Consider the following 70,086-nt stretch of genomic DNA (forward strand, 5'->3'; position numbering starts at 1 on the left):
GGTCTGGTTCAGTCCCCAGGTGTCGGGTTTGGCGACCTGAGAAAGTGAAAGGAAAGCTCGAGTCCTCCCACCGCCCCTGAGCCGGGCGCCGAGCTGCCCTCGGGTACAAGTGCAAGGTAAGGGGCTGTGGCCAGCGCGCCCCGCGCACGCAGCTTGCCCTCCCAGCCTGCGTCTCCTCGCAAAGCCGGACGAAAAGGACCCTTAACTATTCAGCCGCCCCGTTCCTTCCTTCTACTCACCTCCTCTTTTGCAAACCTTGCCCCCGGTTTTTCCTGGGGTCCCTCGTTTGGCTGGGATGGGGGTGGGGCGGCAAGTTGAGGGGGGCAAGGCCAAGGAGAATACAGCTCTAGGTCTTTTTTTAAAAAAATATTTTATTTAAGGTGCTTGGGTGACTCAGTGGGTTAAGCCTCTGCCTTCAGCTCAGGTCATGGTCTCAGGGTCTTGGGATCGAGTCCCATATCCGGCTTTCTGCCCAGCGGGGAGCCTGCGTCTCCCTCTCCCTCTGCCTGCCTCTCTGCCTGCTTGTGATCTCTGTGTCCAAAAAATAAATAAATAAATAAATAAAAATAAGAAATAAAAATATTTTATTTATTCATTTGACAGAGAGAGAGCAGGAGCAGGGGAAGTGGCAGGCAGAGAGTGAGGAAGAAGCAGGCTCCCTGCTGAGCACGGAGTTGGATCCCAGGACCCCAGGATCATGGCCCCAGCAGGAGGCAGATGCTTAACCCACTGAGCCACCCAGGCGGCACCCGACAGCTCTAGGTCTTGACTCTTTTGTGGACTTGACTCTTTCTGGAGAGCCATGGAGAGAAAGGAGGCGACCCAAAGAGGAGATTTAAAAAAGGGAACAAAACAAAACTCTGAACTTACATGGGAAGAAAGAGCTGAAAAACATTTGTTTTCCTTTCTCAAAAAATCTACGGCAGATGGAAAGTTAATTTCCAGGTCTGAGAAAACCTGGAGTTTATCAGTCTCCTACTGGCTGTAGAAACCTACAGTTGAGGCGAGTTTTCCTTAAGTTTTTCCTCCACAGAATCTGGAAGAGGGACTGCTTGTCATATCTTACGGACTGCATTTTCTCTATGTTGTGGAATGTGAGGTGTGGGCAGTTCAGCTCTCCTGTGCAAAACGGAAACATCGGGTTGATAAAATATTTAAACTGGTATTGTGTTTTCAAACTGTGGGCTGAGACCTGTTAATGAGTCATAAAATCCATTTTTGTGGGTGGCAACCAGCATTTTTTTTTTTTTTTAAAGACTCCATGCTGGGGCGCCTGCGTGGCTCGGTTGGTTGAGCGACTGCCTTTGGCTCAGGTCATGATCCCGGAGTCCCGGGATCAAGTCCCGAATTGGGCTCCCAGCTTCATGGGGAGTCTGCTTCTCCCTCTGACCTTCTCCCCTTTCATGCTCTCTCACTCTCTCTCTCAAATAAATAAATGACATCGTTTAAAATAAAAAAATATATTTAAAGGCTCCATGCCCAGCATGGGTCCTTAACTCATGACCCTGAGCCTGAAAGTCAGTATTCTCTGCCTACTGAGCCAGCCAGGTGGCCCGCAACCAGCATTTTTACAGAGTAAAATAGGACAAAATTTCAGAAGGTATCTCCAGCAGTGGGGCTAAGTGGTGTTTTGTACACTGTTTGGGTCAGGCGTGTCCAGGCATGGATGTCCCACGTGATGTAAAATGTATCTCTTACTGTGGGTTGAGTCTAAAAACATCGTGAAGCCCTGAGAGTTTTCCAAGAGCATTTCTTCCAATGATTCCTTCAGAAAACCTGTAAGTTATAATTTATCTTACCTCATATTCCATTTACACATCACTTTTCAGGAACCTCTCTCTGGAGTCATAAACCCAGTGCTGGCAGGTACAGCACGAAAACAAAGGCCCTGCCAAGGTCATCACTGCCTGTCATTACTTGGAGAGCCACAGGCAGAGGTCCACCAGTGGAAAAAGATGGACAGGTCAAGATCCACTGCCCTGTATGGGCGGGAGGCAGGAAATAAAACCCACTGGACGCTCATGTCAGCGAGGCTGGGTGTCAAAATGGTTTCTTCTTCTGGTAATGGTTACTGGAGAAGGAAAAATAAAAGTCAGCTGACTCGGCCCCAGTACTTGGAGATCATCTAGAAGTAGAAATCAAATAGTAAAATGTCTAGGGCACCTGGGTCGTTCAGTCCATGAAGCCTCTGCCTTTGGCTCAGGTCATGATCTCAGGGGTCTAGGATCAAGCTCTGCAGGCTCCCTGCTCTCCCTCGACCCCCTGCCATGTTCTCCTTCTCTCTTTCTCACGAATAAATAAATAAATAAAACCTTAAAAAATAAAACAGTAAAATGTCTGTCTGGTTATGGAGATTGAGAGAGAGATTCTGACCTCCTCCACCAGACCCTCTCCACCAACATGACGTTGAGTGCAGAGAGCATGGTGTGGGCTTCCTGACCTGCGTGGTAGTGACATAAGTTGTATACTTATTTTATTTTATTTTTTAAAAAGATATTATTTATTTACTTGAGAGAGAGAGTGAGAGAGAGAGAGAGAGGGAGAGCATGAGCCGGGGAAGAGACACAGGGAGAGGGAGGAACAGATTCCCCACTGAGTAATGTGTCCCCCAGGACCCTGGGATCATGATCTGAGCTGAAGGCAGACACTTAACCAACTGAGCAAACCCGGCGCCCTATACTTATTTTATTCACACCCTCTCTGCACACACATACATATACATACACATCTGTACATGCAAACAGATGTTTCACAATAGGTACACGTTACCATTTTAGCCATTTTTTTTTTTTTTTGAGAGAGAGTTCGAGCTGGTGTGGGGAGGGGCAGAGAGAGAGGGAGAGAATATTTTTTAACAAATTTTAAAATTTTTAAAATTAACATATAATGTATTATTAGCCCCAGGAGTACAGGTCTGTGAATCACTGGGTTTACACACTTCACAGCACTCACCATAGCACATACCTTCCTCAATGTCCATAACTCTACCACCCTCTCCCTACCCCTCAACCCCCAGCAACCCTTTGTTTTGTGAGATTAAGAGTCTCTTATGGTTTGTCTCCCTCCCGATCCCATCTTGTTTCATTTATTCTTTTCCTACCCCCCAAATGCCCCATGTTACATCTCCACTTCCTCATATCAGGGAGATCATATGATAGTTGTCTTTCTCCGATTGACTTATTTCGCTAAGCCTAATACCAGAGGGAGAGAATCATAAGCAGACTCTGTGCTGAGTGATGGACACTGGGCTCAGTCTCACGACCCTGAGATCACCAGCTGAGCCAGAATCAAGAGTCAGATGCTTAACCGACTTAACCCACCCAGGTGCCCCCATTTTAGCCATTTATAAGTGTTCTGTTCAACGACATTAAATATATTCACAGCGTTGTGCAACCATCATTGCTACCCAGCTCCAGGACTCTTACGTCACCATGAAACTCGACTCATTAGACAATAACTCCCATTTCTCTTCCCCCTCAGCTTCTTGTAACCATGATCTGACTTTCTCTCCCTATGAATTTGATTACTCTAGCTACTTCATGTAAATGGAATCGTACAATATTTGTCCTTTTGTGATTGGTTTATTTCATTTAGCATAATGCTTTCAAGTTCATTTATGGTGTAGCATGTGTCAGAATTTCATTCCTTTTAAAGGCTGAGTAATATTCCAACACGTATATGTGGATTTTGTTAAGTAATCTCTACACCCAATATGGGGCTCGAACTCACTGCCCCAAGATCAAGAGTTGTACACTTCACCAACTGAGCCATCCAGGGACTCCTCCACATTGTATTTTTTTAAATAAAAGTGAACTGGCTGGGGTGCCTGGGTGGCTCAATGGGTTAAAGCCTCTGCCTTTGGCTCAGGTTATGAAACCAGGGTCCTGGGATCGAGCCCCACATCGGGCTCTCTGCTCAGCATGGAGCCTGCTTCCCTTCCTCTCTCTCTGCCTGCCTCTCTGCCTACTTGTGATCTCTGTCTGTCAAATAAATAAATAAAATATTTAAAAAAAAAAGTGAACTGGCTGGTTTGGTTTTGCTCAACCTGACGTCACATTTTCCCAGTCACACTCTCCAACGGCTGGAAACAGAACTACAATTGCATTGTGTAAAGGCAAACAAAGTGAAAATAAGAGGTTTGATTTTCCCTTAGAATGAAGGGAAGAGAAAAACTAAGGAAGAACTCCCACCTCCATCCTGCTTTTTTTTTCTTTAACAATTTCTTTATTGATCCCTTTCAAATAGACGAATAGCTTCATAATGGCTAAATAATCTTTTGTCAGTCTACAATCAGGAGCCTTTCCAGGACCCGGGAGCCATATTTTGAAATAAACATCCCAGGAGTGCTCCAGTCTGCCAGTTCCCAGGGTGGCTAAAAGCCTAACTTCCCTGGGTGCCTTCCTCCAATTTGTAACACTATCTCTTATCCTAAAGATACAAGAGCTTTGTTTCTCCTTTGGATAAGCCAACCTAAGCAGTCTCCCCAGTTACCACGATAAAGCTGGGACCAACTATATGTAACAAAATGTCCTGTCAAGTCGTCTTGTTTGGGGACTGGTGATTGTTTATCCTGAGAACACACATGTAAGGGAATATCTGCTTGGCTGTATATACGGGAGATTCCTTTGTCTTTTTGCAATCTGTTTGTTCATTGTTCGCCACGAGTGTTACATTTCTGGTTTAATGCTTACCCAGTAGTAAACCCATTTTCTTTCTCTGCTCTCTTTATGGAGAGGTTTCCTGGGTTGGGAGATTTTTTTTTTTTTTTTTTTTTAAAGTTGTACTTCCCCAAGCATTGAAAGAGAGCCCAGGAGGGCGGTAGACTCCACTTTTAAGTCCTGTGTTCTAAGGCCTTTGAATTTTTTGAGAGGCTATCAGGATCTTCACATTCATCTGTTTGTCTGGGTTGGTGGGGTGGAGTGCAGAATGGTGAACGATACTGGCAGATTACAGGGGCCACTGCATTTAATTAACTTAAACAAAGATCTAAAGCTTATGCCCTTATGGCTGGCTGGTCAATAGCAAACTTAGCAGAATGTTCCTTTTTTATTTTATTTTTTTTTAAGATTTTATTTATTTATTTGACAGAGAGAGAGAGATCGCAAGTAGGCACGGAGGCAGGCAGAGAGAGAGAGAGAGAGGAGGAGGAGGAGGAGGAGGAGGAGGAGGAGGAGGCGGAGGAGGAGGAGGAGGAACAGGCTCCCTGTGGAGCAGAGAACCTGATGCCAACCTGGATCCCAGAACCCTGAGACCAGGGCCCAAGCCGAAGGCAGAGGCTCAACCCACCGAGCCACGCAGGCGCCCCAGCAACATGTTATTTATTATAAAAAGAAATAGCAGAGTAAAGCTTTCCTGAAAAAAGATGACCTAGATAGCTGTTCTCTCCAGATTATATCTTATCTCTCACTGCCATTTTCCAGTTTAGGCTCTTGGCCACGGTCCCCTGCCCCAGCCTGGCAGCCAGGTTCCCCGAGGCCGCAGTGCTCCCTCTCCCTCCGCCTCCCCCAGCTACCCCGGCGGCCCGCAGGTGAGGCCACGGTCGGACTACAGCTCCCAGCATGCCTTGGGGACGGGCGGGTCACGTGAGCGTCCGGAAACCCTGGCCGCCAAGCGGCGGGTGAGGTGGCGGCGCGGGCGAGGGGCTACGGGCAGCGGAGCGAGCGGGCCGGTGGGCCGCAGCACGACGACTGCAGCGGCTCTCGGGTGCGCTAGCCCGGGCGCGCGGGGGGGGCCGACCGAGGAGGGGCCGGAGCCCGGCTTGGGGTGAGGTGTGGGGGCGCCGCCCGCGAGGGCGGTCCGGGGGGCTTCCATGGAGGGGAGGGCGACGACGCGGAGATGCGGCGGGAGCGGCCGGTGGGTGTGGCGCCGTGGGCTGGGCGGGCGGGCAGCCGCTCCCGCCGCTTCCCGGGGTCGTCCCTCGGTGCGGGCTGTGCGGGGCCGGGCCGGGCGGGCGAGGACCGCAGCGGGAGGGGAGCGGGAGGAGAGCGGGAGGAACGCGGAGGGCCCTCGGGAAGAGTCGGGAACGGGCCGCGCCACGAGGGCTCCCGTGCGGGAGCAGGGCTGTCGGTCAGAGCCGGGGAAGGGAGGCTTTTCAGGTAGGGGGGGAAGGGAGGCTTTTGGGATAAAACGCGCGGAGGCCAGAGGGTTTAGAAGGATCTTAGTGGAGTTTCGTGTTCTGGCAACTGCTGTGGCCTCAGTCAAGGAATTTGACCAAATTCCTTGGTCACATTACTTATTCGTCATTCTCCCAGTATTCTTACTTGCAGAATGTGGTCTGTTTATTCTCACTTTTGGCAGGGGATAATGGGAACGCGTCCACAGGGTTTTTGGCGTTTCCTGAAATATAAGATGGTAGGTGAGCTCATAGTAACATTACTGAATGTTTATAGGGAGAAGAGTATGTTCCTGGGGTGACGGAAATCTGAATCTTAATTGCTCCCTTTCTTCAGTGTCTTGGTGCTGGATATGCCTTTGCCATTTGGTGGATGTTTGCTGTGTGCCAGGCTCTGAACTAGGAACTGTCTGAACTTCTCTCGTGTAGTTCTTAAATGAGGGAGTTGAGGCCCATTGAAGGGTCTATGGTTCCAACTTGAATTTTAATGCCTTTTTATGGGCTACACATGGCTTCACCTAGTATCATTCTTCTGTTAATCTTCTTCTTCTTTTTTTTTTTTTTCCAGTATGTTCAGTTAGCCAGTATATTTCTTTTTTTAAGGTTTTTGATTTGTTTGAAAACGAGTGTGAGAGCATGAGCAGGAGGAGGGGCAGAGGGTTGGGGAGAAGCAGACTCAACGTTGAGCAGGGGCCAGATGCAGACCTCCATCCCAGGACCCTGGGATCATGACCTGAGCCGAAGGTAGATGGTTGACTGACTGAGCCACCCAGGCGCCCCCTCTCTTGTTAATCTTTGATTTCCATCAGAAAATGACCTGAAACAGTACTTTTATAAAATTAAAGTGAGGGATGCCTGGGTGGCTCAGTCGGTTAAGCGTCTCCCTTTAGCTCAGGTCATGATCTGGAGTCCCAGGATCAAGCCCAAGTTCCTCTGTCCGGCTCTGTGCTCAGCGGAGAGTCTGCTTCCCCTTCTGCCACTCAACCTGCTGGTGTGCATGCTCTGTCTCTCTCTCAAATAAATAAATAAAGTCAGTGCAATGTCTTGTTCTCTCTAGCTTTCAGGGTCGAGTGTATCATCACAGGTTGTGTTTTTTTCCTCTTCATCACAGACAAAATGAAATGTCACAGCACTGACCGTTAACTGGAGTATAAGTCTTTGGCTAGGAGAGGGCAGGCTTTTTTTTTTTTTTTTTTTTTTTTAAGATTTTATTTCTTTATTTGAGAGAGAGAGCGAGAGAGAACACATTTGGGGCAGAGGGAGAGGGAGAAGCAAAGTCCATACTGAGCAGGGAGCCTGAGGTGGGACTTGATCCCAGGATCCTGGAATTATGACCTGAGCTAAAGGCAGATGCTTACCCAACTGAGCCACCCAGGCACCCAGATTTTTTTAAAAATACAACCTATCCCCCTGTGTGGATCTCAGACTCATATCCCAAGATCAAGGGTTGCATGTTGAACCTATTGAACCAGCCAGGTGCTCCAAGAGGGAAAGATTTGTATCTTAGAAACTTCTTGTCTTTGGAATATGTTTAAAATGTAGGAAGAATGTAGTTTTAGGAACCCTAGAATAAGACAAGAAAATTTTACAGGTAAAGGTTAAGTACTTTACATATGTGGTAATGCAACAATTTAAGAAGAGAGAAAAATTACAGAAGACTTCAGTTTTGAGTAAAAGGGTTCAGGTAGTACAAGTAAATGGCATCAAATCAGATAATGTGGGATGAAAAGGATATTTGCATAAGTGTCAAGCACTGAGGTGCTAAATTACAACATACGCAGTACTCTCAAAATAGCGAAACTCAACTATATGTTTAATACTCTTCCAGCTGCCTTTCTATATTTCAGTACACATAATCTTTTTCCTTTGCAAATATAAAAACTGAAATCTGAGAAGTAAGTCGTTGCCTATCTAATGTGCTACACCTTGAATAATAGGGGTTACACTGTTACTGATAAAGTGTGGGTTTTGGTTTTTTTGTTTCCATTCTGAATTTATACCTCTAAGCTTAAGGTGAGCTATTTCTGATTACTATGTTTTACCCAACTTGGGATATTTTAACCTTTTTTTTTTAAATACAGTATAGCATAGAGACTAGGGTCAGGTCTGGGTTTGAATGCTAGCTTCGTCTAATGAGAGATACTACTTTAGGGGCACCTGGGTGGCTCAGTGGGTTAAGCCTCTGCCTTCAGCTCAGGTCATGATCCCAGGGTCCTGGGATCGAGCCCCACATTGAGCTCTCTGCTTGGCAGGGAGCCTGCTTCTCCCTCTTTCTCTGCCTGCCTCTCTGCCTAGTTGTGATCTCTGTCTGTCAAATAAATAAATAAAATCTTTTTAAAAAATTTTAAAAAAAAGTGATACTACTTTATAAAATCTGTTTTCTCATCTCCAAGATGTGAGAACTATATGTTCTAGTTCAGGGCAAGTACCTAGCACAGTGCCTGACACTTTGAAACTGTTCATTGTTGGTTATGGTCAAAGGATTCATTCATTCACAAAATCTTTATTAATGCTTCTTCTTCTTTTTTTAAAGATTTTATTTATTTATTTGACGGAGAGAGAGATCACAAGCAGGCAGAGAGGCAGGCAGAGAGAGAGGGAGAAGCAGGCTCCTTGCCGAGCAGAAAGCCTGATAAGGGGCTCGATCCCAGGACCCTGAGATCATGACCCCAGCCGAAGGCAGAAGCTTAACCCACTGAGCCACCCAGGTGCCCCTTTATTGATGCTTCTAAAAGCATCAGTTGATACAGGGTGCTGGAGATACAGCTGTGGACTTAAGACAGATGAGCTCACTGCTTTTGGGGAGCTTATAGACGAACAGTACATATGTAAACAGTTAAATGGGAATAATTCGATTGGTAGCAATGCTATGAAGGGAAGAAACAGAGACAGAGATGAGAGAGGTCACTGAGTGACTGCCCCAAGCGTTGTAGAGAGAGGACGGTCAGGGCACACAATGAGGGAGATGACTTGAGGATGAGCCAAGAAAAGGAAAGAACAAGCCATTTGCAAGGAACCAGGGGAAGAGCATTTCAGGCAGTGGAACAGCAAATGCAAAGGCTCAAAGCAAGAAACGGCTCAGGGACAGGAAAAGAATTAGGTGTGGGGAGGTTGCCATGAATGGGGAAGAGTGGTACTGGCAGGGGTGGGGAGGAGGGTGGGCAAAGAGGAGGAAGGAAATGGGTTAGAGCCTCACCGTGTCCAAGAATGGCGGCTCCATCCTAGCAAAGGATTGGGAACCACCCAGATACCTGGTAGGAGATTGGAATGTGCTAACTCTGTAGGTGTGGATAAGGAGAGATCTCTAACTTCTGGTAAGTGAAGAAAAGAAAAAAGTGCAGAATAGTGCACGTAATATGCTCTTTTGTGGATGTATGGGTCTGAGGGGCTCTGCCTGGAGTGTATGCACAGGGGTAGATTCTGGGAGGATGTAGGAGCACAGGGTGATGAGACCAGAGAGGGAGACATCACTGTATATACCTTTTGCTGTCTTTTGATTTTTCTGCCTTATGTACGTATAACCTATTGAAAATCAATAAAACAATAAAAAAAACTCTCAAAAAGCATTGCCTCAGGCAGTCTCCTCCTTCATCTCCAGCCTCCTTTTGCCAGCCACCACTGTCAGCTCCACTGCTCTCCCCCACCTTAACCTTCTTATTGTACACTGGAGGACTGGGGGTATTCAGGCTTTGAAGGCCATGGTAAAGAGTTTTGTATTTTTATCAGAGTCTTGGAAAGCCATCAGTGTGTTTTGAGCAGAGGAATTAGAGCTGATTTATATTTTAAGATCTATTTCTGGAGGCGCCTGGGTGGCTCAGTCAGTTAAGCGTCTGCTTTGGGCTCAGGTCATGATCCCAGGGTCCTGGGATCGAGCCCCACATTAGGCTCCCTGCTCAGTGGGGAGGCTGCTTCTCCCTCTCCCTCCCCTCCCTCCCCCATCCCCCGCCCCGCTCCTGCTCTCTCTCTCTCAAATAAATAAAATCTTTAAAAAAAAAATCTATTTCTGGGGCGCCTGGGTGGCTCAGTGGGTTAAGCCGCTGCCTTCGGCTCAGGTCATGATCTCAGGGTCCTGGGATCGAGTCCCACATCAGGCTCTCTGCTCAGCAGGGAGCCTGCTTCCTCCTCTCTCTCTCTGCCTGCCTCTCTGCCTACTTGTGATCTCCCTCTGTCAAATAAATAAATAAAATATTTAAAAAAAAAAAAATCTATTTCTGGTTGATGTGTGGAGAATGAGTTGGGGGCAGGGTAGATGTAGAAATCGTGAAGGCCTGCAGGAGGCTGTTGCAGTAGGCTTGGTGGGCCGTACGGGTGGTTCATCTTGGTGGTGGCAGTGGGGATAGAGAGAGGAGGACAGATCTGGGATGTATTTTAAGAGGTAATTAGAAGCGGGGTGGATGTGGAAGCTGAGAGAGAGAAGGAAAAGTGAAGGAAAAGTCCTGGTTACCTTGGGCCACTTGGAGGAATGGTGGTATCATTTAAGTTGGGAAATACTGGGGGAAGAATGTAGGTCTGGATGGAGGACACGAAGAATCTTGCTTCAGATCCATGGAGGCATATCAGGTGGACAGTTGGCTGTACTGTGGGGTCCACGTTAGAGCCCTGGTTCTGGGGGGGGGTCATTGGCCGAAAGCCATCGTACAAGGTGAAGGAGAGAGAGGGATGCTGGAACTTTAAAGAGCGAAGTGTGAAATTGTCGTCTTAGAGGTTGAGTAAGCAGAATAATTGGGGAAGTGTAGACATGCTGGGCAGTGTTGCATGTTCTTTGAGGTTTGTGGTTTTGAATCTTTAAGTGAAAACAGCCTGCTTGTGTGATTTTTCTCTGGCAAAACTCAGCTACTTGGATGCAGGGAAGGAGGACAGAGGCAAGCAAGTAGGTGCATGTGCACGCTCTTGCACACACACGCACGCACACGCACGCACAGCCTGCGAGGGAGTTGTTAGATTCTAAGTTAGTGAAGACTGAAATGAGGACCAGAGGAGGGTTATGGATACCGGGGGAATGGTGAGGTGACCGAGCTGGGAGCCTTGTCGAGGTAAAAGGACTCTTGAGTGGAAAGTGGGAGAGGGACGGAATGACGGGTGTTTGCGGTCTAGTTTGGGGAGGTGACGTAGGCACTGGCTGGGTCTTGACCATGGAGGGGTTTTCAGTGTGGGGCAGAGGCAAAGATTGGTGGTGGAGAAGAGAGGGGAGGTAGTGCTGAGCCACCTGGCTCTTGGGCTGGGACCGAGGCCGTGGTTGAAGGAAAGAGAGGCAAGGGTCTGTGCCGGAAGGTCAGGAGGTGACAAGGCAGCAGCCAGTAGGGGGCCCTCTTCCCCCGAATCGCCCTTCCCGGCCAGCCTGAGTTCAGAGAAGCTGGAGTCCTCTGAGGAGGAAGAGTGACCGTGAGAAGAAAGATGACTTCTCCTTGAGAGACCCTGGAGGAGGCAGGGTCATCTGGGGGTGGTCAGGAGTCGGAGGCAAATATCGCTCAGAGGAGGGTGACCATGTGGAGAAGTTCACTTGCCTCATATCTAGATTTCTAGAGAGCAAGATAAGAAGTTGGGGTGGGGTGAAGATTGGGTCAGGTCACATGGGCATGGGGGATGAGTTGCTTTGCACATGCCATCTTTCCTGCCAGCCTTCCCCCCATCTTTCTAGCTGTGTCTCCCACAGTGTTCCCAATACATGACAACCTGAAGTCTTACTGATGTGGGGTTGGAATGGTCTCTGAATATCTATAGAAAGTGACAGTTTTGGAGGGCTTCATATCCCAAGACGTTGTTTGGTAAGGGGAGATTGCCTTCTGTCTGGACATGTTACATGTGAAGCCATCTTTTACATTGATTATACAGTGTGGAGTGTTCATCCTGGAAAATATCTTGTATGCGTGATCTTCTAGGACTCAAAAAAGCTTCAATATGAATCATATGAGTTAATGATTATCAGCTTGTTTTGAAAAGTGGAACATGGCTCAATGGTTCCAGATCCTTCTTGATGGTAAGGATCTTATTTTTAATAAGTTTTGTTTTTAAAAGCTAGTTCTTATTCCCATATGATAGTTGTATATTCAGTATCCATTAACTGAGAAAATACGAAACGGTAAGCTACTATGAATTTAGGAAAACTTAAATGGATTTTTTAAAAAATTATATCAGCATTTACTTACACTTGAAAAACGTTAGACATTTGTTCTGTCTGTATTTAGAGCAGGAATGAAAATGGTCTTCAGAAAGTAGGATGTGCTTGGTGGATTCAGACTTGGCAGAAACTCTCGACACTTCCCCAGGGTCGCAGAGCTCACGGATGAGTAGAAACTACTTCTGTGATGCAGGGAATATAAGTGCAAGGTATTATTATTGTTATTAATTACTGTAATTACTTAGGACCAGATGCTATAATAGTATTAATTTTAAGTGGCTTTCTGCCAATAGCAGGTGAATATTTAAAACTATTTTCCCGGTGTACTTATTAAGTCCTTTCTCTCCTGTCACGTTAGCTAAGGAAAAAGTGGTTTGTTTAGAAATGAAATCCAGATGGTCTCAAACAGCTTGGTAGTTGTGTAAAGTTATTAATGTAACTACACAACCTTGAAATACACAGCCATTATTGCCAGAGCAGTGCAATCCCAATCCAGTAGAGTGTACATTTTTGGAATTATTATTTTACCTGATAAATTACTGAACTTCATAAATCATATCCTTTCCTGAAGTACTCAGTACACTGTTTTGAGGTGTGAATGTGTTCAATTCATAGAGCTACAATTTCCATAAAGCTTTGAGTTGTTCCACTGGGGTTTCATGTTTAATTTAGGGGCTGGAGGTAAATTTAGCAGTGACACTAATAGCTCTCAGGTTTGTAACTTTCTGGAATTACAGACAGAGTTTATTTGTTATGTCTTGGAAGTGGAATTTTAATATCCTACTTGGCTCATTATATTGTGAACATTTTCAGGCAGAAAGAGTAAGTGAAATTAGCTACATTCTACTGGTGTGGGACTGATTAATCCTGGGCAGGTCAGTGGCTAAAATAATTATCTTACGTATATAATTACCTTACATACATTGTTTATTTTAATCTCCTAACTCTCAGAAGAGATATGCCATTTTATAGATGACCATCTGTGATTCATAAAGTTTGGCTTAACCAAGGGCTTATGGCCAGTAAGTGAAACAGCTGTAATGTTGATATAATTTTAACCACCTCAACTTTGTACCTTTTACCCAAAAGTTTCAGGAATGGCCTTTTGGCTGGGTCTTTGGGCATGTAAGGTTTGCCTATATCTACCAAGCTACTATGGCTAGTGAAAACATGAGTATAATGGCAGTTACAAGGAGCATGGCCTTGAAAGCAAAGCCCTGTGATTTGCCAGTTTTAATACTGGAAGTTCTTTTTTTTTTTTTTTAAGGTTTTATTTCTTTATTTGACAGAGAGAGAGATCACAAGTAGGCAGAGAGAGAGGGGGAAGCAGTCTCCCCGCCGAGCAAAGAGCCTGATTCGGGGCTCAATCCCAGGACCCTGAGATCATGACCTGAGCTGAAGGCAGAGGCTTAACCCACTGAGCCACCCAGATGCCCTTCAGTACTGGGAGTTCTTGAGTTTTTCTCCTGCCTTGACTATAGTAGTACACATAGCATACAGGTCATTTCATTAATTAATTTTTTTCCTAATATGCAAGTGAATTATAGGACTTTTCCAATGATGTTGATGTTTTCCCTTCTGATCGTAAATACCCACCTTTATTGTAGACTTTTTAGGGAAGGGTATAGAAAATTAAAATTACCCATAATGTTGCTACCCAAAGAGAACTAGTATATCCCCTATTTATTTGTAAATATTATGTAAACATAGAGTTGAATTGATTATGAGTTGTATCTTACTTTTTTTTGTAAGTAATCGACACCCAATGTGGGTCTTGAACTCATGACCCTGAGATCAAGAGTCCCATGCTTTACTGACTGAGCCGCCAGGCGCCCCATTTTCTTATGTGACATTTTCTCATGTCATTAAAAAGCCTTAATTTGTCATGTCAAATGATTATAAACTATTCAGCATGTGGCTATACCATAATTTATTTACGCATTCCGCTTTCATTGCATCTTTAGGTTGTGCAGACTAATAACTGAAGGCATGAAGTTTAGATGCTTAGTTTGTCAGGGCAGTGCTCCTTTCAGAGAGGACCAAGGAGCACTGACAGGAAGTCGTGGAGACAGACGGGCTGGGAGTGGCCCTGCCTCTTTCCCCATTTCCTTATGACTGACACAAAGTTTATTTCTTTAATAGAAGAAAGCTCCTTTGACAAGCTGTGAAAACTACCTTTGTTTATAGACCTGAATGTACCTTGTATTTCTTTAGGAGTAGATCCCTGGAAATTGGATTTTTGTGTCAAAGGCTGTTTATGAACATGCTCGATTATCTTCCTGTAATATGTTTCACATCGCTTAGCAGCATACGAGAGTTCAGGAGTCATTAGACCTTGAACTACATTGGGCACAATCTTTTTTTAACTTTGCAAAAGTTTTCTTGCCTTAACCAAGCAAGTATGCCTTTCTTGTGTTACTGGTAAGATTGGAGCTTTCAGCCATTTCATTTCTTCTGAATTGCCTATTCATTTCCTTTCCTCATTTTTCTGTCAGAATTAGAGATTCTCTGTCTCTCTCTCTTTTTTAAAGATTTTATTTATTTATTTGACACAGAGAGAGAGAAAGCAGGGGGAGCGGCAGGCTGAGGGAGAAGGAAGCCCAAGACGGAACTCCATCCCAGGACTCTGGGATTGTGACCCGAGGCGAAGGGAGATCCTTAACTGACTGAGCCACCCAGGTGCCCTCCTTTTCTTATTCTTTTAAGATTTTATTTTTATTTTTTTTATTTTTTAAAAAATTTATTTATTTATTTGACAGAGATCACAAGTAGGCAGAGAGACAGGCAGAGAGAGAGAGAGGAGGAAGCAGGCTCCCCGCTGAGCAGAGAGCCCGATGCAGGGCTCGATCCCAGGACCCTGGAATCATGACCTGAGCCGAAGGCAGAGGCTTTAACCCACTGAGCCACCCAGGTGCCCCTAAGATTTTATTTTTATGGTGCACCTTGGTGGCTGACTTGGTTAAGTGTCTGCCTTCAGCTCAGGTTGTGATCCCAGGGTCCTGGGGTCAAGCCCTGTGTTAGTCTCCCTGCGTAGTGGGGAATCTGCTTATCTTTCTCCCTCTGTCCTCCACCCCGCTCATGCTCTCTTTCTTGCTCATTCTACTTCAGATAAGTAAATAAAAATCTTAAAAAAAAATTTATTTAACAGTGAGAGAGGGAACACAAGCAGGGCAAGTGGGACAGGGAGAAGCAGACTCTCCACTGAGCAGAGAGCCCAATGCAGGGCTCAATCCTAGGACCCTGAGATCATGACCTGAGCCGAAGGCAGATGCTTAACGGCTGAGCCACCCAGGCGCCCTAAAAGATTTGATTTTTAAGTAGTTTCTACATGCAGCTTGGGGCTTGAGCTGACAACCCCAAGATCAAGAGTCATATGTTCTTCTGACTGAGCCAGCCAGGCGTCCCTGAATTAGTGACTTTCTTATCAGTTCGTATGAGAGTTCTTTCATTAGAATCTAATCTTTTGTTAAGGATTTTTCTTTTCAAGGGCTTGTTATAAACATAATTATCAATCTAGTTTTCTGGAGTCACTAGCTCAGATAATTATTTTCAAGGTCTGATAATATACTGACTGGCTGGCTATAAGTCTAAAAATTCAGTTTTTGGAGAGACTGCCTATTTTAAGTAATGATGATAATGCATTTTGTCTTTTCAGAAAGAAGAAATGATGTAGATAATTCACTATTCGAACTTCAAGGTCAGAGGTGGGAAGGAAGGTCAGGAAGACTATGGCCTGGCCGAATATTTTTCGAAGAGGGACTGCGTTCTCCCGGTTCAGCCATCATCATGTTGTTGTGTTCCTGCTCACCTTCTTCAGGTAGGTTCGTTGCTCAGACTGTGCACTCGTGTTTTTTGGGCTTATTTATTTGAGGGAGCTTATTTGTTGGCATGGCAAGTACAGTGATTGATTGGTATGGGCTCATGAAATAGCCTAGTTATTCCTCCTGTTGTGCTTTCTGGTACCTCTAAGTAGTTTCCAAGGACCATTTTGCCCATGTTTCCTCCATGTCTGGAGGCATTTTTGGTTGTCACCCTGGGAGCAGGGGTGCCACTTGCAGTGGGCAGAGACCAGGGATGCTGCTGTAGGTCCTGCAGTGCACAGGCTATCTTTGCATGATAGAGAATTTGGGGGGCCAAAAATATCACCAGTGCCATGGTTGAGAATCCCTGTTTTAATATACAGTTTTTTATTTGTTGAAACCAGGAGCTTCAGAACAAAGGGTGCATGTATTTAGGGAGTGCCCTGTGCGTCTTTGAGCAGTAAAGATGGACTGAGACAATTGGGAGGAGCTCTAGGAACTCCTGTGAGTTTCCGAGCGTTAGCACGACTAAAGGATCATCTGTGTTTATGATTCTGTGGCCCTCAGTGTCTCTCTTTAGTGGTTGATAGGTGCCACAAACGAGGTTGTGTGGTTTTAGGAGCCGTGTTACTTATAACACTGTGACTCAGTTATTTTGATGATTTCTTCTGGGTCGATTTTATTATTAATCTTTACTGAAGTCACCACACATGATGTGATTTACTTGTTTTAAGGCAGAAACTAAGAGATGGGTCTCTGTGTAAGAGTTGATAGGTAATCTTGGATGCTTGCTTGAGGGGTGAGAGGGGACATCAGAAGGAGGAAAAGATGGGACTCAGGAGGCAGCTACTTACTGGCTAATGCATCAAGGGGCCAGCAGTTGTTAAAAGACTTAAAATTCTTTACAGAACTGCCGCCATGATTTAGAGTGGTTTGGGGTCAGTCACGCATCTGTCTTCTAGGTGGAGGGATAAGTTAGAAGTGAACACAGGTTCATATGGAAGACAACTAGTTAATTCTTTCTTTTGCTTGGGAGAGACTGTTCAGTTGATAGTTCCCATAAAGCAGTACTTTTCCTTTTTTTTTTTTTAAGAGAAGAATTCTAAAATTGAATAAAACAAATGGGATTATATTCAGGATTTTATTGAATGCCGTTTTCTTTGCTATTCATTCAGCCGTGTGTCTTTTCTCTTTTGCAGTTATTCGTTGCTCCACGCATCAAGAAAAACTTTTAGCAACGTCAAAGTCAGTATCTCTAAGCAGTGGACCCCAACTGCTTTTAACAAGTCAGCTGGACTGCCTGTAGAGGTAAGCAGAGCAAAGGCAGGGGTGGGTTCAGGAAGGGAGCTGTGCCCACCTCCTAAGTTCTTCTCAAGTTCTACTTTGTTTCATTCATCTGCTTAGGACTCTGAAATGGATGTTTCCTATGGCATAAAACCCAAACTGTTCTGCCCAATTTCTTAGCTTGCTGTGATTCAAGCTTGTTCTCCCCTTCTGTGCAGTTTCCCTCTCACTGTTTTGAAGTGATACATTTCTAGTGAGGGGTTCTTTTAAATCAAGTTTCACAAGTACCTGTACTCACTTCTGCCTCTGAGAATTTGCTTATGTTCTTTTGTATGCTCTTGCACTTTCTTCCCACCCGTTTAAGTCTTGCTTTTCCCTCTGTGGCAAGATGAAATGCTGCTGCTTAAAATTTCTTTAAAGATTTTATTTATTTGTTTGACAGAGAGAGACATAGCGAGAGAGGGAACACAAGCAGGGGGAGTGGGAGAAGAAGAAGCAGGCTTCCCGCAGAACGGGGAGCCCAGTGTGGGGCTCGATCCCAGGACCCTGGGATCATGACCCGAGCTGAAGGCAGATGCTTAATGGGGCTGAGCCACGCAGGTGCTCCCACCTTTTTTTTTCTTTTTGACAGAGAGAGATTACAAGTAGGCAGGAGGCAGGCAGAGGGGGTGAGGGGAAGCAGTCTCCCTGCTGAGCAGAGAGCCCAATGTGGGATTCAATCCCAGGACCCTGAGATCATGACCTCAGCTGAAGGCAGAGGCTTAACCCACTGAGTCACCCAGGTCCCCCCCCCCCCCGCCCTTTTTTTTTTAAAGTAATCCCTACAGCCAGTGTGGGGCTTGAACTCACAAACCTGAGACCAAGAGGTGCATGCTGTACTGACTGAGCCAGCCAGGGCATCCCTAAAATGTTACTTTTCCTATCAAGTTTCTTCCCACCTTCAACTGATTTTTTCCCCCCTCTGAAAGGTGTACACCATGTGTTACATAGTTTAATGTTTCAGTATTTACATACTTTTTAATTGTTTCATTTGTTTGTATCTTGTTTAAGAGTCTAGAAGTCAGAGAATGTGTATCCACTTCCTTGAATTCATTATGGATCAGGTGAATCCTTGGATGACAGTTTGGAAGGGAGATGCTGTTGTTTATGTCTTTGGTCAATACAAAAGTCCACTCCACTCATTCTTTACCACATTGCTTGAGTTCTGCTTATGTGGGATCATACATACATATTAATATTCTTGGCATGTCTTTTTTTAAGATTTTATTTATTCTTTTGAAAGAGAGAGAGCGGATAAGCTGGGGGTGGGATGGGGCAGAGGGTGGGGGGGAGCCCAACATGGGGCTGGACCCCGGGACCCCTGAGATCATGACCTGAGACAAAGTCGGATGCTTAACCGACTGAGCCGCCCAGGTGCCCCAACATGTCTTATTTCTTTTCTTTTTTTGTTTTTAAAGATTTAATTTATTTATTTGACAGAGAGAGCAGGAGAGTATAAGCAGTGGGAATGTCAGAGGGAGAGGGAGAAGCAGACCCCCACCAAGCAGGGAGCCTGAGGCAGGGCTCGATCCTAGGACCCTGGCCAGAGCCAGAGCCAAAGGCAGTCACCTAACCAACCGAGCCACCCAGTTGCCCCAACATGTCTTATTTCTTAGAATATTTCCCCCTATTTAGATCAATTAAAAGGTGATGGATATCTGAACGTTATAGGACTATCCCCTCAAAATGTGATTAGGTTACTCAGTCATTTGCTTCTTGAGGGTCTGTCTTGCATAAACATTGTTCTAGGCAGTGAGCAAAAAAAAGCCTAGGGAGAGGATTAAACGAAAAAAAAAGAGCCTGTCCTCACAGAGCTCATGTGTTGAAAATGCTCTTGCACAGTTTTTCCTCCCCACCCTCCCTTTATTTAAAGTTTATTTTTGGGCATCTTGGTGGCTCAGTGGGTTAAGTGGCTGCCCTCAGCCCGGGTGATGATCCTGGTGCTGGAGGGGCCTCTCTGCTAGCGGGGAGTCTGCTTCTCCCTCTGCCCCTCCCCCTGCTCATGCTGTCTCTCGCATGCTCTCTCTCTCTCCCTTGCAAAAATAAGTAAATAAGTAATCTTAAAAAAAACAAAGTTTATTTTTTTTTTCGTAATCTCTACACCCAACGTGGGGCTTGAACTTACAACCCCGACATTGAGAGTTGCATGCTTTTCTGACTGAGCCAGCAGGCAGCCCTTTTGAATGATTTTTCTTGAATTTAAGTTATCAGAAACTATTAAAAAGAAAGATGTTAGGAGGGGTGCCTGGGTGGCTCAGTGGGTTAAGCCGCTGCCTTCGACTCAGGTCATGATCTCAGGGTCCTGGGATCGAGCCCCGCATCGGGCTCTCTGCTCAGCGGGCCTTCCCGCTGCCTCTCTCTGCCTGCCTCTCTGCCTACTTGTGATCTCTCTGTCAAATAAATAAATAAAAATCTTAAAAAAAAAAACGTTGTTAGGAATAGATGGCTAGATTTCACACTGACTGTTGACTAGTGCTGTGTGCACAGTGCGTGTGTCAAAACGATCAAGTGACTTGTTACAAACCTTTAAGATGGAGTGGCCTTAGAGGGGTTGTGTGCTCCAACCTCTCAGCCACAGTGGAATTTTTCTTTTTCAATATTGAAAGATGCTCACTGGCCTTCTGCTTTAATACTTCAAGGAAGTTCTTAAATGGAGGGAAAAGTGTTCTGCTGTTTAATTTTGATATTTGGTTTTCTGAGCTGGGCACAGTAGTTGATTCCTCTGCATGATGGTTTGCTGGGTATTCAAAGAAAACCTGTCTCCCTAGGTTTCTCTCGTTGAGGCTGGAGGAGAGATACAGTCTGACTCATATAAAGAATGACCGGATTTGGTTGAGGCACTGGGTTTCTGGTTATGCTGCACAAGTCTGTGTTTGTTTTTTAGGTAACTGAGTTGGGGGTTCCCAGGACCACCCCCAGGTTTGATTCACTAAGAGGACTCTGCAGGACTCAGCTTATAGTCCCACTTATAGCTACGGTTTATTCCAGTAAAAGGATAGAGAGCAGAGTCCGCAAAGGGGAAAAAGAGCGCAGGGGTTGAGGTCTGGAGGAAGTCAAGTGCAAGTTTCCAAGAGTGCTTTCTCGGTGGAGTCACACAGGATGGGTGTAATTCTTCCAGCAACACGTTGTGACAACATTGGTGGAATCATGTCTGCCAGGGAAGGTTATTAGAGACTCAGCGCCGAGGGTTTTTATTGGGACTGGTCATGTAGGCACCTTGTGCCTGGCACATACAAAATTGCTGGCTCTCAGAAGGAAAGCAGGTTCGGCATAAACCACATTGTTTGTAAAAACAGTTTAGGTACAGTGAACCACTCTTAGCAGGAAAAGATGGGAACCCTCCCAAAATCCCAGTTCCCAGATGCCAGCCAGGGCCTCGCCTCACAAGTAGGCCCTTTGGAGGAGAGCAGTCTCAGGCCTGCTGTGTTAACTCTTTCCTGCCAATAACCTATGTCACATTATTCGCTCTTTTTTTTTTTTTTTAAAGATTTTATTTATTTATTTGACAGAGAGATCACAAGTAGGCAGAGAGGCAGGCAGAGAGAGAGAGGAGGAAGCAGGCTCCCCGCTGAGCAGAGAGCCCGATGCGGGACTCGATCTCAGAACCCTGAGATCATGACCTGAGTCAAAGGCAGTGGCTTAACCCACTGAGCCACCCAGGCGCCCCACATTATTCGCTCTTAATGAGACTCGAATTAACTTCTCTGCTTCGATGTTTGCTTGTTACTCTAATTGCTGCTAAAACAGGTTTCACCATTCTGGTTTATTCAGAACTATGAATTAAATAGTTTGGATGGATTGGTTATATAGAAGTCAAGTTCAGACTGATCCTGGAGATCTTTGTACTTCCATCTCTGTCTTCATGGACAGCAGTGCTGACTTTCCATTTGTTTAGACCTTAAGGTCTGGGTTTTTTCCTTCCTGAAGTCCACTGCTGGGAGTCGGGCTGCTGTCTGTGCCTTTCATTCCTCCTGTGCTTCTGGGTCTGTAACTGTCAGCCTTGGCCTCACTTTGAAACTTTGCTTTCTTGTCCAAAGTGGGAAGCATTCTTAGAACCAGCAGTTTATGTGGAATTATTCTGAAAAATATTTAAGTGTCTTGAACAGCATCATCAGAAATTACTCATGATGCTTTACAAAAAGAATTGAGCACCTACAGTCTCTTTACCTTGAGAATTTATAATGGATCCTGCTGATTCCGATGAACATTGCAGCCAGTGAACACAGCATAAAATCTATGTTTAAAGATAATAAGGAGGTAATGGTTAAATTTGACAAGTCGGACAACTTGACTGAAAATTGTGAACAGAATTGTGTTCACTAAATCAAAAAGCCTTGCCTCTCCAGCCAGTACAGTCTTCCATGAGAGTAGTGTGGGGGCCTCCACTGTCCAGGAGAGGGAAGCGGAATTCAGGGTGTCCTCAGCTTTCTGTCTCAAGCTCATCCCCAGCCCCTCTTCCCCTGAAGAACCTCTTGTCAACTGATACCACTCTGGGTAGGCAGAGGACAGACCCCTGAATGCAGGTCAGCCTTAGCTCATCCTCTGCTCACCACTGCTGGAACCTTGACGTCCCCACCGCATGCCTCGCCCTCACTCGGTGACGAACCTTCTCGCTTAGGAAACCCACACTGTCACTGTTGGTATAAGCAGGAAATTTTGTGTTTCCAGGAAGTGCCTCAGCACGCAGCTGTTCTCGTAGGTTCGTGCAAACCCTCTCCACCAGACACAGGAAAACCCCACATTTATACAGGCTGGTGGGTTCAAATAATTGTACATATACGCAGGCCAGCTTAAACCACTGAAGTGTGTGGGGTTTCAGCACGGTAAAGTCATTTTGTCAGTGACTTTCACGAGACATTGGATGATTCACTGTGTTTGACATGGACCGTTTCTCACTTAGTATATATACTCATCTTGATCTGACTTCTATGATTGTAGTAAATATTCTTTTCTAGATTTTCTGTTATCCTATTTTCTGTATCTTTGTGTTAGTCCTAGGTTGTTTTTTTAGTTTTCGGTTTTGTTTTGTTTTGTTTTTTAAAGATTTTGTTTATTCATTTGACAGAGAGAGAGCATCCTCACACAAGCTGGGGGTGGGGGCAGAGGGAGAGGGGGAAGCAGACTCCTCGATGAGCAGGGAGCCAGATGCAGGGCTTGATCCCAGGACCCGGATCATGAGCAGAGCCAAAGGCAGACACTTAACTGACTCAGCCACCCAGGCACCCCTGGTTTTTGTCTTCTACTTGTTAAGTAAGCCATCCAAAGTATATTTCAGCTGAATTCTGGCAGTGAAGCAGAAGAAAGCTGTTTAAAATCTGTGAGTTCTTGTGAAAGCCACCTGTGCAGGGACTTTTGGTGACATCTTGAGAGAATAAAGAAAACTCCAGAAACTTTGAGCAGCTGCTTGAGTCTGCTGTCTCTAGCTCACACTGGTGTGTACCCAACAGGACTTGGCCCTGGGTCCTGATGAGTATCAGGGTCAAAGATTGTGGTCTGAGGGAAAATGTGGCAAAATAACTAACTGGAGAACTTTAGGGCCCTACTTAGTGCACTGAAATACTGATGGATCTTAGCTTTGTAGGCTCTTCTCCCTGACGACAGTAGTATGTGAGGTGGTGTTAAAGGAGCAAGACCGGTGCCATAAGCCACATAGAAATGAGTCCCAGTCCTTTAGAATCACACTTTATATATTCTTTTATCATTTTACTTTCTTTTAAAGATTTTTTCTTATTGCTGATTGTGATTTTTCTTCTTAATACTCTAAAGTCAGAATTTCCTTCCTGTCACACCTATCTCAGAAATCATTTGTTCCAGTAGTTCTCTGAATTTTTGCTGTGAAGATCCCAAAGAGCTTTCGGTTATGTGGGTTTATATTTTTAGATACTTACTGTTTTAGAAATTAAAACTGAGAATTTTTTTTTTAATTTTAAAGATTTTATTTATTTATTTGACAGAGATCACAAGTAGGCAGAGAGAGAGAGAGGGGGAAGCAGGCTCCCTGCTGAACAGAGAGCCCGATGTGGGGCTCAATCCCAGGACCCTGGGATCACGACCTGAGCCAAAGGCAGAGGCTTTAACCCACTGAGCCACCCAGGTGCCCTGAGAAATTGAAAACAAAACAAAACAAAACAAAAAAACACATCCGTTTTCTACAATAAAAAGGGTAGGGATGCCTGGGTGGCTCTGTTGGTGAAGCATTCACCTCTTGATTTAAGTTCAGGTCATGACCTCAGGAGCTTGGGGTTGAGCCCTGCATCGGGTTCCACACTCAGCACAGAATCTGCTTGAGATTCTCTCCTTCTTCCTCTTCCTCTCCCCCACCTCTAAAATAAATAAAATCTTAAAAAATACCTTGGTTTTTTAGTTATTTATAAGTGAGTGAAATAAACCCATAATGTGTTAACATAAATAACATTTTACGAAAAATGATTTTTTGAAACAAAAGCACTTTGTGAGGAGAGTGGCGTTGATTTACATTTTTCAGATCTCATGTCTGGCTTAATAGAAGGTAGATTTTCATGTCTGCCTCTGAATTCGGTGTCTTGCAACATGATCCTTTGAACTATAGGAAGAGAATTTGGCCTTTGACAGATAACATAGTGGGAAGGGGAGAAGTATTTTAATAGCTTTTTCAGTTAATTGTGGGCATTCATCTTTGATACTACACCAGAATTTGACAAGGGGCAATTTCTTAAAGGTTAGTTGCCATGTGGAATCTGAAATTGTATCAATTAACTTTTTATACCCTTACTTAAATTAAGATCCATTGGTCTGTCTTTACTTCCATTGGATTCTGAAGAAGTGATAAGCTTGTTTCATTCTTTTCTGAGGAAGTATCTGCCAGATACCCAAATCTGAATAACTAGAGCTTGTCTGTCAGTCCTTCTTTCTAGTAGGAAACAGCCTCCTTGCTCGCCCCTGCACAGCTGCCCAGGTGCTTTCCCTCAGGACAGCCCTGGGAGTTTGGTGTGCGGAGTGCTGGTGCCCATTCTCCACTCCAGCACACAGAGTTCATTACTAAAAAGAAGTACACTTGGGCCACATTTAATAAAATTAATACTTCTCACTGCTCAAGAAATTTTTTAAAAAGATTTTTATATATTAGCATGTGTGTGAGGCAGGGTGGACTACAGGGAGAGGGACAAACAGAGTCTTTGTTGAGCGTGGAGCCCACGGGGCTCAATCTCATGACCCTGAGATCATGACCTGAGCTGACATCAAGAGTCCAGCGCTCAACGGGTCCAGCCACCCAGGCGCCCCGCCCCCTACTCAGCAAATCTTTATTGAGCATCTAGCATGTAGCAAGGATATGCTCAAGTGAAATTGGCTTTTTTTTTTTTTAAGATTTTATTTATTTATTTGATGGACAGAGGCTGAGTGAGAGAGGGAACACAAGCAGGGGAAGAGGGAGAGGGAGAAGCAGGCTTCCCGCTGAGCAGGTAACCGGTAGGGGGACTCAATTGCATGGCTGAAGGCAAACTCAATGACTGAGCCACCCAGGCGTCCCTGGCTTTTTTTTTTTTTAAGACTGTGACCATGGCGGGGTGCCTGGGTTGCTCGGTGGGTTAAGCCTCTGCATTCCGCTCAGGTCATGATCTCTGGACCTTGGGATCGAGTCCCGCATGGGGCTCTCTGCTCGGCAGGGAGCCTGCTTTCTCTCTCTCTCTCTTGCCTCTCTGCCTACTTGTGCTCTCTCTCTGTCAAATAAATAAATAAAATCTTTAAAACAAAAAGTAAACTGTGACCATGGCAATAAATATAGCGATTACTATTACTATTTTTATAGCAGTGAATGGTACGATGGGGTGTAACTGCCTTGACTCCTGCTTGAGCAAAAGCAGATAACATTTTAGTATTGTGCAAATAGCTTTGACCTTGCAGACCTTTTAGCATGTGTGTTTCCTTACCTACGGAGTGCAGGTTTCCTCTCTTCAGCCTTTGCAGGATTCTGTGAGGGTGGGCAGAGGCTGTAGATGCGGGCGCTCTGAGGAGGACAAGGACAGCCTGGTACCAGCGGGGCCTGACGGGGTTCTTGTGTTGCCGTAGATCTGGAGCCGCAACCGTTTGTTTCCCAGCGCAGAGGAGGCCACTCTTTTCCTTGGGACCCTCGACACTATTTTCCTCTTCTCTTATGCTGTGGTAAGTTTCGAATTTGGAGGGTTTAGGTGGAGAAAGAAGTAAGTGGAAATGACTCCAACCTTATGAAGTTTGTAAGGGATTCTAGAATTTGCTGAAGTTTATGTTCTGTGTCCCTCCCATCCAGCCAGCCAGCCAGCCAGCCATCCGTTTGACAGATACTTGCTGAGCACCTAGCACATGCCAGATCTGTGGGAGCTCATCGGTGAGCAACACAGGAAAAATCCTCAGTTTACAAAACTTACATTCTTGAAATGGGATCTAAGGAAGACAAACAGTAATGCGGTGCTGCACATAAGCAAATAGAGAGTATGGTTGAAGGGGGTAGGTGCTGTGGAGAAAAAAAACAGGAAAAGGAGAATAAAGAGCCCTGGGTGGGAGTTGTAATTTAAGTAGGATAGCTGGGGAAGACCTCAGGTAGGAGGGGCTGTTTGAGCAAAGACCTGAAGTGGAGTACCAAGATCTGCCCTGTGTTTGGACAGGTGCACTTGCTGCCCCAGGAGAGCAGACGGAAGGGCAGAGACAGCCCAGGGAGGCAGGTTAGGCTTTTCCAGTTTTGAGGTGAAGGGTGATGGTGGTTTAGATCCAGGGTGGGAGTAACAGAGGTGGGAAGAGGAGGGTTGGACTGTGTTTTGAAGGTAAAACCAATAATTCTTTTTCCTGTTGAATGTGGAACGTAAGAGAAAGAGGTGTTGAGAACAACTCTAGGGAGGAAGTGTCACAACAGAGTGGAAGACGACAGGGAGGGGAGGCTGTGGGGGAAGTGTCTTTTGGACATGTTACCTGTGAGTTACCTGTTATTGTCCAAAGGATGAAGAGTAGACCCTTGGTTAGGGGAGTCTGGAGTTCAAGTAGAGGTTCAGGCTGGTAGTATGAATTCTAGAATCCTTGGCACATAGATAATTTTCAGAGTTACAAGACTGGATGACATCATCGAGGGACTGGGTGAGGATAGGGAAGAGGAGTGACAGCTGAGCATAGGGCTTCCCTTAGAGGCAGGAGCTGTGAGGAATGGGCGAGCAAGGCCAAGGTAGAACAGTAAAGGAGGAGAACTGTGGGATGGTGGTGTCGAAGAGCCATACCAGCAGGGCAGGGGCTAGTTCTCTGTCTGAGGTAGTCTTGGAGGGGACAGCTAGGATCTCCTTGAGGTTGTAGGGGGCAAGGGTGGCTGCTGGATTGAGGCCATGGGAAGTGGTGGTAGCCACTGGACACATGCACCATCAGTGGGCCTCCCTTTCCTCCCAGTGTCTCCCGTGTCTGACCGCCTCTCTTGAAAATGGGTACAGTTATATAGATGCCTTTGTCTTTTACAGTTTCATTTCTCTGAGAGAGTGAAAGTGCACATGCGCACACACAAGCAGCGGGGTTGGGGGGGGGCAGAGGGAGAGAGAGACTGGCAGCCAGACTCTCTGCCTAGCTACAGGGGCTCAGTCCCACAACCCCGAAACCACGATCTGAGCCAAAATCAAAAGTCAGACACTTAACAGACTGAGCCACCCAGGCGCCTCATAAAAAAGCCTTTTGATTATGAATGTCCAGGTGATGTGAAATACCCGGAGAAAGTTCCAGAGTACTCTCTGCATGTTTGTTTGGGCAGTTATTGGATTATCTTCTTCAAAGAGGAAACTTGTAGAAACAACTGGAGCAGACCGTGGCTTCTGTAGCCATGCTCTTCACCCTGGGCGTTTTCTGTATGAAATGCCCGTATGGTCATTCGGCTTTGGCTGGAGCACTCCCGGGGGTGTTTCTCTTTGAGCCTTTTATGGAGTATTTTAAGAAGCGGGGTAGTCTAGTGCAAAGACCAGCTCTACCACCATCAACTAGCTGTGTGAAACTTGGCTTTGAAATGGAATTTGACCTTTTTTGATCTTTAGTTTTCTCTTCTGTAGAGTTGTGATAATGCCTGTCCCTGGGATTAAACAGGTTTAGGAGATAAAATGCGCCGTGAAACGTCAATGATCATACTGCTTCTTTATATTGAGCTGCACGGCCTTCTGTAGCTTCCAGGCGTCATGCAGGCATTTGGAACAACAGGGAATGGATTGATTGCCTAATCTGAAACACTGGGAGAGTTTCTTCACCCCCTTTGCTATATATAGCATAAGGCTTGGGAGTGGCAGCTGTAGAACACATCATTGAAAGCTTACAGGTACCTCTTTTGAGGTAGTGACAGGTTCACCATAGTGAGACACATCATCTGAATTTTCTCTAACGCAGGTGTCAGTTGATAAAAAACACTTGTATCTGGATTTAGGTTTTCAGTCAGGGTGTTTATTTATTTTATATATTTAGGGAGGAAACCTAGTGTATTGCCCTGGGCTCTTTAGTCTGCCTTGCTACCGTGACGCAGGTTTTCATTTCCTGCCACTCATTGGGAGGAGAGCAGAAGGCAGAACATTTGTACTTAACCTTCAACTGATGACTGTCTTTGCGCCCCTACTCTCCCTGCCTAGTGAAGTCATGAAACCCAGGGGCCAGATTAAGCAGGCAGTGCCCATGCCCCAGAAGCTTCTTTTGTGCAGGATGCGTTGTAATACATCTTGATTCAGGATGCAGATGGCTAAGAGCAGCCCCTCTGGGAATGCAGATAACTGATCTGTGGATCTGTTCTAGAAAATGAAATATATTTGTGTGCTTGTTTTATTAGTATGCCTGTTTTTTTTTTTTTCTTCTCATTTTGTTTTTATTTTTGTTTTTCCAGTCTCCTCTTAGGCAGTGAAGGGAATCTACTTTTGGTAGAATCCAAGTTTACACTGGATTACAGAATTCTGGTGCATGAGTTTGTTTATAGTATAGCGTGAGTTTGTTTACAGTATAGCTTACCAAAGCGCACTGTCATTTCATGAACCATGTGTAAAACTGATGGAGACAGCTAGTCTGATGTAGGAATGAAGTGTAGTTTTGAATCGTGTTGGTGTTTTAATTCCCTCTTGCTTTGCAACCCATATTCCTTTTTTCGGACTGTGTTATTCAGAACTGTAAAAAAAAATGTTTTATTTTTAGGGCCTTTTCATCAGTGGAATTGTTGGAGATCGACTTAATTTACGATGGGTTCTATCTTTTGGAATGTGTTCTTCTGCACTAGTGGTAAGTTGAAGAGGTATTATCATCACCAATATCATCATCTTGGTTGGGTATATTAGAATCCAAGCACCGATCCCCATTGCTGTATGTAGAATAGAAAAGTAAAATTAATCTTCTGTTTTTTAATATTGTATGTGTGTTTTCAGTTGGGCAAGTCTTTTTTTTTTTTTTTTTTTTAAGATTTTTATTTATTTATTTGACAGAGATCACAAGTAGGCAGAGAGGCAGGCAGAGAGAGAGAGAGAGGAGGAAGCAGGCTCCCCGCTGAGCAGGGAGCCCGATGTGGGACTGGGTCCTGGGACTCCAGGATCATGACCTGAGCTGAAGGCAGTCTCTTAACCAACTGAGCCACCCAGGCGCCCTGGGCAAGTCTTTTTATTTATTTATTTATTTATAAAGATTTTATTTATTTATTTGACAGAGAGAGATCACAAGTAGTCAGAGAGGCAGGCAGAGAGAGAGGAGGAAGCAGGCTCCCTGCCGAGCAGAGAGTCCGATGCGGGGCTTGATCCCAGGACCCTGGGATCATGACCTGAGCCAAAGGCAGAGGCTTTAACCCACTGAGCCACCCAGGCACCCCAAATGACCTATAGCCGAAGGCAGAGGCTTAACCCACTGAGCCACCCAGGCGCCCTGGGCAAGTCTTTTTAAAGTGAGTTTTGGATCCTGCTCCTTCCATGACTCAGCACCAGAGCCTCCCATCAATAATACATGTGCTGCCGAAGTGGGCACAAGAGCCAAGCATAAATAGCATGGCATTCTGTGCTCTCGAGAACCGGGTCATGGCCTGCCTTGACAGTCATGTCTGTTGCTGTACTTCACCCCCGGGCTGTGACCAGACTATTTTCCATGGTCCTGCCATATCCTGTGCCTTCCCACCTCGCTGTGTTTGCTCTTGCCCATCTTCTTGCCTTGGGTGGCTGTTTTTAGCTCTCCATAGTCTCACTCAGTGTCGCCAGCAAGTTATGGGTCAAGTGGCACTTCTTCGTGGTACTTCTTTACTGACCTCCTTCATTCTTTTTTTTTTTTTTTAAGATTTTATTTATTCATTTGACAGAGAGATCACAAGTAGGCGGAGAGGCAGGCAGATTGAGAGAGGAAGAAGCAGGCTCCCCGCTGAGCAGAAAGCCCGATGTGGGGCTCGATCCCAGGACACTGGAATCATGACCTCAGCCAAAGGCAGAGGCTTCAACCCACTGAGCCACCCAGGCGCACCAAACCTCCTTCATTCTTGAAGGGAATCGGTTCCTCTTCTGTGCTTCCCCGCCCGTATTTCTTTGAAGGCACTGAGGTTGTGGACCACTTAGGCCACTCATTTCTGTGTCTCTCTTGCTTTCCCTAGGAGTCTGTGGCACAGTGGTTGAGGTCACAGATTTACCAATACTTGACTCCCGGGGTGTCTGTCCCTTGTCTGCCATTTCCTAGGTGTGGTTGCTGTGTGCTCCAGCCTCCTTGTTTGAAAGCCTCCCACCGGGGCTGGTAGGGACGTTTATATGGGCTTCTCTGTGTGAGGCATGTGGACAACACTGGGCTAGTGAGGTGTGGGAGAGCCCAAGATCCACATCTGATGCATCTTTTTTTATTTCCTAGCTCCTAGTGAGGAATTTTTGTTGGTTGAATAAAAGCATGGAGTTCAGTTAGACCCAATTTTATTATTGTTTTCCAGTATCTGCTCTTTGAGAGGTTGATTCACTAAACCTATTCACGGCCTGCTCACCCACACATATATACATATTGTTTTAAAGCCTGTGTACATTTTTGTTTTGGTTTTTTTTCCACATTTTTTTGAAAACTGAAGTATGTGCATAAACTCGCCCTTCTTGGTGTAGAGTTTTGCCAAATGAGTCTGGTTCTGTCACCACCACTCCCCTCCCCCTGGCCCCAGCCTCTGGCAACCACTGACCATTTTTCTTTCCTTATAGTTGTGCTTTTTCCAGAATGGAATCCTACAGTATTGTACATACTAGTTTTTAATATTCCAAAAGAAACTTCAATACTGATAAAACATCCACTTGAGCAAAATGCCAAAAAAAAGCAGTGACTTGGCCTAATGCTCCTGAATTCCAAGCAGATCAGAGGTTACAATGGTTCTCTCAATGGCCGTGATAATGACCATAGCTGGTGCGCCCTGGTCCCCGTGGCGTATGTGGCACTGCCCTGAACACACAAACATGACCTCAGTCAGGCCCTGCAGTGGTCCTCGCTGCACCTGGACCCGGGGACGAGAAAATGGCAAGAGTTGTCTCATGAAGTCCAACAGTGAGGACTTCTTAGAGGCTAAAAGACGAGTCAGGTGGGGGTAATCATTAATGAGCGTTGTGTTTGGTGTCGCTGGTCTGTGCTGATGGCTTGGTGGGTGTCCTACTCAGTGCTGCTCTGAGCGGAAGCACCTGAGGAGTCAGCCCAGATCTCTTGGGCCCTAGACCTTGGAATGTGTTTCTTCATGCACAAACGTGTGTGTGATAGGCAGTTTGGTGTCCCTGAAAGCGTCTGTGTGGATGTCACATGTCCCCTTTTCTTCCCTTCGTCTCTCAGGTGTTCATCTTTGGCACAGTCACAGAATGGCTGCATTTCTACAACAAGGTGCTCTACTGCTGCCTGTGGATTGTGAATGGCCTGCTGCAGTCCACTGGTTGGCCCTGCGTCGTGGCTGTCATGGGCAACTGGTTTGGGAAAGCTGGGTATGCTATACATCCTACTTAGTTTCTCCTTTCAAGTGGTTTTAATATCAGGTTACTCAGACTTGTCATCAAATTGATCTTTTTGACACTACCCACATCTTTTCTCTATTTTAGAAAGTTAGACTAGTTGAGGGAGAAAAGCTTTCATGTCTGAATGTATTACGGGAATGGTGTGGACTTGGGGAATGGCCAGCCCAGTGAGGCACATTCTTTTTCTTATTCTTTATTTTTTATTTTTTAGAAGATTTTATTTATATATGTATTTACTTTTTCTTTTTTAAGATTTAATTAATTTATTTGACAGACAGAGATCACAAGTAGGCAGAGATGCAGGCAGAGAGAGGGGGAAGCAGGCTCCCCGCTAAGCAGAGAGCCCGATGCAGGGCTCAATCCCAGGACCCTGAGATGATGACCTGAGCTGAAGGCAGAGGCTTTAACCCACTGAGCCACCCAGGCGCCCCAATTTACTTATTTATTTGGTAGAGAGACAGCAAGAGCAGGAACACAAGCAGGGAGAGCGGGAAAGGGAGAACCAGGCTTCCCTCCAAACAGGGAGCCCAATGTGGGGCTTGATCCCAAGACCCTGGGATCATGACCTGAGTGGAAGACAGCTGCTTAACCAGCTGAGCCACCCTCATGTCCCAGTGAGGCACCTTCTTAATACTTCACTGGCCATGGTCAGATTTTGAGTGTGGCTAAGGCATTACATCTCAGTTTTTAATAAAAATCTTCCCTTTACAGAACATAAGTAATATAACCTGATAAAATAAATCTCACATGCCATCCCATCATGTGTGTTCTGTGGGTTTTGCCTTCCTTTGCCTTTTTTGATACTTTTGAAGGTCTAGTTTTATCTTCTTAGAGTAGAGGTGAAGAAACTGAGGCCAAAAATCATCTATAGGACTTAACCAAGATTATATAACAAAGACTAATTAAAGATGTGGATGAAGGGGCGCCTGGGTGGCTCAGTGGGTTAAGCCTCTGCCTTCAGCTCAGGTCATGATCCCAGGGTCCTGGGATCGAGCCCCGCATCAGGCTTTCCGCTTAGCGGGGAGCCTGTTTCCTCCTCTCTCTCTGCCTGCTTCTCTGCCTACTTGTGATCTCCGTCTGCCAAATAAATAAATAAAAATCTCTTAAAAAAAAAAAAAAGATGTGGATGAAGAATGCCAAACTTTGGGACTTAAGAGCCCAAATTGGACATTTTTTCCCTAAAACTTCAAGTAGTTGTCGGAAGGTATGTGAGTTTATGTGTGATGTAGGCCACAGCCTGAGGGTGGACCTCTGCTACCATATCCAGGCCACCAGGAGGAAGAGCCATATGTCATTTATAGGGGGGAAAAGGAGTTGAGATACCCAAAGACTTGGCTTTGCTGTTTGCCTTTTTGGTGACAGTCTGATCTCAGGAATATTATTAATTTAGATTTCTTTCATTTTTCCTGGATAAACATTTATATATTGTGAGATATACATTTATTTCACCCATGGCTCAATCTTTTTGATTTGTTTACTCCTTTACTGTAGGCCAGTGTATACAGCGGACATTATCCACCCACCAAGTGATCGGTGGTTGCTCTGCCTGGCTCCCCTCGGGTTTCTAGCCTCCCCAGTTTCACGATGGGAGTCCTGAATGCCTAATGTTCTGCAATGTCATGAAAGTTCGCCTATGAAATGTCTTGTGGGTAGAATTAGAACCAATTCATGAGCATATGCTGACTCTACTTCAGTGTGCTCGTGATTTCTGTTGAATTCTAACTCTGGCATTACTGGTTTAACAGAATTAATTTTAAGAGGTTCTTGTTCCCATTGATACTTTAGTTTCCTTTTGGAGTAGGTGATGCTATATGCTCATGTGCTGCTTTTTTTGTGTGTGTGTGTGCTGTTTATTTTTTATCAAGATTTTCAAAGTAATTTTATTCCCCATTCATGTTTTTAAAAAATTAGACAAAGGCTTCATGTTTATTGTGGATAAACCAGATAATATAAATGAACAAAGAGAAATGAAGGTCAAACCACTTGAAATCCTGTCACTCAAAAATAATCGCTTGGACACATATTTTGTTTAATTTAAAAAATTTAAAATTTTTAAATTTTATTTTAAATTTAATTTAAAATAATTTAATTTATAAATTTATTTATTTAAATAAATTTATTTATTAAACAAATTAAAATTAAATTTAATTTTTAAATTTGTTTATTTATTTTTAAAAATACAGATTTTATTTATTTGAGATTGAGAGAGAGGGCATGAGCTGGGGAGGGGGCAAAGGCAGAGGGAGAGGGAGAAGCAGGCTATCGACTGAGCAGGGAGCCTGATGCAGGGCTCAAACCCAGGATCCTGGGATCATGACCTGAGCCGAAGGCAGACACTTAACTGATTGAGCCACCCAGGGGCCCCTTACTTTTTTTTTTTTTTTTTTTTTAATTTTATTTATATGAGAGAGAGCATGAGCCAGGGGAGAGGCAAAAGGAGAGAGAGAAGCAGATTCCCTGCTGAGCATGGAGCCCAACATGGGGGTTGATCCCTGGACCCCATGATCATGACCTGAGCTAAAATCAAGAGTCCGCTGCTCAACCGACTGAGCCACCCAGGTGCCCCTGAACTAGTTTCTTCTAAAATCATATTTGGTCAGCCAGTGTTATTTAGAGCCTGACCTTCTGACTCTTCTCCAGGACGCTCTTGTTAGGCTTTATATATTTTAGAGGAACAGGCAGGGTGTTTGAGTACTGGGGAGAACATAGAGATTATCTAGTTCAAATTATTTGTTTTCCAGGTAGAAAAATTTGGGGCCTTAGGGATCTAAGTGATCTGTTGACATTGCCTTAAATTAAAGCTGTTAACTTCGGATGAATCATGCTCCTTTATCAGGGTCATAGTTTTTATTTATATTTATTTATTTATTTGTAAAGATTTAATTTATTTATTTGACAAACAGAGATCACAAGTGGGCAGAGAGGCAGGCAGAGAGGGAGAGAGGAGGAAGCAGGCTTGCCGCCAAGCAGAGAGCCCAATGCGGGGCTTGATTCTAGGATCCTGAGACCATGACATGAGCTGAAGGCAGAGGCTTTAACCCACTGAGCCACCCAGGCGCCCCAGCATAGTTTTTATTTTTTAAAAAGGTTTTATTCATACACAGTCTCTACACCCATTGTGGGGCTCAGACTCCCACCCCTGAGAGTTCATGCTCTCTACTGGAGTCAGCCAGGCACCCCCAGGGTCAAGTGTTTGAGTGGATTTGGGCTAGGTCACACTAACATGTATACTTGGGGTAGCACCAAGCTTGATGAGATCGTGCACCTGGAAGCCACAGAACCAGGACTTCTGAACCAAGGCTGAATTTTTCACTCTGCTGTGTTATCTTCCTGTTTGTTTCTGGGACCCCTTCTGTTTTAGTAGATTATAAAAATGTTTAAGGAGCTAAAAAATCTAGACATAACATAGTATGTTATTAATAGAGGGGTGCCAGCCTGGCTCTGTCAGAAAAGCAAGCCACTCTTGATCTCGGTGTTGTAAGTTTTAGCCCCATGTGGGGTGTAGAAATTCCTTATAAATCAATAAACACATTTGAATATATGTGTTAAATAGAATAAAATACAAGTTTTGGTGTTAAAAAATTAATATGGGGCACCTGGCTTGCTCAGTCAGAAAAGCATGTGACTGTTGATCTCAAGGTCGTGAGTTTGAGCCCCACATTGGGTATAGAGATTACTAAAATAAAATCTTTTAAAAAAAATTAACTCCTCTTTCTTTTACTAGCTCTACTGCCATTACCTATGTTCAGAGCTAATAATTTTTCTCCAGGACTGTTGTAATAGCTAGTTTTCCTTCTACTAGATTCTCCGTCTACCCATCCTTCTTTTCCTTTTGTTTTTAATGGTTTCATTATAGTATGTGATAAGCTGCACATATTTAAGATGTACCATTTGATGAGTTTCAGCCTGCATACCTTCCTAAAACCACCATGGGGCAATGGACTTACCCATCACCCCCAACAGTTTCCTCATGCCCTTTGGTAGTTCCTCTCCCCCACCTCCTGCTGTCTTCTTCCTCCCTCCCACTGCCATCTCCAGGCAGCTGTTGATCTGTTTTCTGTCCCTGTAGATCATTACTTATTTATTTATTTTTAAAAGATTTTATTTATGTATTTGAGAGAGAGAGTGAGCAGAAACAAGGGGACAGGCAGAGGAGAAGGAGAGGCAGACTCCCTGCTGAGCGGGGACCTCCCTCCCGCACCGTCCCCCCAACGCAGGGCTCTATCCCAGGACCCTGAGATCATGACCTGAGCTATAGGCAGATGCTTAACTGACTGAGCTATTCAGGTGCCCCTGTCACTTTAGATTAATTTGAATTTTCTCACATTTCATATCTGTAGAGCCATACAGTATATACTATTTCTTATCTGCTTAGTTCAGTGTGATTATTCTGAGATCCAGTCATGTCATGTCCCTCGATAGTTCATTCCTTTTTATAGCTGAGCAGTGATCTGTTGGATCACAGTTTATCTTTGCACCTGTTGATGAACATTTGGATTGTTGTCGCTTTTGGGCTATTACAAATAAAGCCCCTGTGAACGTCTGTGTGCAAATCCTTGTAGGAACATATGCCTTCATTTTCCTTGGATGAATATGTCAGAGTAGAATGGCTGGGTCATGTGGTAGGTGAATGTTTATCTTTTTAAGAAACTGGTGGTCGGGACGCCTGCATGGCTCAGTCCATTAAATGTGTCTGCTTTAGGCTCATGTCATGATCCCAGGGTGGTGGGATCAAGTCACACATCATAGGGCTCCTGCTTGGTGTGGAGCCTGCTTCTCCCTTTGCCTGTCACTCCCCTGCTTGTGTGCCGTCTCTCTGACACATAAATACATAAGGTCTTTGAAAAAAAAAAAATCAAAAACTGGCGTTCTCATCTCCAAGTGGTTTTACCATTTTAAATTCCCATTAGCAGAGTGTATGTAAGGGCTCTAACTGCTGTGTATTCTTGCCAACACATGTGTGGTCTTTTCACTTTTAACTATCCTAGTAGGTATGTAGTACATCATCGTGGTTTTAATTTTTATTTTCCTAATGTCTGACGATGTTGAACACCTTTTAGGTGCTTATTGGTGTCATGTTTTTGTCTTCATGAAGCCTCTTTTCAAAAACATTTTTATCTTGAAATGATTGTAGATTCATACTCTTTAACATTTTATTGGGTTTTTTAAGATTTAATTTTTTAAAAGATTTTATGTATTTGACAGAGAGACAGCCAGTGAGGGTACACAAGCAGGAAGAGTGAAAGAGGGAGAAGCAGGCTTCGTGTAGAGCCTGCAGAGCCTGACGTGGGGCTCAATCCCAGGACCCTGGGATCATGACCTGAGCTGAAGGTAGAGGCTTAATGACCGCCACCCGGGCACCCCGATTTAATTTTTTTTAATTTTAATCTAATTTAATTATTTTTTTAAGATTTTATTTATTTATTTGACAGAGAGAAATCACAAGTAGATGGAGAGTCAGGCAGAGAGAGAGAGGGAAGCAGGCTCCCTGCTGAGCAGAGAGCCCGATGCGGGCCTCGATCCCAGGACCCTGAGATCATGACCTGAGCTGAAGGCAGCGGCTTAACCCACTGAGCCACCCAGGCGCCCTAATTTTTTCTAAAAAGTAATCTCTACACTCAGTGTGGGTCTTGAACTTATAACCCCAAGATTCAGAGTTGCATGCTTCACCTACTGAACCAGCAGGTGTCCCAGATTGTTTGTTTTGTATAATTGATTTTTGAGAGTTCTTTATATTCTGGAAGGGGGTCTTTTATTAGGTAAGCAATAAACAAATATTTCCTCCTAATCTGTAGCTTATTTTCAAATTTCTCTTAGCAGTGGCTTATGATGCGCCCAAAATTGAACTTTAGTTTAATAGCTATCTTTTTTTTAAAAGTTTTTATTTATTAGGGAGAGAGTATCCACATGAGAGAGAGAGAGCAAGGGAGACAGGGCAGGAGGAGAGGGAGAAGCAGACTCCCTGGGATCATGACCTGAGTTGAAGGCAGATGCTTAACCAGCTGAGCCACCCACATGCCCCTAGTTTAATACTATCTTTAAGTGACCTGAATGTTTTGTCGTTTGGGTGTACTTTAAAAAAATCTTAAGATAGAATGTTGATTTTTGGAATGTGAACTTTCAGTGTTTTGGCCATTTTGTATTTGACCTGCACCAGAATTCCTTCTGATTCTGTTGTCTTCTTTGTGTCCCTGTTCTCTTAGACGAGGAGTTGTGTTCGGTCTCTGGAGTGCCTGTGCTTCAGTGGGCAATATTTTGGGAGCGTGCCTGGCCTCTTCTGTTCTGCAATACGGTTATGAGGTAGGTATTTCCTTCTAGCTTTTTCTTGAGTACATATAATATGTTTTTTTTTTTAAAGAAATAATACTGTGGCCATTTAGAACTGTGTAGAGCTGTGTTTGGGTGGGCAAGGCTTACATTGAAAATGGACAAACTTTTGAGAATTTCAAACACAGAAATTATTCACGGGAAAAATACCCAAGTCTGAAGACAGTATAATCAGTTGGGAAAAAGTATTTGCAACTCATGTTACAGTTCAAGAGCTAATCTTCCTAATAAGTAAAGCATGCCTGCAAATTGATAAGAAGACCAACAATACACAGAAAAAGAGGTGAAAGTTTTGAATGTGTAGTTTTTGTTTTTTTTAAGATTTTATGTATTATTTATTTGACACACAGAGATCACAAGTAGGCAGAGAGGCAGGCAGAGAGAGAGGAAGGGAAAGAGGCTCCCTGCTGAGCAGAGAGCCTGAGATCATGACCTGAGCCGAAGGCAGAGGCTTTAATCCACTGAGCCACCCAGGCGCCCCGAGCTCTGGGTCTTGGTAGGGAAAGTTCTCTGTGGTTTGTTCAGTGAGGAAAGCCAGGGTGCAGAACAATGTGGGCTGAAGGATGCCATTTTTATTTTTTTTATTTTTATTTTTTTTTATTTTAATTTTTTTTTTAAAGATTTTATTTATTTATTTGACAGAGATCACAAGTAGGCAGAGAGGCAGGCAGAGAGAGAGAGAGGAGGAAGCAGGCTCCCTGCTGAGCAGAGAGCCCGAGGTGGGGCTCGATCCCAGGACCACAGGATCATGACCTGAGCTGAAGGCAGCGGCTTTAACCCACTGAGCCACCCAGGCGCCCCCAATTTTTATAAAATAGAGAAAGAATCAGAGTATGTATTGGTATTGGCCTGTATGTTTCTAAAACAGTCTCTGGAAAGTAGAAATCAAATAGCAACAATGGTTATATGTTAAGAAAATGGGAATTAAGTGGATGGGAGAAGAGGTGGAAGGGGAGGTTGTTTACTCTCCATCTACTTTTTGTTGCTTGGATCACGTGAAAGTGTGATGTATTCAAAAACCTAAATAACTAAAAGTAAGTAGGTTGCTCATTTAAAAAGTAGGTAAATCTTGAACTAGTTGATCAAGTGTTTGGTCTCAGAAGAATGGCTCGGTAAGGCCTTCCTGTATTCCCACTCCCCTTTATTCCAGGCTTCTTGGCTTTGCATCTGGATTATACTCTTTGGCTCAGATGGGAATTTTGGTTCACCCCAGGTGCAGCTCCCAACTTTGATTTCTGGAAACACTAATTTTGTCACTGTCTTTTCCAGAAATTTAGACCGTCTGTTCTCATCAGGCTCCATTCCCTAATAAATAAAATTCCTCTGTGCAGCCTGGTTTTTGAGGTTCTTTAATTTTTTTTTTTTTTAAGATTTTTACTTATTTATTTGACAGAGAGAGATCACAAGTAGGCAGAGAGGCAGGCAGAGAGGGTGGGGGAGGCAGGCTCCCTGTTGAGTAGAGAGCCCGATGTCGGGGCTCGATCCCAGGACCCTGGGATCATGACCTGAGCCAAAGGCAGAGGCTTTAACCCACTGAGCCACTCAGGAGCCCCCGAGGTTCTTTAATCTTGATTGCACGTTTTCCTAGCAGTTTTCTCAGCTGTCCCTCAGTAGAAGCCCCTGCTTTGACCACGCAGGAGGCTTTCTCTGTCATTCGCACCCTGTCGCGTTGCTTCAGGTGTGCTGGGACAGGCCGTCAGTTGCTTTCTCAGCTCTTCCTATGGCCACTGTGTTGCTGCGCCAGCATCATTAGCTGTTTCCTTCGGTCTGTGTTTTTTATTAGGACTGGGCCTTCTCCTTTATTCTCCTCCTTGAAGCCTTGTACTATTGTTTGGTGTATTGTTTAATCCCTTCAACTGGAGAGAATATTTTCGAGGGCAGATACTGTCTCTGGTGGGAGGCTCCGTGGGACAGAGAATGAGGTTTTGGAGCCAGTCCCGATTTCACAATTGTGGTGGTACCACTCAGTGTGGCTGGGACCTTAACTGGCCTCTCTGAGCCTCCAGGGCACAATGCATGGAAAACACAAGTGAAACAGCTCCGTGCCTGGCATGGCCTGAGTACTCAGTGTTCATTTCCTTCCCGATCCCCCGTCCCCTACTCCCCGTCCTGACCTTCCCCACGTGTGCTTCTAGTGAACGTGGTCTAACCAGTATCCCAGATGTGTAAGCAATACCTCTTTCCTCCCTTTTCCAGTATGCCTTTCTGGTGACAGCGGCTGTGCAGTTTGCTGGTGGGATCGTCATCTTCTTTGGACTCCTGGTGTCACCAGAAGAAATTGGTGAGGAGAAGCTGTCCTTCCCGTTCAGCACCTCTTTGCTGTTATGGGCGAAGAGAAATCTGAGGCCAGCACAGCCAGTGTCTCTTTCCCTAGGAGAACTGTGAGGTCCTTTCAGGGGGTTGAAGGAGTGGTATTTGCTGTTTGTGTCCCATAGACACCGGTTGATTGACCGAGCACAGCTGCAGATGTTTGAGGGGAGCAAGGCTCACCTTCCTAGATTCAGGGAAAACTCTCCATTTGCAGATGAGTTTTGTGATTGAGACACTGACTGGAAATTAGCATGATCTGTTTCTCATTTCACTTCTTCAGACAGATTTGTTTCCCTTCATAAAAGTAATTAATTTAGTTCGGTACTTACCTGAAAGTAATTTAGTTTGATACTTACCTGTGGTTACATACAAGCAAAACCACAGAAGCAAATAGATGTACAGTTCTGTCTTTTGCGTGTAATTGAAGAGACATGTCAGTTTAATAGTGTGTAATTTACATTTTCTTAAATGCAATAGAGATAGTGTAATGTCATTGAAAAAGGGCCAGGCGTCTAGAAGGCACGCTATAAATCGAGGCTGTTATTGTTTTAGGTCTCCCAGGTATCGAGGCAGAAGAAAATTTTGAAGAAGATTCACACAGGCCATTAATTAATGGTGCGGAAAATGAAGATGAATATGAGCCCAATTATTCCATCCAAGAAGGCAGTACTGTTACCCAGGTCAAGGCAATAAGCTTTTACCAGGCCTGTTGTCTTCCTGGAGTTATCCCGGTAAGGACTGTTCAGATCTTACCACAGCTCCTGAGATATTAAATCCTGGATATTACCTCTACCTGCCATAAGGCATCTTGAAGAATTTAGCTTCTTTTTGATACTTTATTTAGGAATATACATTCAGAGGAATACTGGGTAGTGCCTCTCAGCTTGTATCTAGGGTGGCACAACTTGAAATTTTATGTGCATTCTAATGCAGGGTTGGGTGTTCCTTTTCTGTGAAGAGCCAGATAGTAAATGTGTTCAGCTTTCTGGGCTGGGGCAGGGGGTGGGAGGGAGGGGGGTGGTTTGCACAGTCTCTGCCACAGCTGCTCACATCTGTAGAACACAGGAAACTCTGGATGGTATGGAATAAATGGGTGTGGACAGGTTTGGCCTGTGAGCTCTAGTTGGCTGACCCTGACCCTGCATTCAAGTAAGAAGGCAGAATTAATGTTTTTAAATATGCTCTTTCTGACCTGTTGAAATATTATAAATTACATGCGACCAAGAGGGGTTTTGAATGGTTCGTTTAAGTCTGCCTTATTTGCCTGTATTCTTATCATTCTAGAAAGAAAATTACCCTTTTATTCAAAGGTGCAGAACACAGTACTCCACAGTATTTCTTGGTAATGCATTCCAGTGTTTCCAAAACCTTTACAGTCAGGAAAACTTTCTAACATCTGAACTAAATCCCTTCTGCTGCAGTTTTTCTGTCTTGATGTTTCGGGCGCGCAGGCACGAGAGTGGAAGTTAAGAGGCCTAGGTTATATTTCCAGCTTACCCACTAACTCTCTGTGAGGCCTGGGGTAAGTCACTCAGCCCATCCTTGTGTCTTCAGTTCCCCTTCTCACGGAGCAGAAAGTAAACCGGGCTACCCCTGGGTCTATAACATTGGGTCCCTGTATTGTGAATAAGCACCTGGTTTTGTTTATGTTATCGTCTAGTGGTGCTTTACAAATATCACCCCTCAGCTAGATTCAGAGTCTGCAGGTGGTTGTCCTTCGCACTTATTAGTTCCCTCTGCCTGTGCCCCCAGGCTGCCAGGACTGACATTTGCAAACAGTAGTGAAGTATGAGTTAGAATGTAAGTCTTCGCAGTTCTGTAACCGAAGGACAATGTATTATTATACAAGCGAAATGCAAGTTTCTCGAGGCCTGTTCTTATGCTGAAGATTAGTAGTTTTTAAGTAGTTGTTAAAATATTCTGCTGGTAATAGTTTACTTTCTGGGACAGAGCTTACATCTGTTGTGACTAAATATGAAACTCCTGCTACTCCTTTGTATTTCACAAGCAATTGTTCCCTGACACGGGCAGGGACGCAGAGGAAATCGAGTTCACTTAATTCCTTTGTCTTTGTAGGAGGCTGTCTGGACAAAACGCCCTCATGATTGGGATTTGGCTCTCTAGGGGAAGCTGTTTTAAAACAAGTGATACCTAGGGAGTATAGGCCGCTCCGGGGAAAAGCATATACTAGCCAGACACCCTTTGAAGTCAGCCTCTCTGTTCCTCCCCCTTTTTCCTTTGATGCTGAATGTCAGGATTTCCTGCTAATAATGTGTTGAATATAGGAGTCTTAGCACTGCTGCCTTCCTAAGACAGCTGCAACTTTTATTCCTTAAAGTAGAGCCGCAAGGCCCGGGACGGTCATGTTCTTTCATTTCTGACTCACCAAAGACGCTTCTTGCTTTTTCACTGGTTGTTGGCATACCAGGCTTTTGGAAATCATAATGTGAAAGTAGTTATAATGTCGGTTCTTTTCTTAGACCTTGAAACTACAGTTTTGTCCCATTGCTCTCCACTGATCATAATGTTAACGTCGCAGGAAGTAGAAGAACCAAAAAAGTGGGGCTGCTTGCAATAAAAGCTGTGACATTTACTGGCTTTCTTTGCTTATGATTAATCATAGTTATAGGTATGAATATCTTTTATCTTTGTCTAAATAAATATGAGTGTGTACTCTGCTTTGAGGTTCAAAACACTGGTTTGCTTCTACCGGGGGACTGAAAGGAGAAGAAACTGGAGACAATTAAGAAATAGTCATATGTATTTTTATTCCAGAGGCCTGCCGCACATGCCTTTCTGGAAGCTAATGTGGATAAAGAGAAGAGGGAGACTAGGTAAAGTCAGGCAAATGGGAATTTATAGATGTGTGTAATTTTAAAATCACGTACTCTTTTTCCCAAACTTCTGTGTATGGTTTTGCTTTTTAATTACATTAAGAATTGTGTCGTGCTGTGTGCTCTTGTTTGTTCCTTATCGAAAGTCGAATGTTTTTCTTGTAGTACTCACTGGCCTATGCCTGCCTGAAGTTAGTAAATTACTCCTTCTTCTTCTGGTTGCCCTTTTATCTGAGTAACAACTTTGGATGGAAGGAGGCTGAAGCTGACAAGTTGTCCATTTGGTACGATGTTGGAGGAATTATAGGTAATGCCAGATGCATCTTTTCCTATAATGAGAGTTAGTCGCTAGTAATATTTTACTGGATTATGAAATCTGACATCATCTTAAGTTTTGTTACTTAGTCCACAACCATTTTTTCCTAAACCGTCCTACCAGTAAACAGCTAAACTCTGAAAAAAAAAAAAAAAAAAGAACCCATGGAAAAGAAGAGCCAGCCCACGGCAGCCCTGTGATTTATAGGGCTCTTTTTTTCTCAGTTCTTTGTTTATGGATCAGTTCTTTTGTGTTGGGAAGCACAGGGATGTTTCCCTCTGTGATCTCTTGAAATGTAACCCTTTCGCACACTTTCAGTGGTATCTGAGGTCTAAAGCTAATTGAATACTAGAGATCCAAGTTAAAATGTGAATGTGCTCATGTTATCTATTTCCCACCTTTCCCACCACCCATAGCCAAAGAGGGAAAATACTAGCTTAGTGTGTAGATTTTGTCAGATCACAGAGGTGGGGATAATAGTGGGGATTGATTTCTGTGAGTATTTTGCAACTGCTCTGTTGCACACAGCAGATTTTTATAGTAACTTTTTGCTGTGGCTGGAAGCATAAACAAGTACTTAAGAAACTTTAAGACAGTTGTACAGAATGAATTTTAGTGGGTGTTGCATATATGGCTATGGCAGAATCGTAACATTCTTTCTGAAATGTTTGGATTAGAATTGTGGTAAGGCTAAGCTGCCCTAAGCACATGACAGCAGGGAGTCCTCAGGTGATACACTGTTACTGGACTTGAACTTGTTTGCACTTCTTAGTTACAGAGCTAAAGGTGAGGCTGCTACCTTTAGACCTGAACTTTGTTCTGGGTCTTGCTGTCCATTGAGGATGTACCAGATGTCCCATAGCCCCTGTGGCTCTAAATGGGGCTACAGCTAAGTGTGACCTTGTTGCTTAGAGGATTCACATTACCTCTTTCTAAAGATCCTGACTTGTTCATGATCACCAAGTCATAGTCACTGCATTTAGTTTTAGTAGATATTCATTGGCTGCTACTAATAGCCCATGAGGCATGGTCTTTAATGAGTCATCTTTTTTTTTTTTTTAAAGCTTTTATTTATTAATTTGACAGAGAGAAATCACAAGTAGATGGAGAGGCAGCCAGAGAGAGAGAGAGATAGGGAAGCAGGCTCCCTGCTGAGCAGAGAGCCTGATGCGGGACTCGATCCCAGGACCCTGAGATCATGACCTGAGCCGAAGGCAGCGGCTTAACCCACTGAGCCACCCAGGCGCCCCCATCTTTTTTTTTTTTTAAGAATTTTTTTTTTTAAGATTTTATTTATTTGACGGACAGAGATCACAAGTAGGCAGAGAGAGAGGGGGAAGCAGGCTCCCTGGATCCTGAGATCAGAGGACCCTGAGAGGCCTAACCCACTGAGCCCCTAATGAGTCATCTTTTAAAATAAAAAGCAGGGCACCTGGGTGGCTCAGTGGGTTAAAGCCTCTGCCTTCGGCTCAGGTCTTGATCTCAGGGTCCTGGGATTGAGTCGCACATCGGGCTCTCTGCTCATCAGGGAGCCTGCTTCCTCCTCTCTCTCTCTCTGCCTACTTGTGATGCCTGTCAAATAAATAAATAAAATCTTAAAAAAAAAATTCTGTCTGCTCCCACACATGCATGGGCAGTTTCTCTCTTAGAAAAGAAAAGAAAAAAGAAAATTAAAATAAAAAAGCAGAAAAATCAGGAAAAGCTTTCATAGCTGGTTTGAGAAGGGAGAATAGCAAGGAACAGTGGGGGGTTTTGATGACTTCTTCTTTTTTCCTTATTTTCCTGTCTGATTCATGGTGTCCTATCGCCGTCAGCCATCAAGGCAGTTAACGGCCGAGTAATCTTCCTTAAAGGAAGCTGTGGAGGAAGCTGTTTTCGGAGAGTCAGCCATCTTTTGGGATAGACCAGTGTCAGGATCCTGATAGCGGGGAGAGGGTACGTGGGGAACAAGCTTCAGATAATGGAGCTAAATTATAAACGATTTTGGTTGTGATGCGCTCTTGGAACTTGCAGGTGGGACTTTGCAAGGTTTCATCTCTGACATATTACAGAAGAGAGCACCGGTTTTAGCTCTCAGCTTGCTTCTGGCCGTTGGGTCCCTCGTTGGATATAGCCGTGAGTATTCCCCTGCAATTAAATTATTTTTCTGATCTCTCAGGACTAAGGCATTTGCCATGAGTCAGCTGTCAACCCTGGGGAGATGCTTGGGACCAGCTACAAAGGCTGATAGGGAGACCTTTGTATTGTCCTCTAAATGCCTGGTAAAAGTATCATCACGTAGTTTTATTTGTGTTGGGGAGGAAACTGGCATCTCTTCTGCTTTGTTGGTTTGTTTAAAAGCTTGCTTGGGAGTGTATATGCTTTGTTTGAGGGTAGGCTCCAGAGGGCCAGCATTAGAGCCAATAAAACAATAAAAGGGAAAGGGTTTCAAAAGAGGAAAGATGGTAATTAGTAGGTTTGGTATATGTCCCTGAAGATGCTGCCGAGATGGGAGTAGAGTTTTTCTTTAGCTTTTAGAAGTCTCATTAGCTCGAGCACCAGCAAGAGACAGACATTACAAATAAAAGTTGGAGTAGGCGGTGAAAGAGTTGTGTCCCTTTGTTGTCTCTGGGAGTGATCTGTGAGGTCACTGAGATCCAGATCTTTCTGTGCTGTTCAGTGGGGGCTTGTGTAATCTGCTTTTAAAGTCAGCATGCTGTTTCTGCGTCTTTTCTCGTAGGTTCTCCAAATGATAAGTCCATTAATGCACTTCTGATGGCAGTTACAGGTATGTGGTGTGGCTCTGTTTCACTACATTGTTCCTGCTCCTCTGTAAATAAAAAGGAAGAAAGGGAAACTGTGTGCTCCCTCGGTTTGAGTAATACTGAAACCTTCATTATAAAGGAAAGCTTCCTACTTCAGATTCAGATTGTTTCTCTGCTGTTATGTGACCTCCTCAGTCCTGTTGCTACAGAAGCAGTCCCCTTTCACAGAGATGTTCTGAAATGTTTGATTGCTGCTGCAGCTTCCCGTAGTTCTTCTGGAGGTAGTTTAGGAAGACGCCACATTGGAAACCAATCTCCCAGCTTTCAAAAAGTTTTTCCTCCTGTGTTAGAATTGGTCAGTATTTCTCCATGTGAACACCAGATGAAACAGTTGAGTGTAATTGGGGACCATGGTATATAAAGAGGATTTTTAAACTTTAGCTTCTACTCAGGATAGCAAGGGTGGCTCATGGTACGTGAGGCGCACGGGACTCATTCCTACCTTGTGGATCGAGTCACGTGGGCTGACTCGTGCCAAGGCCTTGGACAGCCTCTTGGAGAACAGTGGCTGCTAGAACCGTCTGCACTGCTTACAGAGCCTTTTCTCTTTTCTTTTTTCTTTTTTCCCAGTATGTGTGGTTGAATTTGGGTAGTCAGATACTCAGTTGATAACAACTCTAGCGCAGTAAAAGCTGGCAAGCGAGTGTAATTAGTTATTACTGAATAATGTCTGGATAATAATAATAATAACTGAATAATAGTAATAATAATAATAACAGCCTTGACAGGATTAGAAAGGCTGTATATTCACTGTATTTCCTGCACTTTTAGTTTTTATAAAAGACACCAGAGTATCATATAATTCAGGTAGGGCTTTCAGGAAAGTGGATGCTAACTAGTTTGAAGACACATGATCTGGAAGAGGTTTCATTTGTACTTTTTTCCTCTTCCCCCTTTTGCTGTTTCTGTCCAATGTACTGATTAAACTGTTGGGATAAGAGTTGCCTTGTCCAGTGGATTTCTAGCCGTGCGATGAATAGTGTTTTAATGAGAACCTGTTTTGTTTATGACCTCAGGATTTTTTATTGGCGGACCTTCTAACATGATTAGCTCTGCTATTTCTGCGGACCTGGGTCGCCAGGAGCTGATCCAAGGAAGCAGTGAGGCTTTGGCAACCGTCACAGGAATTGTCGACGGAACTGGAAGCATTGGAGCTGCCGTGGGCCAGGTGAGGGAACAAGAGAGGGCTTGAAATTGAGTGGTGAGTAGTCTCGTTCGGTGGAAGAATTTACACCTGCGCGCCGGGCCACAGCAGGTGGCACTCTTGTGCCGCATAGTACGCTTTTCTGTCCACCTTAGGTTCCTAATCTTCTCTGGAGTCAGCTGATGGGATGTAATGTGGAAGGTCCCTTTTCATCTTTCAGTTTCTTCTTTCCACTTTTACTTCCAGATTCTTCCTGTCTGGAAATAAGCTGACACCTCATAAGACAGAGCCTCAGTCCCAGTTTGCTGTTCCCTTCTTTCCAGCCTGAATTTGGCCCTCCGAGGGGCCTCGAGACAAGTGTCTCGTTATCCCCCACGTGGCATGCACACCCTACCTCCTCTCCTGTACCAGACACATGTGTACTCCCATGGATCCCACTAGAAATTACCATGGACTCGGCAGCTGCTCTCAGTCACTTTCTCTGCTTCCAGTGACTGTGCCTCAAATGCAGGTTCATAAATGTCTTGTGTCAGAATCATCTGGGTTATTTAAAGTAGGGAACACTAAGCTTACTACAGGCTTGCTGAATTAGAACCTGGAGATCTGTTTCAGCAAGACTTCCTGGTGATTCTCATGCACACTAGACTTGAATTGATTGACTAGGCTAAGACTGGCCTACAGTAAGTAGTCAGAACTACTCGAAGGCTTAAATTCAGCCTTGTCTTCCTCAGGACAGTCGTGACTCATGCGTCTCCTAGGGTATACCTTTCCAGGACATTGAGGGCTGATTTTGCAAAAATAAGCGTCAGAGAATCATCTGCATTAGATAAAATAGATGAAACTTTGAAAGTTAATGAGATGTTTAATGGGCAAAGAAAATACAGGCAAGACTTCAGGGGTTGCCCAGTGGTCAAAGACATAGGAAGTCAGCAGTGCCATTAGGCAAGGGGAGGTGTTAGTCAGTGAGATCAGAGGTGTAAAGGGGCCAGAGGAGAATGGGAGGAAAAAGTCTCTTAGTTTTGACACTCAGGTCATTACCGGCCTTGAATATTGCTGTTTTGCTTGCTCTGTGGGGATAGAGCAGCGACGTCTGATTGCTGGTGGTTAATAAGAGAGCCAGTATTGAGAAAAATAAGCCATCTAATGCTCATCACTACCCAGCCATATGTTACATAGTTCTTTGTTACTATGTTTCATGGTGGCCCCAGTACGTGGGGGGGAGGGGGGTATATGGCACACAGTAGAAGTGTCCACATCTGTTGAATGACTATAGAATGAATGATTGATAGGATGAATGATGAATGTGTGCTTAGTGTACTTGATTATGAGACTGAAGGGAGAAAAAAAAAAAACCTAGCAAAAGTAGGAGAAATGTGCTTACTTTATTGTGTGCTGGAGTAGGAACCAAAAATGGTATTGGCTTCCAGTTCAGAGGTCTTTATATAAAGGTAAGGGGTGATTGTACTGGATATCCTTTTCTGATATTTTTGTATTTTTGGTTATCCTTTCTCCCTGATGTTTTCTTCATTAATCAAACAAGTGGGTTGTATAATGAGAATTTCAAGGAGTTGGGTTTTTTTTTTTTTTTTTAAGATTTTTATTTCTTTAAGAGAGAGAGAGCACGAGAAGAGGGGAGGGTCCGAGGGAGAAGCAGACTCCTCGCTGAGCAGCAAGCGTGATGCGGGACTCAATCCTGGGACTAGGGGATCCTGACCTGAGCTAAAGACTTAACCAACTGAGCCACCCAGGCGCTCCTCTTGGAGTTTATTTATATTAAAAGTGTCTCACCTGCCAGTATTTGGATCCCTAACTATGAACTTGGGTCAGCATTAGGCTCACTTTGGTGGTTGGGAATATAAGATCTGGAGTAAATCATTGTTAGTTAGGCTTTATTCATTCCTCCTCCATATTGATTTTTGAATAATTTCCCATTGCGTGGAGCATGAGATTCCAGACTCTATGACTTAATATTAGAAACTTGATGAGCTTTGTCCCAGCTCTCCTAATTTACCCCGAACAGCTTTTTTCCCAACTTCCCTTAACTTCACAAGAATGAGTTGGTCTCTTGATTTCCATAAAGGTTGGTGCCTACTTCTACCAGAGGGCTTGTCACGGTGGATCACGTTTACTGGTTTATCCGTGCCAGTCTCTGCATGTCCTTGAGAACAGGAACTGTTTACTTCATTTTTGTGACCCCAGTGGCTTCATGTATTTTTAACACATAGGGGCTCAGTAAGATAAAATCATGGCATCTGTCCAAGACAACATGACAAAAAATGTCCACATAAACACCTGAACACATGTGTGTTCGTAGCTGGGTTACTCCTCACATCTAAGAAGCAGGAAACCCAATGTCCATCGACTGAGGAATGGAGAAGCGGCATGTGCGTATTCGTATGGTGGACTAGTATTTGGCAGTTGAAGACGGTATCTGGCCCTTAAGAGTGGAAATGGAGAGATGTTACATAGATGCATTTGAAAAATAGTAGGCTCGGTGAAAGAAGCCAGTTACCAAAGACCGTGTACTTGAATGATTTCATTCATATGAGCTATCTGAAATGGGCCCATCTATAGGGAAAGAAATTAGATTAGTGGTTGCCTGGGGTCAGGTGGTTCTGCAGAGTGACTGTTGATAGGCACAGCATGTTTTGGGGGGGCTGGTGATAGACATGGCCTAAAATTAGATTTTGGTAATAGTTGCACAGTTCTTTAAATAAACTAAAAACCATTGAGTTGTATACTTTAAATGGGTGATATGTCAATGAAGATGTTTAAAAGAAAGATAAAGTGGCAGGAAGACTTGGGAGTGCTGTTATGAGCCCTTCAACAGGCAACTAGACCTCTGCTTTTTTGTTTTCCATTGTGTAATCTATGCTACATCACTCACTCGTTTTGCTTTTGGTTTTTCCCGCTTATAAATTTCACTGGTCGTGTGCAATGGAAGAACAATGGGTAAAACTCAACATCTGTGGTCAGTCAATTTTTATTTTCTTAAGATTTTATTAGTTGCTTGACAGAGAGAGAGCACAGCAGGGGGAGCGGCAGGGGCAGAGAGAGAGGGAGAAGCAGGCTCCCCTCTGAGCAGAGAGCCCAACACAGGGCTCAGTCCCAGGACCCTGGGATTATGACCTCAGCCTAAGGCAGACGGTTAACCAACTGAGCCACCCAGGCACCCTGGTCAGTTGATTTTTGACAAGGGTGCCAAGACCATTCAGTGGGGAAAGCATGGTTTCTTTACCAAATGGTGCTGGGGAAGTTGGATACACACCCGCAGGTTGAAGATGGGGAGCCCTTGCCTTACAGTGGAGACAAAAACTGACACAAAACAGATCAGTACCTAACCTTAAGAACGAAAACTATAAAACCTCTTAGAAGAAATTGTAGGGACAAATCTTCATGACACGTATGTACAACTGGGCAATTAAGCACCTGTAAAGATTCTCAGCATCCTTAGTTTTTAGGGAAATGCGAATCAAAACCTCAGTGAGGAAAACAAAACAAAACAACACCTCAGTGAGATACCACCGCACACCTGTTAGGATGGCTGTCATTTTAAGAACAACGACAGAAGAGAACAAGTAGTTCTGAGGATGTGGAGGAACTGGATCTCTTATGTTGCTGGCGGGAATGTAAAATGGTGCAGCTGCTGTGCAGAATGCCTCGCAGAGTTAACCATGGAATTACTGTGTGACCCAGCAGTTCCACTCCTCGGAATTAAAGAACTGAAAACAGGACTCAGACCTGTGTGTACCAGTGTTCATGGCAGCGTTATTCATAATACCCACAAGGTGGAAACAAACCGAACGTTCATCAGCTGATGATAGGACAGACGAAAGGGGACATGTCCACAGTGTGGACTATTATCCAGCCATAAAAAGGGACGCTCTTCGAACATGTGCCACAGCCTTGGAGACAGTACGCTGAGATGAGCCAGACTCGGCAGGACAAACACTGTGGGACTCCGCTGAACATGAAATCTCTAGAACAGGCAAATTCTCAGAGGTTACCAGGGAAGAGGGGCTCGTGGGGAGTTATTGCTTAATAGGTGCAGACTTGGTGTTTAGGGTAATGAAAAATTTGGGGAATAGTTAGTGGGGATGGTGGTATAATGCCGGGAACGTACGTAACGCCTCGGAATTGTACACTTCAAAATGGTTAAAATGGCCACTTTTATCGTATACATTTTAACATAATAGAAAAAGAAAACGGGCCAAATGCTATTAGATTCTTTTCAGTGATTGGAATAAAGTAAAAGAATTTGTTGTAGAACGTTAAAGCCATATAGAAATCCTCTGAGTCTAAATAACACCACTGAAAAATGGGCAACATGGTAAAAGAAACTATTTTCAAAAGCATCAATTAAAGTACCTCTCATTGGGAGAAAGAACAATTAAACAGAAGTGGTTTGAGGATGTTCATCTTCCTCTTATTGGCAAAGTGAACAAAAATATTACAAAAATTGTAGTCATGTCGTCTCTTCTGCTGTGTTTGTGCTGGACTCTGCCGGCTTACAAGTGAAGGCCAGGTGTCTTTAAGTAGGAACATGCACGGGAAAGCTTTGTGAACCGGAAACCATTCTACACATCCTAACTCCCTTCGCATTTTCTGGAAGAGCCGTGTTTAACCTACCCTTTCAGCTACTTCGTTTGATTAATTTACAAAGGATTATATTGTAATTTCTTTTTCTCCCTTGTAGTATTTAGTGTCTTTGATCCAGGACAACCTGGGATGGATGTGGGTGTTCTACTTTTTCATTCTCATGGTAAGTGAGTGTGTGCCTCTTTTAACTCGTGGGGTTTTTTTTACAAATTTAGTTCAAAGCATTTACTCTGATCGCTTCTTAAATGAGCACAATTGCCAATTGCTGTTGGTGAGCCTTTTGTGAAGAGTAACATTGCATGAGTCTGAATGACAAATTCTTTTTTCAGGGTGGGAACGGGTCTTCTCATTTGCCCTTGACCTGAGCCTAATAAATATTGTCGTTTATACTTCTAGAAAAAGTGCTGAGAGATTTACTGAAAGTATTAATCGGTGTACTCTCCTGGGGTACTCTCTATCTCCTAGATTTAGTTTGGGAATTCTGAAGGAAATTACAGGATACACCAAGCAACATGGGGCTCAAAAAAAAACAAAAGCATTACTATAATTAACACTGTGGTATGTAGGTTCTAAAATGAAGAGAATCTCTTGAGAAAATATTTGTCATACCTTAAACGTTCTTGGCTGGGATTGTGTACTTTCTGGGAAATAGCCAATTCAGAACAATGCCTTATACTTTTAAAATGTTGCTCTCTGTTAAGTGAGTATGTGACCTGCCCTCCCGCTTTATTGGTGAGGTAGTGCTAGAGACAGGTCTCCCTGAGAGGGTTCGGCGATCGCTTCATCCACGAGCGGATGTGTTTGTATCCCAGCCCTAAATCTAGTGCATCCTAATTGGAGACAGCCTCAAGGGGCCCCCACGTCCAGCCACAGTCATCTAGCCTTGTCCAAGGAGCCCAGGGGTAGTTCAGCTCCCTAGTTCCCTGGAGCTGCCTTAAGGCTATGTACTCTGCTGTCACAGAGGATGCTGCTTCTGCCTAACTGCCTTCCGCCTTCCAAAGACTGGGCCATATGTCTCTGTGTTCTACTTCTGACATCTGTGCTAAAGAGGGAAATGTCTCCTGATGAACCTGCTGTGTGATCATACAAGAAATCGTACTAGAAAGAAAACTGGATCTCTTATGAGAAGCACTGTTCTTAAAGTGAGCTCCAGGGGCGCCTGGCTGGCTCAGTCTGCACAGCGTGCAACTCTTGATCCTGGGGTCAGGATTTTGAGCCTCACACTGGGTGCAGAGGTTACTTAAACAAATAATAAAAAATAGAAAATAAATAAAGTGAGCTCCAGTACCAATTTTTTGTTCTGCCTGTGGCACATTATTTGATTTTCTGTGCCTTAGTTCTTCTCCTCGAGAGTATGTAACATAAAGTTTTTTTTTTTGTTGTGGTTGTTTTTTAAAGATTTTTTATTTATTTGTTAGAGAGAGAGAGCGAGCACAGGCAGACAGAGTGGCAGGCTAGAGGCAGAGGGAGAAGCAGGCTCCCTGCCGAGCAAGGAGCCCAATGTGGGACTCGATCCCAGGACACTGGGATCATGACCCGAGCCGAAGGCAGCTGCTTAACCAACTGAGCCACCCAGGCGTCCCAAGAGAGTATGTAACATAAAGTTTTAAAAAAATGTATTAACCTCGATTTTCAAAATTTTTTTCTAATTCATTGGAAAAGATTAAGTTATCTTTGTATGGAGTCAAAATTAATGCAGTTGTCCACATTTATTACTACGTTCATGGTGCTCTAACAGGGTTAATTAAATTGCCACTGCATATTTAATGCTTTTTTCTCTTCACAGACAAGTTGTACAATTTTATTTATCTCGCCATTAATAGTGAGGGAAATCTGCTATCTCATGCAAAGACGACAAGCTCATGTACTGAGTGAATGAGTGTTGCCCACAGAAGAGAAGAACAATGGGAGACACATCAGGACTATTATTTCTTTTAATTCACCCTATTGGGGCTTGTCTTAGGAGCTCCAGCAAAACCTCAGATTGTCAAGCCTTTTTCAGCAGTGTCGGCCACTTGAGCTGCTGACCGGTGGGGAAGGCTGGGCTGTTTTTCTGCACTACATGAGTTACTGTGGGTGATTTTCATTGTTGCTTCGCAAACGTACTAAGTGGCCTGTGAAGCTGCCAGCCTTTTTATTTGTCCTGTTGAGATTATCCTTGTAACCTGAATTACTATCTTGGACTTGGACCCTAATTCTCCAGCCTGGAAAGTTCAGTGGCCACGAGACAGTTGCACATGGTTTGCATCAATGATGGGCTCCACGAGTAGGGGAGGATCGCTGGATTCTGCTTTGATAATGAGTCCGCGGAGAGCGGTTCAGCTTTGAAGCCTCCAGTCCTGGTAGAGTACACAAGCTGCATCAAGCACAAGCCTGCCTTGGACAAAGAGCCCCTTTGTTAACAGTGGTGGGAAAATCACACTACGTGGTGACGAGCTCAGTCACTCTGTATCTGCTCCAGAAGCAGAAATACCTTCAAATTATTGTCAGCTTGTTTTCTTCTGTCTTCATTCACAAGTCACTTTGACTCCTGGAAGTACTCAGTCTTCCTTTCAAGGACCATAAGGTACATCATCTGTTGTCACGAACATTCCAAGGTGTAGCTCACAGCCGAAGTCCTCAAGCCCAGATGTGCTCTCTGGGAATGTTAGGATCCACTAAGACGCTAATAGGCTTTGGCCTGTTTTCAGAGAATTGAGCTTTCTCACTACTGGGTTCCTTGAGTTACCTCAGCAGAAGACTAGAATTAGAGACAAAGGAAAGACCCTTATGTCCTAGTAAGCGTTAAGTATGTGACCTTGAATCACATCAACGGGTTACTAGGGCCTGGTGACTAGGTATCTATTCCTTAGAAGTTTGTAGCGTGTATGTCTTCAAGGCTGTGAATTCTATACTAATTATCAATATTTTTAGGTCATTCTGTATATGTATTTTAAATTATGGACACGAACTAGGGGGAAAATGTGCAATTTTGAGGGCTGCCTAATTGGTGTTGGGTTAGGGAATATTTTTCAACTTCTTGCTTTATACTCTAAAATGTGGTGTGTGAATTTATGAACTTGGTAATGTTATTTAATCAAGGAGATTCCCAATCAGTTAATGCCTCATTACTGACATAAAAGGGAAAATACAGAACACAGGAAGGGAAAATAAACTGACTTTTATAGTAAATAACCTGTCCATCTGATTATTTAAATACATACTCTGACTTTCTCATTGTAGGGTATGATTCATGCCTTCTAATTTCCTGCGGTTGGCCATTTACTGACCCTGTGGTACTGCCACATAGTACAGCTAGTTTCTTCCTGATGGCCCCATCTCTGTTCTGTCTGTGAACACCATCCCTTCCTCTTTGTGTGAGAGTGTGCTCAGTTTGGATGACTTGCCTGGTTGTAATTTAAGAATTGCCTATAGATGAATGCTTGAATGCTATTTTTTATTATTTAACCTCCCTCTGACATTTGGTTGACAGTTTCCTTTCTGCCCACATTATCAGTATAGTAGCATCTTTGTATCCTGACACCAACATTGTTTACTTATTCTGTTTATTTTTTATTTTTATTTTTCACCCTGTTTACACTTAGCTGGGTGAGTGTTCCCCTGACCTCTCTATAGTCCCCAAGCAGTATCTAAAATGAAATTTTAAATAGATAAGTGCTCCACCCCGAATGAAAGCATATTTTGGACGATGGATATATTTCCTTATTGTTCTCGTTCTGGCAGGCTACGTAGGAATCAGCTTTAAAGAACTCCTAACTTCACTTTTGTATTAATTTCTTGGCCCGTGAAGAAAAGGCCAAAGGGGAAGCTAATTTGGAGATGACGGCTTGCTTCTCTGGCAGCTACATCTCCGATGTTCACTAGGTTGAAGAAAATCACTCTGGCCTGCTCTTTCTGGTCATGCTGTGTTTTCTTCTCTCCTTCTGTGTAGTTTCAAAGGAAGAAAGTCCTCTCCCCTCTCCTATGTATTCTGTTCCTTCCTGCTTCCTAGAAGACTAAAGTCCTGTAGTCCACGTGCACGCAAGAATGCATCATGAAGTCGTTGGAGAATGTGTGGTGCTCTCGCGTGTTTCCTCCCTGCCCTCTTTAAAACCTCCAGAACCTTCCCTGCCTGCCCCATAAGTAACTGATAAGGCCTTTTCTTAGCCCTACTAGTTCTGCTGACTCCTATCCTATTTTTCTTTGCACAGCCAAATCCTTCGGTTCATGGACGGCCGCTGCTGCCTTCCGGCTGGCCTACTAACTTCCTCCGCAGTGAGGTCTTGAACTGTGTATCTGCTTGCCCGGGACCGCCCTGGTTTTGATTCCTGTGGTTCTGACTTAGTTATCAGTAACACCTCCCTTCTCTACACGCGCCCCCGCTTTGGATACCATATCCTCATCCTCTGATCTCTTTCCTCGTCCTACAGAAACCGCGCATCTGAAGACCACTGAATTTGGAAATCTTTTTCTTTCATTTCTTATCTTGCTTATTCCCTTGTATTGGACACTGGTAACCGCTCCATCCCCCCCAGGACTTTCCCCTCCTGGCTTCTTTCTCCTGACCTCCCATTCCCTATACTGGGTTCTCTCCTCTGTTCACCCTCTGGTAGTTTTCTTTTCTTTTCTTTTCTTTTTAAAGGATTTTATTTATTTATCTGAGAGAGAATGAGTGCACAAGCAGGGGGAGTGGCAGGCAAGGGGGGGAAGCAGGCTCCCTGCTGAGCAAGGAGCCCGATGTGGGACGTGGTCCCAGGACCCCGAGATCATGACCCAATTGGAAGGCAGACACCCAACCAACTGAAGCATCCAGGTGTCCCTGGTAGTTTCCTTTCTACAGTAAGTGTCAGCACCTTTCTCCGATGAGCAGTTCTTCTCATCTACTGGTAGCTCTGGTAAATACTAGTGAGTAAGAAACCACCGAAGAGAGGTCTGGCGTCCGTTCATTAAATACTGTCTCCGGTGTATAGTGAAGAGAATATCTCAAGGGAAATGGACTCAAGTCCTATAACCTCAACCTCTTTGCCCCGTCCCTACACAGACCAGTCTGCCAGTTGCCCACATGAATGGTTTCCAAGGTTTCTGAGTCATAGGCCCTCTTGAGAATCTGAAAGATATTTACCCTCTTCCTAGATCAAAACACACATAGGAGTAAACATTCAAATGTGTTACAGGGTGTTCATGGGCCCAAACTTAAAGCCTGTCCTTGGACCACAAAGTTAGAAACCCTGGTGCAGAGAACCAAGTGTCACCTGGTGTGAGGTTTTCCACAGTCTGGTTTCGAGCTGACTGGGTTCTTTACTGATCGCCACGCTACATGAACCGTCTACAAAATCAGTTGGGTTGGTTTCTCACGTGCTACAAATGGCAGTTGTGTTTTCCTATCTTCTTATCTTTTTTAAGTAAGCACCTGTATTTAAACTTCTTAAAAGTTTTTTTTTGAAACTAATTAAAATACAGGTAACATTTATCACTTTAACCATTTAAACCATATAGTTCGGTAGTGTTAGCTGTATTCCCATTGTCATTATACCTTCCCGTCTGTAAGACCCCTTTTCAACTCTCAGCCTTGTGAATCTCAACTTTCCTCCAAGGCTTGGCCATCACCGGTGAGTCCAAGAAACCTTTCCCAACCAGCCTGACAAGCACTCACTGTCTCTTCTTCCTTGGCTACGAATAGCAATATGACTTGCTTGGTGCTTAGCTCTTTCTGTCTTAGCTATTTTTCACAGCGAACTCCCCAAAGAGATTGTTTGCTCTTTTTCTCCAATTTCCTGCCTGGTTGGTGCTGAGTAAATGTTGATCATTTGGAAAAGGTAGAAGGAAAATGAGAGAGTGGAGGGTAGGCAAAGCGGGGTGCGGGGCCCTGATTCTGCCAGTGACCCTTTTTTTTGCTTTATATGCAGTACCACATGCGGTGGCAGCCGGGTTAGGAGGCTGGCTGGCCTAGGGCGCAGTACCCTCTCCTCAGGCTCTTTGGGAGACCCATTAGCTATCCCAGAGGCTAAGCAATGGTGAACAGTGAGCTTTTGTTTTTTTCCCCCCTCTCTTCAAGATTTTATTTATTTGACAGAGAGATCACAAGCAGGCAGAGAGGGAGGGGGAAACAGACCCCCTGCTGAGCAGAGAGCCTGATGCAGGATCCCAGGACCCTGGGATCATGACCTGAGCTAAAGGCAGAGGCTTAACCCACTGAGCCACCCAGGCGCCCTCCCAACCTTTTTTTTTTTTTTTTTTTTTTAAGATTTTATTTATTTGACAGAGTACAAGCAAGGGGAGCAGCAGGCAGAGGGAGGAGAAGCAGATTCCCTGCTGAGTGGGGAGCCCGATGCGGGGCTCGATCCCCAGACCCTGAGATCACAACCTGAGCCGAAGGCAGCTGTCCAACCCACTGAGCCACCCAGGCCCCCCAACAGTGAGCTCTTTTGTTCCAGTGCAGATCCCATGCTGTTCAAGCTGCTGTCTCTTCCCACTGCATGATTTTACCTGAACTGTCCTCCTCCCGCTGCTGTCTCAATGCTGTTCACCCGTCTTAGCCCTTGGCGTCCTGCCTCAGAGGAGCTTTCCTGAGGATGCTGTTCCTCATGCTCTCTCTTGTCTTTAAACTTTTATAGCTGTTATTCCTAGATCACACAGTCTGATGGATTTTACTGCTCTGTTTTGCTCTGGTTGTGAGCCCCAAAGAGTCAGCTCTATGTCTAAGGATATGCCTGCCATTGAATCAAGATAGCTGGTTTACCTTCCCACGTGGCCTCTTGTACTTTTAGATTCAGGGTCCTCTTCCTTTTGCTTTTTCCTTCCATGCCCTGATTGTTTCTGGTGGCCAAGTTTGTCTCAGCATCTATCAGAATAAGATTAAAGAGGAGATAATGATATTTATGTGTGTGAACATAGATAAGACAATATGGATCACTGAAATGTTATATGCATGTGTTACAGCATAGGCAACAGTATACATGTTTTATGTAAATACATATGTTGCATACACACACCTACATAGCATACATACATATGTGTAAAGTCTAATACTTGAAAAGAAATTATATACCTGAGTACCCAGTGGTATGGTCTTTCCATCATCCTCGCGTAATAGTTCACGTGCATATACGCCTTTCAAAAGTGCCCACCCCTCACTACTCTCTCTCACGCGCACATCGTTGTGACTACGGTAGGTTCCGCAGATGGGAGAGCTGAGGCTCAGAGACATTGGGTGGTCACAGAGCTAGTAAAGGAAAGAAGCAGAACTGAATAAAACCCCAGGCTTTTTGCCTTAACTCGAGCATCTTTGCCATTACCCCCTGTGGCGTCTTCTCATTTAACCTTATCCTAGCCTTACAGCAGCGGGGCAACTGCTCTCATCTTTTCCGAGGCCCATAATCCCGGGGCCTGAGCAGACCTCGAGTTAAACTGCCTCCAGTCCTGCACCTGCTGCTTGGTGGGGTACCCCCCCCCGCCCTATCAGGCCCCTGAGAACTTCTCCCCTTGTGCCAGCCCACTGCTTCCCTCTGCAGCTGCCTCCCACCCCAAGTTTGCCTTTGTAAAGGCAAACACCTCTTGCCTCTTTTTCTCGGTCCTTCTCTCTGAGGCTCGGGGATTCTGCCACCTGACAGACTCTTGCATTATTATTTCTTCCCTCCTTCCGGGGCCCTGGATAGTTGCCGCAGGTGTGACGATGTCACATGCTCACTTTTGCCAGGTCTGCCTCTTTGCTCTTGACCGCGGTCCCCGCCTCGTACCCTTGTTTCTAATGAATGCTTCATGACCTGTGAATGAGGGGCTTGCTCTGGAGATGCCGGGAGCCTGCTTTTTCAGGCCTGCTATTGCCCTCCTATTGAAGGAATAACTGTTTTTTTCTTTTTGCCTTCCAGAAATTCAAGAAGTAGCAAAATCATTTGGAACTGTTTTGAATCCCCTTTATCACGGTGGAATGTTGGTAAAAGTGTTGCCCTGTTTGACCAGAATGTTGTGGATTTTAATGGTATGATTGTACTTAGGTGAAACCCTTCATCTGAGGACTTCAAAGGCCTCCACTTTGCTTAATAGTTACCATCACACCCTAAAGAGGGACATCAAGATGCCACGGTCCTAGATTCTCTCTGATTCTGTGTGTGTGTATGTGTGTGTGCATGTGTGCAGTTGCTTCTTTATTTAGCATTTTGTTTGTTTTCTTAGCCTCACCATAGACAAGTTTCAGAAATCTAACAGTTAACACAGCTGGTTTCCATGAAAATGACAACCTAAAGAGTAGCATACATGAGTTGCCTTTGTTTTGTGGGATGAAAATGTTAGGAGGCTTATGAAGGACTGGAGGCAGTCGGGTATGGCTGGGAGGAAAGCAGCTGTGGGTAGAGTCTAGTCTGCCCACCGAGACTGTGCCCTTATGTCCCCAGAGCCGTGGAACAGGTTTCACCATTGTTGGCACTACTAGTTGGGTTCATGGGAAAGATGATCCTATGAATGAGCTCTAGTGGGGAATGTAGGTGCTGCATGATCACCCACATTGGTCCTTTTAGCAGCACTTTAAAAAAAAAAAAAAAAAGATTTTATTTATTTATTTGACAGACAGAGATCCCAAGTAGGCAGAGAGAGAGAGGGAAGCAGGCTCCCCACAGAGCAGAGAGCCCGAGGCGGGGCTCGATTCCAGGACCCCATGACCTGAGCTGAAGGCAGAAGCTTTAAGCCAGTGAGCCACCCAGGCGCCCCCTTTTAGCAGCACTTTCGAGAAAAGAGCCTGTGTCACCATTAGAGGAAAGGTTCCTAATTAAAATAACACCAAAGACTCCCTCTCCCCCACGCCCCACCCCTGGTTTCTGCAATCACTTAGGCTATGGAAACAGCCTCTGGATAAAGGGATGGGTTAGTTAAGACAAGACTCTTCTGGAGAAAAGCCTCTCAGGGGTGGCATATAGAAATGACCCAGAGCAGTCCCCCTGCCCGCACCCCCCTCCTGTTGGGCTGGGGCTCAGCACGGCTGCTTTCGGCCAGAGCGTATGTCGTGCTGCGGGATTGTGGTGGTTCTCATCTGGAAGGAGCTTTCCTACCCACAGTTACATTTTCCTTTCTCTACCCTCCCCCCAAGGAGCTGGTCTTTCCACAGTCCAGTTCCTTCCCCAGCTCAGGCCATCTATTTCTTGACTCAGCAGGGGGAGACAGAGTCCCAGAGACCCTGCCTGCTGCACTTTCCGACACCGGAAGGTGCCACATGTTCTTTATTTCATTATTGATGCATACGTGTTTTGAAATCCTCTCTATTTCGTGCTTACTGTATGTGTGGAGTCCCGTTCCGCGCCCCCGGGCCTTCCCTCAGCCTCCTACCCCCGCTGATGGCCGCCCAGCCTGTTCTACAGAGAGACGGAGATTCTCTGGAGTTTCTCTCCTTGGACAGTTCCGTCTCCCAGAGAAGGTGATGCCTTAGCTTCCCTGTAAATCCCGTAGCTTTCCAGTAGCTTCCCTTCACCATTCGTTTCCAGTCATTAATCTCGGGAGCCTCTCGGTTGGGATCCTCAACCATCCCCTCCACACCTTGCTGCTGCCGTCCCTTCTGCCATGAGGAGGGAGTCCAAGTTCAGATCCCAACGGATGGGCTACCCTTGCAAACCTCACTCGCTCGCTCTCCTTCTCTCTTCTCCCCCCGACCCAACTGTTCCTTCTCTAACCTGGACACCAGCTCTGAATTATTGAGGCGAGAGCTGAAGGTCAGTCTACCCCTCTCCCAGGAGTGAACTCCTTTGCATCGTCCACTGACAGCTGTCTGGTACCCAACTCGGGAACATCCTCTTGGGGTGACCGAATGCACTCTCCCTAGTGGCGCCATTCCATTGTTCTGTAGCTTGAATTATTAGAAAATTCGTTCGCCTTTCCTTTTCTTCTTCCAAAGCAACACAGATGAATTTTTTCTCTTGGAATGTTTGAGGATAGCTTCCCTCTCTCTTTCAGCTTTTTGGGCTTCCAATCTTAAATTTGTAAAGAAACCCGGTGCCTGGGTGGGTCAGTGGGTTAAGCCTCTGCCTTCAGCTCAGGTCCCGTTCCCAGGGTCCTGGGATCGGTGGCATAGGGCTGTCTGCTCGGCAGGGAGCCAGCTTCCCCCGCCCTCTGTCTGCCTCTCTGCCTAAGTGTGATCTCTGTCAAATAAATAAATGAAATTAAAAAAAAAATTGTATAGAAACTATTCCCCAGCTATTGATTTCTGAGCAGATCTACCAGTGCAGCCCTTTACTTGCGAAGTCCTCAACTGTCTTCTTTGAGCACCCCCTTCTCTCTCTGATTTGATTTCCCCTCTCCTAATCTTCAGTCTCAAGAACATTCTCTGGACACAATTGTTTCGTCTTCTGTGCTCCAGAGGCTCTTGTTCACACACCCTGTTTGCAGCCTTGTCTTTATTAGTCTGCAGAACTTGGGAAAGACAGGATCACCTTTAATCATTTAGAAAAATCTCCTGCTGAGTGGAAGGTAAAACTTAGTGAATGTTTAATTTTCTCTCTTCTAGTTCTTTCCTTTAGAAAGCTTCCTTTTTCATATTTTTCTAAAACCTTCAGATGACTACGGAGTATTTATCTCCAGCCCCAATTTGTTACTCATTTTTTTTTAAAGATTTTTATTTTATTTATTTGTCATAGAGAGAGAGAAGTGAGAGCAAGCACAGGCAGACAGAATGGCAGGCAGAGGCAGAGGGAGAAGCAGGCTCCCTGCCAAACAAGGAGCCCGATGTGGGACTCGATCCCAGGCTGCTGGGATCATGACCTGAGCTGAAGGCAGTCGCTTAACCACCTGAGCCACCCAGGCGTCCCTGTTACTCATTTTTTAATCTTAAACTGCCTGAGCTCACTAGGATGTCCTGTTGGCAGCCTGATTTAAGATAGCTCGTTTTCTCCACCCAGTTTCTGCAAATCCACTACTCATATAATCATCCTATTGGTCTTTGTATAATAAGCTGCTTGCAGGGTGCCTGGGTGGCTCAGTTGTTTAAGCCTCTGCCTTCGGCTCAGGTCATGATCTGTGGGTCCTGGGATCGAGCCCCACATCGGCTCTCTGCTCAGCAGGGAGCCTGCTTCCCCCTCTCTCTCTGCCTACTTGTGACCTCTCTCTTTGTCAAATAAATTTAAAAAAAAATCTTAAAAAAAAAAGCTGCTTAGAGATTTCTGAATGATCTTGATTCTTTGTCATTAAGTAGCAGTCTCTTTTCCTAGACCATGAGTCCTCAACTGTGCCATAATCCTCACACTTTCTAGTTTCTCTTTAACTGTCAGTGGCTATACCATCCTGCAGGCCCCCAGGTTCACAGCTTTCAGGATCATTTTTGGCACAGCGTTTCCTTTCTCCATGCAGTGAGTATCCAGTTTTGCTGACCCTTCCTTGCTTTTTTCATTCATTGTTCATGTTGATTTCTAAGCCACCTTCCTTCACCTGAATTATTCACAGCAGCCTTATTTTTGGTGTTCCCTGATTTATTTTTGTCTTATCCTTCTCCAGTCTGCCCCACATTCAACCTTTGAATAGTCTTAAACTGTTTTTGTGGTTTTACTCTCCTGGTCAGGTATCAAAAGTGTCTACCTTCTTCACTGGATTAATTTTGAGATCTTGTATGACTCCTCACCTCCAGAGAGAAAATCTGGGGGGCCGGAGCTCTGAGGGCAAGCATGGGGACACTTCTCTTCTCCTGGCCTCTTGTTTATTACCGTGTCGAACACCTCTCTTCCCTTATCTTCTTCTTCTTCTTCTTTTTTAAAAAATAACAACTTTACTCAGATATAATTTACACATACCATACAAGTCACCCACTTAAAGTGGACAGTGGTTTTAGGCACATTCACAGAGTTGTACGTCCATCGCTACTGTGAATTTTAGAACATTTTCATCACCCCAGAAGAAACTTCAGATTCATTGGCAGTCACTCTCCTTCTCCTTTTTCCCCAGCTCCTGGCAACTACTGATTCACATTTTGTGTGTGTGTGTGTTTTTTTTTTTTAAGATTTTATTTATTTTAGAGAAAGAGTACAAGGGCAAGTAGGGGGAGGAACTAAGGGAGAGGGAGATAATCTCCAGCAGACTCCGTGCTGAGCTCACAGCCGACGTGGGGCTGTATCTCACAACCCTGAGATTAAACCAGGAGTCTACCCTCAACCGACCGAGCCACCCAGGTGCCCTCTAATTTACATTCTCTATTTGTCTATTCTGAACATTTCATATAATTGGGATCATATAATGTGCAATCTTTTGTGATTGGCTTCTTAGCATAATGTTTTCAAGGCCGTTCAAACTGGGTTTTTTTAGATTCTGTATTTGCTTGTCATTCATTCATCAGAGGGCCAACTGTATCAACTGTACTTTCTTCTGTTCCGTATTCTTGATGCTCTGATATTTGTGGCCTCTCGGACTGGGCAAAGACTGCCCGCCCCTCCCAGGGTTAGCCAATTCTTAGAGATAGCAAAGGACTCCCCTGGAGCACACTTTTCCTATGCAAATGAACCAATGAGGAAGCCTACACCCTGAACCAACCACCGACTTTATCTACTGCTCACACACCACACCAGTATTTTTTGCATGAAATCACCCCAGGGCCAGGTACCAGACGACTAGGGACAGCCCCTATTTCCTAAAGCCTGTCAGAATTGTTCAGAAAAGACAGTCCTAAACTGTTTACCCTGTCCTGCCTTGCCTTTCCTGCAGAAAACCCAATAAAGGCTCTGGTTCCGGTTTTCTCCTACTCCTCCTGCCTCCAGACCCAAACCGGAGCTTCCCCTTGTGGCCCTGTGTGGCACGGTGTGCCCTCCTCTTGGGAATTGTGAGTAATAAAGATCCGCTTCCAATGGCATTGACCTCTCTGTGTCATCACTCAGTAACCTCCATGAGGTATAATTCAGCAGGTAAAATTGAGGCAAAGGCTCATTTATGTTCCATGTGTCAGTTTTTCATTCTATTTTTTTAAACTGGATTGTATGCATACACCACATTCTTCATTCTTCAGCTGATGGACATTTGGGTTACACCCTCTTCTGGTTATTGTGAAAAATGCTGCTGTGAGATTTGTGTACCAGTTTCGTGTGGATATGTTTTGGGGTCTTTTGGGTGTATTCCTAGGTGTGGAATTGCTGAGTCATATGGTAACTATACGTAACATACAGAACAGCCAAACTGTCTTCTAAGGGGGCTACATCATTTTATAGTCCCACCAGCAACTGGTGAAAGTTCCAATTTCTGCACATCTTCATCTATACTTATTATTGTGTGACTTTTTAAATTTGGTCATCTTCATAGATTTGAAGTGTGGTCTTACTGTGGTTTTAATTTGCAGTTCTCTATTAACTAATGATGTTGAGCAACTTTTCATGTGTTTATTGGCTGTTTGTATGTCTTCCTGGAAAAATGTTTCTTTTGCCCATTTTAAAATTAGGTTATTTTGTCTTCTTATTGTTGAGTTGTAGGAGTTCTTTATGTATTCTGGATATAAGTCCCTTATTACATATATGATTTGAAAGTATTTTCTCTTAATGTGTGGATTGTCTTTTCATTTTCTTGCTGATGTCTTTTGAAATGCAATTTTTAAAAAATTTTTGATAAAATCAGCTTACATATTTTTTCTTTCCCTGCTTTTGATTTTGGTGTCATATATAAGATATCTTTGCCTAATTCAAGGTCATAGAGATTTAGTCCTAAGTTTTCTCTTAAGAGTTTTATTGTTTTAGCTCTTACTTTTAGGTGTATGATCTATTTTGAGTTAATTTTTGTATATGGCATAAGGCAGGAGGCCAAGTTCATTCTTTTGCATGTAGATATCCAGTTGTTCTAGCACCATTTGTTGAAAAGACTATTCTTTCCTCATTGACTTGTTCTGGCACACTTGTCAAAGATCCATTGATCATTAATGTAAGGGTTTATTTCTGGATTCTCAATTCTGTGCCATTGACCTACACATCTAAATGATCTCTTTGTCCATATGTCGGTACCACCAGTCTTGATTACTGAAGCTTTGTAGTAAGTTTTGAGAGCAGGAAGAGTGGGTCTTCCTACTTTGTTCTTATTTGTCAGAATTGGTTTGGTAATTCCAAACCCTTATATTTCCATGTGAAATTTATAGTTTGTCAATTTATGCAAAAAAAAAAAAAAAAAAAGAGCAGCTGGAATTTGGAAAGGGATTGTGTTGACCTTATAGATCAATTTGGGGGAGTATTGCCATCTTAACAGTATTAAATCTTCCAGTCCTTGAATATGGGATATCTTTCCATTTATTTAGATCTTCTTTAATTTCATTCAATGATGTTTTATAGTTTTCAGTGTACAAGTTTTATACTTCTTTTGTTACATTTATTCCTAAGTAATTTTTCTTTTTGATGATTTTGTAAATGGGATCCTTTGCTTAATTTCTTTTTTTCTATTTTTTCTATTTTATTTATTTATTTGAGAGAGAACACAAGCAGTGGGGAGGGGCAGAGGGAGAAGCCAACCCCTGGCTGAGCAGGGAGCCTGATGCTGGACTGGATCCCGATGTGGGACTGGATCCCAGGACCTTGGGATCATGAGCAGAGTCAAAGGCAGAGGCTTAACTGACTGAGCCACCCAGGTGCCCTGTTTGCTTAATTTCATTTCATATTGTTCACTGCTAGTATGTAGAGATACAGATGATTTTTGTATATCGATCCTGTGTCCTATCCCCTAGTTGAACTTGTTTTATGTTCTAAAGAGAGAGAGAGAGAACAAACAGGAGAGTGGCAGGCAGAAGGACCCTGGGATCATGACCTGAGCTGAAGGTAGACACTTAACCCACTGAGCCACCAGGCATCCCTCTTAGGATTTTTTTTTTGTATGCAAGATCACATCATCTGGGAATAGAAATAGTTTTACTTTTTCCTTTCCAATTTAGATGACTGTTATTTCTTTTTCTTACCTAATTTCCCAGGTTAGAACTTCCAGTATAATGTTGAATAGAAGTGGCAACAGTGGCCATCCTTGTCCTGCTCCTAATCTTAGGAGGAAAACATCCAGTCTTTCACCATGAAGTTTGATGTTAGCTGTGGGTCTTTCATAGATGGCCTCTTATCTTTTTGTCATCCTACACTATCTAGTTTCTGTCTGCTCTCTGAATTTATGGTAGGGTGGAAGGAATATGGACCTCAAAATCAGATTTGGATTTGAATTAATCAGTTCTACTAGGAGATGTTGAGTGTTAGACACCAGGATATAGAAGAAAATCCCTGCTCCCAAACCACTCTTATGGTGAAAGACTGTCATATGGGTAAAACATTTTAGTGTGATAAGTGCTGTGATGGGAATATGGCCAGGGCTGTGAGGAGTACAGAAAACAGGCTCTGGGGAAGACTGACTTGAGGATATGATGCCTAATTGCTCTTGAACAATTAGAGATAGTCTTGGAAGAGAGGGAACATGTGCAGAGGTAGGATGGTAGCTGGATTCTTTGAACCATAGGTTGGTCTGTGAGACTTGAGTGTGGGGTGCTTGCAAGTGAGGGGCTTAAGGTGATGCTAGAGAGTTAATTGGGGCCTTGCAAGCTTCTGAAAGCTTTGTAAGAACTGGATGGTGGTAGGGGAGGAGGTGGATGGGTGGTGAGTGAGGCCATGAATGGGAAGATCTGGAGATAGGACGTTGTTTCTAAGCAGGGAAGAATCAAGGGCCCAAAGTAAAGATGGAAGAAGGGAAGAGAGTCAAGGAAGATTCAGAGGTGGAGGTAGTGAGGTATGTTGCACTTGACTGTGAGAGGTGAAGAAAATGGACTTGAAGAGAATGATTTTCAGGTTTTTGATGTGGGATTATGGGTTGTTTGGTGAACTAAGCTGAAATTGAGTTTTCTCGTCTATAAAATGGGAAAAGTATTTCCCTGATAATAGTATATGGGAATCTCAACACAGGCACATGGTTGAAACTCAAGAAATACTCATTCTTTTTGCTTCCCCCATTGTTTCTGTTTCTTCTGTTCTTTAAATGTAGGCCTTCGTTAGGTTAGTTCCTGCCTTCACAGTGCTTTTCTTTGCTGTGTCCCATAGTCCCCACTGGTACCCATGTGTGGGTTCCTCCCACATCTCTCTCTCCACCTTCAACTCTTTCCTAAGTATTTTCGACTATGTTCTGGGCATCTGAATGACCTCTTAATTTTCACAAAGAGAACCATCCCCCAGATCTCTTCTTCCTCCTCATGTCCATAAGCCTATGAATGCTGCTGTCATTTTCTGTCATTCTAACTTCAAATCTTTTTTTTTTTTTTTTTCTGGTTGAAAAACACATTTATCTCTTATGGTTTCTAGTTTTCCAGAGTCATTTTGATGTCTTTCTCTTCCCTCATCTCCTCACATTCACTGAAATTCGGGCTCTGTTTAATCCCCTCCATAACACTGTACACACCCGTTTCCTTTTCTACCCCCATAGTACTGCCTTCAGGCTTCCATTATTAGTCTCATCTGAATGAAAACAGTCATTCTCTACCCCTGGCTTCTCCCCCTTTTGGTCCACTCTGCAGGCAGCTGCCAGGCTGAGCTTCTAGGAACTGTCTCGATCATGACGTTCAGTTGAATGTCTTCATTGAGTTCTCCACACCCACTGGGTTTTTGCTTAAGGCACTGCATGTCCAGACCCCGTGTGCTTCTCCAGTTTTATCTCCCCACATCCTTGCAGAAAAATGAGAGAGTCTTTTGTACCTTAAGAATCATCTCTCTCTCTTCCCTTGTGGAAAGCGTACTTGTTCTCCAAGTCACAGCTCATGGATCCTGCCTGACTCTCATCAAACCAGATAATTCTCCTTCCTCATATCCTGTAGGACTTTGTGCTTCTTTAAAATGATTTGTGTACATATCTTATCTCTCCTACTGGATTCAATCTCTTCCATGGTGCCACCTTCATCTCTATAACCCCCAGAATGCCTTTCTCATATTCAGTAGATATTTGTTATAGCATGTACTACATTCTCTTCTTCCTGAAGCATGAGCTTTACTTTTCCAAATGCCTGTCCCCAAGGGTCTGTGACACAGGCAGTAAGAGGATGAAGGCGAGCAGACTTTCCCCTGTGGATCTTTTTGGAATTTAATACTGAAGAGTATGAGGATATTACAAAGACATTCTTATTAAATTCTTGGTAATGAAGTCTAGCATCATTTGGTGGCTTTGATATAGTCCATGTAACGTTTAACTCTTTATGTGGCTTGCTTGGGTCATGTCATCATTGATGATATGGGAGTTTGAGAGATTAGGAAACGGACCCAAGTGCTGTGCCGTTCTGCAGAGCTGTACGTACCAGCCTGGCTTTTCCTTGTAGAATCTAGAACTTACGCTTATGTACTTCTTAGGTACTTTCAGTCAAAGTAAATAGCCAAGTGATTCATTTGGGAAATTACTCGAGGTATGCCCCGCCTTCCCCTGTCCTTCCCTGGAGGCTTCTCCCCAAGACTGCCTCTCCTGGATTTGGAAGGAGGTAGCTCTCAGTCCCAGTTTCCGATGAGTGATTTCCAGGAACCGAGAAGGGAAGCAGGGATAGAAAGAGTTAGGTAAAAAAAAAAAAAAAAAAAGAGTTAGGTAGTTTCTGTCTTGGGCTCAAAAACCTCAGTCCTCAGTTCCTCCAGCACTGTCTCCTGGCAGCCAGACAAGGAGGGAGAGAAACTGTGAAGGGTGCCAGGGTGCCAGTAGAGCATCCGAGTCCTTGGCAGCGCTCAGAATAGCATTCACAGCTCTCAGTGATTCATCGTGCGCAGGCCTGCCCACCCATGATCTGAGCCGCTGAGGACAGCGTGAGTCAGGCCTCCAGCAGCTTCCTTTCCTGCCTTAAATTCTGTGCCCTTCCCAGGCTTGCTCGGCTGCAGAACAGAGGGGAGGCCGATGAGGCAGGCGGCGCTGCCGGCCAGGAGAGGTACAGCTCCCATCTCTTCCTGTTTGAAGGGCTTCCTGCTCCTGTCTGCACTAAGCCCTAGGGAAATAAGGAGAAGAAGAGGAATCTTGGTATTTGGAAGGTAGTGGTCATTTTCGAGACCTATATAAATTTGGGGCCTAATTTTGTTGTTGTTGTTGTTAAGATTTTATTTATTTATTTGAGGGAGAGAGGGAGAAGCAGACTCTCCACAGAGCAGGGAGCCTGATGCGGGGCTCCATCCCAGGACCCCTGGACCACGACCTCACCCAAAGGCCATCACCCAACCGATCCAGCCACCCAGGCGCCCCAGTTCAGGGCCTGCTTAGCCCCCTTCTCTGGAGACGCTTTTACATTGATCTCTGCGATATCCCTCAGTGTTATGTTTTGCATCTCCTAAATCTGATCTGCTGTCCCATTCTTCTCTCTTAATTCTTTTCTTTCTCCCCTCGCTCAGCAAGAATTGGATTTATGTATGAAATCACAGCTGTTGGATTTTTTCCTATTCAGGATAGCTTTTCAACCAGGTATGTCGCATCTCTTTGCTGGTCCTCCCCTGTCACTAGCCCTAACTCAGAGGATATTACTAAACCGCATTTGTCCCCTTTGACCTGCAGCAGAATCCCTGGTTCAAAAGTCATTCTGAT

The 70,086-nt window shown here is 44.3% G+C and overlaps 2 protein-coding genes and 2 long non-coding RNA genes across 20 annotated transcripts in view; 3 read left to right on the forward strand and 1 right to left on the reverse strand.

The window, feature by feature from the left end:
* The window catches only part of RAB19 (RAB19, member RAS oncogene family), a 15,107-nt gene extending 13,864 nt beyond the window's left edge, over window positions 1-1,243 (reverse strand). Inside the window, exons 1-2 of one of the 3 annotated variants that reach the window (XM_082693958.1) lie at window positions 871-1,243; window positions 1-36 (exon numbers count right to left, since the gene is read on the reverse strand). The exon at window positions 1-36 is cut by the window's left edge and continues 106 nt beyond it. The gene's annotated coding sequence lies outside the window, so the exon portion shown is untranslated. Of the gene's footprint in view, window positions 195-870 lie in introns of those variants that run through there. The other 2 variants (XM_082693960.1, XM_082693959.1) reach the window with 2 other exon arrangements.
* LOC309845686 overlaps window positions 1-2,326 on the forward strand; it is a 2,652-nt gene extending 326 nt beyond the window's left edge. Inside the window, exon 2 of the long non-coding RNA XR_014301420.1 lies at window positions 1,830-2,326. This is a non-coding gene — a long non-coding RNA (uncharacterized lncRNA). The remainder of the gene's footprint in view (window positions 1-1,829) is intronic.
* A 3,242-nt stretch (window positions 2,327-5,568) lies between these two features.
* Window positions 5,569-54,789, forward strand: SLC37A3 (solute carrier family 37 member 3). Of its 13 annotated transcripts, none has more exons than XM_082693920.1 (18): window positions 5,577-5,763; window positions 11,992-12,089; window positions 12,298-12,439; window positions 14,786-14,909; window positions 15,886-16,047; window positions 17,230-17,338; window positions 25,400-25,492; window positions 28,493-28,576; window positions 31,109-31,254; window positions 37,488-37,584; window positions 39,808-39,892; window positions 40,474-40,652; window positions 42,921-43,062; window positions 45,085-45,186; window positions 45,791-45,838; window positions 46,892-47,043; window positions 51,716-51,781; window positions 53,405-54,789. In XM_082693920.1, the coding sequence occupies exons 5-18, from the start codon at window positions 15,959-15,961 to the stop codon at window positions 53,495-53,497; spliced, it is 1,485 nt and encodes a 494-aa protein (XP_082550046.1). In that variant the 5' UTR covers window positions 5,577-5,763; window positions 11,992-12,089; window positions 12,298-12,439; window positions 14,786-14,909; window positions 15,886-15,958; the 3' UTR covers window positions 53,498-54,789. The 13 variants fall into 13 exon arrangements, with proteins under 13 accessions (XP_082550053.1, XP_082550051.1, XP_082550046.1 ...); XM_082693915.1 differs by having other exon boundaries at window positions 5,577-5,703; XM_082693916.1 differs by lacking the exon at window positions 14,786-14,909.
* An 11,210-nt stretch (window positions 54,790-65,999) lies between these two features.
* The window catches only part of LOC309845681, a 22,435-nt gene continuing 18,348 nt past the window's right edge, over window positions 66,000-70,086 (forward strand). For 2 of the 3 annotated variants that reach the window (XR_014301413.1, XR_014301414.1), the window contains exon 1: window positions 66,000-66,154. This is a non-coding gene — a long non-coding RNA (uncharacterized lncRNA). Of the gene's footprint in view, window positions 66,155-69,211; window positions 69,443-70,086 lie in introns of those variants that run through there. The other variant, XR_014301415.1, reaches the window with a different exon arrangement.

The sequence above is a fragment of the Mustela nivalis genome (genome assembly GCF_964662115.1).
Source record: "Mustela nivalis genome assembly, chromosome: 12".
In the NCBI taxonomy this organism is placed as follows: domain Eukaryota; kingdom Metazoa; phylum Chordata; class Mammalia; order Carnivora; family Mustelidae; genus Mustela; species Mustela nivalis.

Coding starts and splice junctions, on each gene's coding strand:
- SLC37A3 (XM_082693927.1), top strand. CDS start 15,959: ATGGCCTGGCCGAATATTTTTCGAAGAGGGACTGCGTTCTCCCGGTTC. Junction 25,493..28,492: donor TCCTCTTCTCTTATGCTGTG/GTAAGTTTCGAA, acceptor TTTTATTTTTAG/GGCCTTTTCATCAGTGGAAT. Junction 28,577..31,108: donor TGTGTTCTTCTGCACTAGTG/GTAAGTTGAAGA, acceptor TTCGTCTCTCAG/GTGTTCATCTTTGGCACAGT.